General features: G+C 42.3%; 1 protein-coding gene and 1 non-coding gene across 3 annotated transcripts; both read left to right on the plus strand.

The window, feature by feature from the left end:
* The first annotated feature begins 22947 nt into the window (after nucleotides 1–22947).
* LOC115032694 (small nucleolar RNA SNORA17) lies at nucleotides 22948–23075 on the plus strand. The gene has a single exon (XR_003838322.1). It is a non-coding gene; the product is annotated as a small nucleolar RNA SNORA17 (small nucleolar RNA).
* Nucleotides 23076–29003: 5928 nt separating this feature from the next.
* Nucleotides 29004–52751, plus strand: Spdl1 (spindle apparatus coiled-coil protein 1). Of its 2 annotated transcripts, none has more exons than XM_021177284.2 (12): nucleotides 29004–29132; nucleotides 31752–31926; nucleotides 37130–37306; nucleotides 39295–39492; nucleotides 40042–40191; nucleotides 40278–40376; nucleotides 40459–40569; nucleotides 41716–41856; nucleotides 42842–42951; nucleotides 43421–43608; nucleotides 48996–49344; nucleotides 52101–52751. In XM_021177284.2, exons 2-12 carry the CDS (start codon nucleotides 31771–31773, stop codon nucleotides 52246–52248), a joined length of 1827 nt encoding a protein of 608 aa, XP_021032943.1. In that variant the 5' UTR covers nucleotides 29004–29132; nucleotides 31752–31770; the 3' UTR covers nucleotides 52249–52751. The 2 variants fall into 2 exon arrangements, with proteins under 2 accessions (XP_021032943.1, XP_021032944.1); XM_021177285.2 differs by lacking the exon at nucleotides 29004–29132 and adding an exon at nucleotides 29794–29846.
* The last annotated feature ends 19338 nt before the right edge of the window (nucleotides 52752–72089 follow it).

Here is a 72089-nt window from a genome sequence, read left to right on the forward strand (position 1 = left end):
GGATTCTTGCCACATCCGAGTATTCAGGCAGATTGGCGGAGTGAAGTGGAAGTTTCTGGATTTGTCGGCTGATACAGACTCACCTGGTGTTTTGCTGATACAGACTCACGTGGAGTTTTGCTGAGGCAAGACCCATGGGAGATGTGATGTTTGGAGGGAGTATAAATAGGACTCAATGGACAGTGACTGCAAGCTTGCATAGCTAGTTTTCCAATGCTTCTTTGGTACCACATCATTTTCTTCACTGATCTTCACTTTGTCAAGAGAGGCACAGCAGAGAACTTCTCCTGGTGGCCCTGGTGGCCCTGGTGGTCCTGGTGGCTCTTGCTGACTCCTGCTGATTCAATTCCGAGGAGGCCTACTGTTTCTGCTGGGTCTTGACACCAATGCTGATTCCTGTTTGCTATCATGACACTAATAAACTAGATTGCTGGTTTCCTGACAATTGGAGACTGAAATCTCCCCCAAGGAACGACTTCTAAACAGCACACAGCAGAGCCTCATGGCTTCTTCTGGGTCTACCTGTGTTTCCTGATTCATGAACGGTGTTTGTGAGTGGGTTGAGTTGCGGCTCCTGATTTGTGTGAACTGAACTGCTGGTATCCTGGCAATGCAGACTGGATTTGCTCCAAAGAACTATTTCTAAACAGGTCCACTTCTCCCGTACCATAATAACCTTCCTTTTCTACTACCTCTGGTGGCTAGTGCGCTAGAAGGGAAGTTAAAGCTTTTAAGAACCCTTATTAAAAGTAGGTTTTGAAAAATGTAAGCCTACATAATGGCATATCGTTAATGTGCTTTAAAGGAAATAATTTTGTAAATTTAAGACAAAAGAAAAAAAAGGATAACTAAAATGATCTGGACGAGTGCATGTTCACAGTGGTGCAGTCAGATAACTGCCTAAGAACAGGGAAGCTGGGGTTTTCAGTATGGGTTCAAGAGTCAAACAGAGTGCAGGTTGGGAATGAATCAGGCTGCATGCCTACTGTAGAGGCTTAAGAGGGCCTCATTTTCAGGGCCATGCTGTGAATGAACTTTAGACCTGTCATTGATCTAATATGGCCACAGTCAAAGAGTCTGTTTATTAGTAGAATAATCCAGAGTTCTGAAATGCCCAATATAGCCTCCTTTCTCCTCATACCCTTCTTAAATCACAAAATGAGCAATAATTTAATCTTTTTTTATGTCTATAATGTTCTATGAGCTGTCTCTTAAGAGTATAAACTAAGGAAAAACCCCATGTTCATCTTATCTGTTCACTCTTCCGTCTGGGATGTCTCCTGAGAAAATCCAAGCAAACAAACAAACAAACAAACCAACAAACAAGCAAAGGATTCAGAGCTGAGGAGACTTTCATGAGTCTTTTCAAGTGCCTGAATGATGAGCGTTGAAGTGTCAACGGATCTTATAGGGGATTTATCCTCTCCTGTTAACAAGTGTGATTTTAGTATAATCATTTGTAAAGTTAACTTTGCTTAGAAATGCAGTAGTAATGTGTCAGTAGAAACATACACACACACAGGAGACAGAGAGAGAGCACAAAAGTAAATATGATAATAATTAGTATATATTGCTAAAGTGTACATAGGTTTTCACTATAGTATCTTATTTTTCACAGTTTCTCTCTCTCTTTTTTTTTTCAAAATAAAAGCAAAGGGAAAACTACATTATTAACAAAGAAGCAGAAAACAATACTGTCTTTTCAACCTACACTAAAAGAACTATATTAGACAAACAGGGTTTGAAAATAAATCTTAGCACAACCTGGCTAAGAAAATTTTGAGCTGCAGCAAAAAGAAGATATTCTTATGCAATTGGCACTAAAAGAATTTATCAGCAGCAGAAAACAGTACAGCAAGTTTCTTAAGTGGGAGGAAATTGATACCAGAACAAAGGAGCTACAAAATCCAAGATATAAGACAGAGCTATGGCAAACATGAAAATATACCACAATCATGTGTGTGTGTGTGTATGTGTGTGCATGTGTCTAAAATTATGTAAACTTAGAATCTCTCACCTGGTCTAGTAACTTTCTTCTCTCTTGTTTTATCTTTTAGATAAAGTATTTTTATTATAATATTTCTCTTCTCTATCTTATTTTCATATATTTTTAACCTAAAATGATTTTCCTGGAAATTACACTATTTTAATGTGTTTAAATCTAATGTTTTTCTCTCTCTCTCTCTCTCTCTCTCTCTCTCTCTCTCTCCCTCCCTCCCTCCCTCTCTCTTTCCACATATACTTGTCTTGTGGTCAGATCCACATTCCACTGGATATATGTGCCCGTTTTCCTGCTGGTTTGCCCTTTCCCCTACTAATTTCCAGGAACTGTAAAATTCTGCCTCATTCTAGCTGGTTTACATTTTCTTCTTATTCTGTCCTTTATTGGTGATATATTAGAAAATGTCCTCCTAACCCATGCTTCTCTTTTAAGAACAGCTTTATTAAGGCATACGTGACATATGGTGAACTTCGCACACTTCTTAAGGACAGTTTGATGAGTTTTGACATGTTTAGGCAATATGAAACCATCAGCACAGATACCCAACATGTGGGGAAATTTCTCTGTGTTCCGATCCTGCCTTGCCCTCTTAGCTTCCCAGTTCCATTCTTGGGCACCCACTGGTAAGCTTTCAATCACTATAGATGATTCTATTCTTCTGGAGCATTGCATGAAGAGAAAGTACAATGTGTACTCATTTTTGGCCTGGTTGTTTTACTTGGCAAAGTGATTTTGAGATTCAGCCATGTTCTGGCTTCATTCTTTCTTATTGTTCTACTAACTAGAATTCTATTGCATATACACGGTATACTTGGCTTATCTGTGCATGTGTGGATGGGCTTGCTGATTGCTAGCATTTGGTATCAACAGCCTTTTTAACTTAAGCCCCCCCAGTGGCTGGGAAGTGGCATCGCAGCGTGGTTTTCTTCTCTGCTTGTTGTGTTCTTAGTAAATTTGTCTGCATCTCTTGCTCAGTTTAGATTGGGTTGTTTGAGTTCCTATTATGAACCACAAAAGTTCTTTGTTTATTCTTGGTATAAGTCTTTGTCATATAGATGCTTCGAGGATATTTTTCATGTCCTGATACTTCTTTCAAAGAAAAAGATTTTGCAGGAGGTTATAAAGATGGGTCAGTGGTTAAGAGAGCTTGCAGCTCTTCCAGAGGATTTTTCACCATGCACATGGTGGTTTACAACTGCCTATAACTCCAGATCCAAAAGATCTGCATCCTTCTTCTGGCCTCCACAGACACCCACACTCATGTGTATGAGTATATGGGACACATACACACAATGGGGGAAAAATCTTAAAAAAACAGAAATAAAAGTTGTGGGTTTTTTTTTTTTCATTTTCTGTACATCTCAGCAACAGCTCTCACTCTGAGAGTTAGCTCAGTGTGTCTCAGACTCTGAGCTGTTTGTGCTGTTATATAAACTAAGATAATTAGTCTTTTGTGTTTCCACCAGTGAAAGATGCACAAAATATCTCCCCTGTGTCAAATAAAAAAAAAACTGTTAAGAACATTGCAAGGCCCCTTAGATAGTTGTTATTCAAAAAAACAAAAAAACCAAAAAACTGCTGGCTTTATAATGGAAACCTCTCAGAAAATACAGAGTCGCCTCACGCAAAGTCTGCAACTGATTTAAAGTTAAGAGGTGATTGGCCCTAATTAGTAAAATGAGTTCATCATCGAAATATCCCTTTCAGAAGGACACGGCCAAGTGAAGGTATTCTGAAGTCAAGGCTGCCACTGATGCTTCCCACCACACAAGGTCCACGGGAGAGCATTTCATATCAAAACCAGGGTCCTGAAAAATCTCATCTGCAGTTATTACTGATCTGTGTGTGTGTGGTGTCATATATATCAACTTATTTAGCTGTATTTGTTATATAAATTGATATATATCAATTATATATAGTGTCTGTGTCATTTATTTGGAAACAAGGGGGCATAGAAAAGAATTACATTGACAAGCCCATTTTTATATAACACATTGGGTAGGATATTATGGCAAATACCACATCACCTGTACCATGTTTCTTTTACAGGCACACGCTGCTCACAGGACAGGCCTCTAAGAGCAGAAGTGTAAATAGTGGTGACCGAATTGATCTCTTAGCTTCTGAACTTTAAAAGCTGAGAATTTGGCCTGAAGAATAGAACAAGATTTCCCTCCCCTCCCTGCCTGTACTCAGACGAAACAGTGTTTTTCAGTGATATTCTCAATTAAAGAATGGCTCAAACCCACGATGACTAAGTGTGGTCTATGATCCCAGACTCGGTTCTGAAGAGGAAGCTGTGGGTTTTGCCTGATGTCCGTGTATGTAGTATTACTTTCTGACCCAATGCCTGACATAGAGAAAAGAGGTAGCTGAGCATGACTGTACAACCGTAGTCCCAGCTACAGATGCCTGGGGGTCTGAGACAGGAGGATAATTTGAACCCAGCAATGCATGGTCAACCTAGACAAACTAGTAAAACTGAATGTTTAAAAAGAAAAAGAGCTCATGAGAATCAGAGTTCTGGGGCCTCGACTCCCCACCCAGCAAGGCTCAAGGCTGCTGAGGATGGCGGACTGCATTCTATATCAGAGAAGCAGGTGTGCAGAAGAGACCCAGATCACACATGCAGTGAGATCTCACTTTAAGATCTCAGGATTCTTAAACCACTGCCCAGCAATAACTCCCTCCTGGGTGATGACCTCATAGCCCCAAACGCTTTTTAAAGGATGTATGATTTAACATTGCCACTTAGGGGACCAAGCCTCAAAATGAGTCTTACTGAGGACAAATAACACTTAACTTTTAATTTGTATGATTATCATCACGTGTGGAGTGGCATGTATGCCGTGCTGGGTATGTGAGGTCGGGAGAAATTTGTGGTGTCAGTTCTCTCCTACCTTTACCTGGAGAAAAATTGTCATGTATTTGAAAGGGAGATGTTATGACGTAGGAAAGCAAGTCTTTTGATTCAGGAAAAATATAAGCCTCTGTGTGTATGTGTGTGTGTGTGTGTGTGTGTGTGTGTGTATGAAGTAACCAAGGCCAAATAGAAGCTATTTCTGAACCTAAATAATGGTTGAATTTCTTAAACACACATTTTAAGGTAGACTTAAAGGAAGAGAAAGGCAGGTGCCTGGCCATGGTAGCGGCTGCTTTATTCCAGCGCTCTGAAGACACAGAAGCAGGCAGACGTCTTTGAGTTCCAGGCTCATCCCCTGATTCCAGGGTTTGACATGCCCCTCCAGGAAAACTGGGGGAAAGAAATGCTCAATCTACCAGGTTTAAACCAGGAAAAGACTCAGTTTAGTCACAAAGTCCTGATGTTATGTTGTTGTATTTTATTTCCACCCCAAAGAATTGATCCTATGGATTGGTGCGAAGCTAGGATTTTAAGAAAACCAAACAGTGATCAAGTTCTTGTACATCTGTAATTTCTGTAGCATGTGACTCTACTCACGGAACCAACACTTTTTCTTCCAACAAACAGATTCTTCTGGGTGTTAGGAATGATTCAGGACTTTGGGCATTGGTGACTTAACCTTTATTTTGTTCTCAGGAATCCCTTTTGATCAGTACTAATGGACTGGAGCAAGAAAAGAAGAGGTGGTGACTCACATTTATGAATTCCAAATGCAAGGGCTAGGCTTTTTGTCTTCCAGCAGTCAAATTCCACTTCTGGGATGTGCCTCTTTGGTAAAATGGCAGACGATTTTTTAAACTGACAAATATTTTTTTTAACTAGCATGTTGCAAGGCTTTCTGACACAAGAATTCAGGGTTGGAGATTGCAGTGTTCCCCTAAGCTCTGGCAAAGCACCCTGTACATATACTCTTAATATTTTAGATGAAGCTTAAATTGTGTTTTAAACGTCAGCCCTCTGAAAGAGCCTAGACATATTCCGTGTAGTTTGTGTCATGAAGCTAGATCTTTCCTTGGCAGCAGTCAAGGTGTGGATTCTTATAACATCAAGATAAGAATCTCTTCTGTGTAGATTTTTAGTTCCCTCGGGGATTCAAAGATCAAGTTGCTTGTAGACCCCGTGGAATTTGCAGAAAAAGCAACTCTAATCTTGACATCTGTAATTAACATTTTATCTTATTCCAAAAATTCAGTTTGCTGGCAACTCAGCAGCTCTTTGGAGCTGAATAATGATCTTCCCACAGCATATCCCACACGCATGTCCATCCCGAGTGTGGGTGGAGTGTGTGGAACTCTCTCGGGGCCTCCCTTCTTGGGCAATGTGTCATGCTCTCGTTTTTGTTATGCAATGCTTATGAACACCCAAGTTTCCATTCACTCAGCCTCCCCGCAGGCTTTGTAAGCTCAGCGAACACTTGCCAGGCTCCTGACCGACGCAAACACACACTGAGAGCTCAGGATCGACTGGAAGCTGTGAAAACATGTGTGCGCAACACTGTTCTTCGATGTGTGAAAACTTCTCGGTATCCTACAGAGAACAGTTAAGAGTTGTCTCTTCCTTGTTCACTTGGGCAAAAGCAAGTTAAATAAACCGGAACTCAGCACACGGGAACTTTGTTGTGACTAAGACACATTCCCGTGTTACTCCTTACTCCAGTGCTCTCCCACACGCTTACCACTGTGACCGGGAATGCACACGTGCCTGTAGGGTGCCAATCTATACTATCAACCAAATGTAAAGAGAACCCGTCTCCCCTGAGAAGGATCGTTTGTTGACTTGGCTAAGTGGCAGTATTGTAAACATCTCTCATGGATTCAACAAATCTTTCTTGAAGTTTCTGGGGCTCAGTAACTTCACTGGGGGGTGGGGGGGGGGGCGACATAGTAAACGACAGAGAATGGAAGAGAATGGATCCCACTGCCTCCAACAGGCCAGTGAGTGAAGGCACGGAGGGAACAAAGTTCGAAATTAATAAAATAATGATTAGAGGGTGAATGAGTCGAGGGGGAACCAGAAGAGCGTGCTTTCACACAGGTATTGGGATGCACCAGGCCGAAGGATCAACGAACACTCCAGTGGTCCTGTCTTTTGAGCTGGGGCTGAATCACAGATGTTTAGGTTATAACAACATGCTTGAGTTTTAGGTTGCTTTTTTCCCCATTGGCCATAAAAAAAATCTCCTTCATTTAAGTCAAGTGTTCATAATATAGCTCTTGCAAGTTTGACTCGGCTTCTACCTGCCTCAATTTTAAGTTTCATTTTAAAATGCCCTTATATTACTGAATTTCATTTTGGAGTTAAGTGGCAAATCTAGACCCATTAGTTATAAGTGATACAAAAATACCCAAAAGATGTTCCTGCAGGGACTGAGCTGGCCTTTTAGTCAAAAATAATGAGTTCATTGCTTTGCCAGCTGCCACAGGCTCACACATCTCAGCTGCTGCCAGCATCTCACGTCTTCCCACAAAAGGACTGCTCAGGTGCGGGCACTCTTACACCCCCGTCTGCTGTGGGTTCATCAGGCTGCAGTCCCCATGCGCAGGGTTAGGGGCAGACACACTTCTTACCAGGAAGCTTGTCTGTGAGGTGCTGTGGCTTATTCTTCTCATACCTCACAACACATAACCCTTGCGATTTATGATTGGAATCAACAGAGATGACTGCCTGCCGATGACCCCATGCAGAGTTCTGAAGTGTGTCAAATAATCACTAGTTGTGCAATCTCGTGACAATCATTACTCTCCTTAAATGCCCATTTTTTTATATATGAAAAGAAGAAATTTTAAGCACAAGAACTCTAAATTCTAATACCAGCCTGCTAAGATCCAATCAGAATGATTCCGACAATATGGGTTTTGCAAGGTAGGACAGTAAACATTTGTTTAAATGTGAAGACTAACCGCCTCTGGAGATGCTGAGTTCTGTATCCTTTGGAAGTCAGCTTGGCTGCAACCAATGAACAAGTCAACAGTAGCCTCAACAGACACAGATTTATTTTTCTCACATAACAAGAGGCTGAGAGACGGCTTCAGCTGACTTTGGCTCAGCAGCAGCAAAATAGCAGGGTCAGCTCATGTGTTCCGAATTCAATGGCAGATTGGGGGAGAGGGCAGCAGTACCAGCCCAGGTTGATCTATCTGGAAAGCAGAGCATTTAAAACGTTTTAATACTTTATTTTATGTTTATGGATGCCTTGCCTACACATGTGTCTGAGTACCATATGCACATGGTCTCCTCCAAAGCCAGAGAGGGCGTAGGATTCCCTGGAAGTGGTTGTGATCACCCATGTGGGTGCAAACTTGAGACTTCTAAGGGGAACCCTGCGCCATCCTCATACCCCAGGATGGCATTTTATAGAAAATCCTCTAGCAGTCAATTCCACATATGTCACCTGGCCAAGCCTACATCCAAAGGCAACTGTGGAGACGTGAGAATCTTTACGCTGCAGCCTAAAGAGTGAAGATCTCGGTTTCTTCAGTGTTGGTCAGCCAAGCAACGTGCCTAGTACAATCAATTCAGTTCCCTCTGTTCATACCCATTTGCATTTCAATGATTAAGCCTAGCAGACTTACTCAGGCTCTTATATAATAAAGACATCGAGCCAAAACAAAATGGCAGAATGATTGAAATTTGTGAAGAGATGGCTCTAGGAAAGACGACGAAGAAGGAGCTGGGTTCATCTGGGGCCTCAACATTTGCTGTAACAAAATAAGGCTAATTGTTGACTGGTTTTTAAAAGATATGTTATATGACCCTCACAGCATAATAACTTATCAAGTAATAATCTTAGACTGTGGTAAGTTTAGAAGAAGAAAGTAAGTCACTCCAAATAATTCCCGATGTGTGTGGGGGGGTATGTACTGTAAGATCCTCTGACCCATTTTTTTCTAAGTAGTCTACTAGTCTACATAGTCTCTTCCTTCTGCTGCTCCTTCTGTAACTCCTTCTGAAATCTGTTTTCCTCTATTGAACATGTCTTTATTCCTTTCCTGCATGGTTGCGGTGTTATATCCACCATGGAAGATATACCAAAGAGGACAGGCTCAAGCCAGATTGTCAGCTGTGATCACAACCACATCTCTCAGTGCTCACAGAACCCTGAGCAGATGACCTGGCCTCTCCGTTTATCAAATGAGATAATACTGCCATTTATGCAGAGGATTGTTGTGGAAACTGAGCTAATTCTTACGATGCGTTCAGTACAGTGCCAGCCAAGCAGCAGTACTGAATAAATGTCAGCTATTTTTAGTGTGTGGAAATATGTCAAGCAGTCTTATTAATTCTGAGTGTGTGGGTGGGTATTAACATCTTTGAAATATTTGATTTTATAAATGGCCCATCCATTAATATCCTTGAAAATATATCTTTGACTACATCCTAAAGGTCTAGTCCCCACTATAATTTCTAGCACAAAGGATGTCCACATTTAAGGTTCTGTCACCCATCTCCACACTGCTTCCATAGAACTTGCTTCAGTGTTTTTAGCTGCATGTGTTGTGTGTCTTGGCATAACTGTTCTTCCACTGTACTAGATAATAATTTTGCCAAGTTGGTCAGTAACAATAACAACAAAAAAGTCACTACTCCTTTCATTTACATGTCTTTGGTTAGTAAAAAAGAATTGTAACTTTTAACATGGTTTTAACCATGTCGCTTTTAAATTATTTAATCATAACCTTTAGGGCTTGACTAATTTTTTTCTATTGTAGGTATTACTTGGCCTACATTCCTTTTAAATTGAAGACTCCAGTGAAAATTTGTTTTACTTATTTTTTTATTATCCTCATTGCTACTGAACCTTTCACAGCCTGAAAGAAATATATAGCCAAGAAGAATATTTGTAAAATATGCGTCTCCTAAGACATGCTTCTTTGAAGGCATGGGCGGTGCTGAATACTGAAGAAGGTCTCATTTAATGAGACCGCATTAGGGAGCCACCTATTTGATTGTTGTTATTTTCAGCACAGTTGTATTTGGCTCATTATTATTTCAACTTGTCCCATATCATTTAGGGACAAAGAGTGAACCTCTTCTGCTTTACACATTTGGAAGCCCCAGAAGTCACATAACAATAGTCCTTTTCAATGCTTTGCAGCATCATTTCCTCAGCATCAGCACGTAACTGGGCACCTTATGCTGAAGCCCAATTCTCACACTACGTAAGGCTAAAGACAGAGGAGGAACAGCTGCATCTTTGAAATGCCCTTCCTGGCTATTCTTACACAGGCCGGCATCAGAGCTTCCGGAAATGCCTATTAGTCAGCATCACTTAATTTAACTGTTCACCTGTCTGCCAAAAACATAATTAAAGTGGATGAACACCTACCATGCCAGCTACTGTGACAGAGATGACACTGAGCTCAGCAGAGTCTATGTTGTAGAGAAGTCTGTGTTACCATGGATGATACCAGTAAGTCCATGAGTTAATAGAGTGCAGGGTGGTACATGCTATTACTAAAAACAAAACAATGCACGAGGAGAGGGAGTGTGTGAATGGATACCCTTTGTAGGATGATTGATGATACCTTTTATCTATCACTCTTGTAAACAATAAAGTAACTGCCCTCGAGGCATTACAATCTTCCAGTTTACCTGAGTTTAGTGCTGGATCTCCAGCCCTCAATACTTGCTTCTTTCATCCCAGTTCCATAGACAAGTGGTCATATGGAGTCCTAGCAAGAGCAGAAGCAGCAATAGGAAAAAGACTGTCCTCCTTATGTGTTACCATACAAGGCATATGACACTCAAGGACTGGGGTGAAATTTGAACCAAGGTGGTTGTCTTAGGGCTTTACTATTGTGAGCAGACACCATGACCAAGGCAAGTCTTATAAAGGACAACACTTAATTGCAGCTGGCTTATAGGTTCAGAGGTTCAGTCCATTATCATCAAGGTGGGAACATGGCAGCATCTAGACGGTCATGGTGCAGGCAGAGCTGAGAGTTCTACATCTTCATCTGAAGGCTACTAACAGAATACTGGCTTCCAGGCAGCTAGGATGAGGGATTTAGAGCCCACACCTACAGTGACACACCTACTCCAACAAGGCCACTCCATCTCCAACAGGGACACACCTTCTAGTAGTGCCATCCCCTGGGTTTAGCATATACAAACCATCACAGTGGTATTAACTGTTAACTCAAGCCTAATAGATTATCACCTAGAGTCTTCAAGACACTCAGCCCTAGTTCCACAGAAGCATCCAGTCCATCAGAAAACATCAACAATGGCAAGGTACAGCTATGATGGCTCATCTCAGGGCCCCCTATTTCCTGCTAATTCCCTCAGTCAGGGCTTTGGGTCAATGGAAAGTCTAGGAGTGGGAGCTGCAGAACACAACTGATACTTCAGAAGACACTGAAATAGATCTGGTCAAAAAAGCTGAGGTCCAGCCGGGAGCTTGTGCCAACAGCCCCCCACCCCTTTCAAAGATAGCTGTAACAGTAACAACGAAAGCACATACCTGGCAAACATAAACAGTCTTTGGCAAGTAAAAGACAACCATGTATCCCTGGGGATTCAAGTATGCTCCACCAAGAACATCAGCCTCGTATCCTGTGTGGGCCCATTGACTAGCCTGTGAGCATCACCACCTAGTGCACCACTCCCTGTTTAGGCAAGTAGGGACACCCTCTCTCTCTCATGCATCTGTTTCTAGGAAGAAGTTCTACACATTTCATCAGATTTTCAAAGGAGGCTGTGAGCCAATAAAGCTCAAGAATGACTATCTTGCATCAGATAACGACCCGCTTTAGACCGTTAAGTAGATCACTATGTCAGCCACAGAGGCACTTAGTATGGATCCACAGAACAGGATTTGCCAACAGATCCCAGGCCACTGTCATGCTCCTTCACAGCCATGAAGCGTCTGTGCCTTTAAGTTTAGTCCTTTGGAAAGAATGGTAAAAGCCTCCTGTTCAGTATACGAAGATCTGGCTTAAGCATTTAAAAAATTACTGTAATGACTGTGCTGGCTATTCATTTATTAAAAACTCACCCAAACCTAATAGGTTATTTCTCTGCTGGTGATGAAATGACCCAATTTAAGCCAGATTAGATTATATTAAAGGCAGGTTTATCAGGAAACTACTCTCAAGTGAGCGAGTTCATTGGCCCCAAGGACCAAGGCTGGGGAAGTCCCCATGGGAAAAGGGGGTGTGGTGGGAGGATAGAGACAGAGAAAAGGGGAAGTATTGCAGATCGAGAAGAGAAGAAGAAAAGAGTGAGTTCAGAATATCTGGATTATATAGGGAAGAGCCTCTGGGGTGGGGTGGGGAGGACAGCCCAGTCCCTGGACTGGAAAGCTCAGGGTTGGGGGCAGGGTATGCCAGGTAGGGACTGAGAGATGCTGGGAGAACCTGGAGGCCAGCTCTACATTGGTTATGTAAAATATGCGCCTCTATCCCTTGTTCTGGGTCCCAAACCAAACAAAACCTGATGACTGATACTTGCTGAAAACCCTCTAAGGTCAGTATCACAGACCACGCTCAGCTGAAGCACTCTTTTGCCTAGCAATTACAAAAAGCAATTACACATCACTTTTTCTTATGGCTGTTGAGACGCTGTCTCACTATGTAGCCCAAGCTGACCTCAGACTCAGCATCCTCCTGCCTTAACCTCAACAGTGACTAGGTTTACAGGCTCCCAGGAGCAGTGCTACAGGATGGATCTTGAGAAAGATGCTCCTGCTAGGATGAGTGACAGAGGCACATTGCAAAGAGGCCACATATAGAAAAATCACATTGGCCACCTTGCAACTGCTCTACTGCAGCTGCATACTCAAGAATTTATGACTTAAAAAAAAAGTTATCTGTGATTTGCTGCAGAACATGCCGGAAAAATATTGGTGGGGAAATAGGTGGAGGAAAACTATAAAAGTGACCATTTTTGAAGGTCAGCAAGGGGCACGTGGAGGTCACCGCATTAGCATCTCTGCTTTGTGTGCATGTGTAACTGTTAAAATACAGGCTAAATTACGATAATGCATGACTCCAGTCGTTACAATGCTATTTTCCTCTGGTTTTACGTATGGTTTTACATGTGAATAGAATGAGATGAAGGGCCATTATTTGCAAAGGCTTTATGAATATTCCAATATAGCTTTGCAGTGTAATATAACTGTATTATTTACCATATGCCAGGTCCTTTTCACCACACTGCTGTCTCATTGGATCCTCACAGTGCTATGAGTCAGGAGCTATTATTTTTTATGCCTCAGGTAAGAAATCCTAGGAAACTGCACAACATCACAGACTAAGTAATGAAAGCCTGATTGGGTCCAAGAAATGGGGTTCCAAGACCCCCTGCTCTTAAAGAGTAGAACCAGAATTGGTAAGGCTGTTAAACAGAGGGAGCTCATAGTTCATAATGCCAGCCTGGGACTTTCAGAGCTCGCCGTTCTTCTGTGGCAATCCTCTAGTGATGATGCCGAGCCTGTCTGGGTTGCCATTCCCTTTATTGCAGGTTGAACTGATTATTAAACTCTCAAAGGAAATCAGGTATCAGGATAGATTACCTAACTCATTTTCTATGTAAGTAACAATCCTATTTTTCTTGCACTACATAATTACAGTGTGTTTGTGATTGCTCAACTATAAGGCATTATGAAAGACTGACTCATCTTCCAACATCAATAATATTTTAAGTTAGCAATCATTTATAAAACTATTTTTACAAGACTTCTCAAAGAAACCAAATCTGGTAGTAAAGATTTCCCTTAAACTTCTCTTTTAGACCATCTGCATAGTGAATGCATTTACATTAGGTGAAGAACTGCAGGGTTCCAGAAGCACACATTTTAAAGGGAGGAAGCAAGACAACTGACAGAAGAGGAGAGATTTTGACTGTTTACTACTGTTTCTAGCAATGAACCAAATGCAGTCCGGTTTTGTCAGTTACTCTTGATTCTGAATGAAGAAGCTGTGTGCCTCTTCTAGACACGTGGCTGCCTATGTCTATGAGCAGAGATGTTCTAGCCTGAAGCCATTGCTCACTATCACTGCTCTGAAGAAAAAGAGAGTCCCTAAAAGAGTAAGAAAATGGGAGAGGATTTTACTTCTGTGCCTTATGACGTATCACCAGCCCAGGCCTGAGGACTTCCTTATCCATCTCTATCAGCCCAGACCATCACAAATGCAATGGTGGACTGTGGGTGCAGACTAGAGAAGGGAGGGAGGCCAGGAAGAAAGTGAGAGGAAGGGAGAAGGGAAGAAAGAGGAGGAGGAGGAGGAGGAGGAAGAGGAAGAGGAAGAAGACAGAACAGAAGAAAGAGGAGGAGGAAGAGAGAGAGAAAACACAACACACACACACACACACACACACACACACACACACACACACACCAGCAAACTTCTGACTTCTTAATTACCCAGATCTCAAATTCAGTCGATTACAATAACACATAAAACAGTCAAATATTTAATTAAAACTGCTGGAACTTGACCCTAAATACTTGTAGTTGCATTACATTAGGTTTCTCAGAAACAGGAGTCATAAAGCACATTATTTATAAAGAAGTATTTCCTCCCCACTCAAATAAGCTCTTCCCTTGGTAACCAAGCAGCTGTTGCCAGCTACTGGGGGAGAGGGGGTGTGGGTGCTCCCCTTAGTGCCATTCTGTTCTCTGTAACGAGGCAAAGGCATACCAGCCCTTCCATTCTCCCGTCTTCAGACCTTCAGAGAAAATCCAAGTCCCTCCTAGCTCATTAGGCTGAGACCATTGGCCATATTCCTTGAAGGGGTCCTCAGTGAGAAAGGAAACTGCTGGCTTTTCTACTTTAGTCGGCACTGCTCAGCTTGGAATGCACTCTAGGTCACGGCTCTCAGTGTATGCCCCTTGCAGTCATGGCCACCAGGCATTTTTCTTTCACTGTGGGAAAGTGTCAGGGCCTTTCTCTCTTTGTGTGTATATTTGAGTCACAGGAAATGGACTTCACAGCCTACTCTGGAATGAATGAGGTGTGAATATTTCACAAAAATATTTCACGTCTTTATCAAGCTGGTTTGCCTTTGTTGCTTTTACATAGATACTCAGACATTCTAACAATTTCAAAAGCAATGTGGATTCCTTGGGGGGTGGGGGGGGGTGGGGAAACTGGACACACAGAGAGTGAAAGGAATAAACAGACGGACCATCAAGCATTATGCATCTTTCCCTAAAATATGAGCTAGGAGGCTTTTGTCACTCAGAATCATCTTCATATTTTAAAAAAGCCAGCCATGCAATGGCTCATAAGTTCATAACAAAATCTTGGTACCAGAGACCATGAAGGCTAATGGAAATAACATTGTTCTTGCTTAAAGTCAAATGATGACTTTAGATCGACGTTCTGACATCAACCTACAATGTGATCAAGAATGAGTGATTTGCCTTTGCTAAGTTTTTTTGTATACACAATATAGCTCTTGCGGTGAGGACCATTCCCGTGCTAACAGCTGATGCCATGTGGCACAGATTATTTAGACATTGGCCAACACTTCAGACTTTTTGAAATTATTAATTTTTGTCTTTATGTGTTGATGATCTTGTTCTAATGACTACTTTTGTTCAGTCAATGAAAACATGGGCAAAGAAAACCGACTTGACAACTATTCTGTTGGGGACAAATTTATTCACACTCCAAGCAGTCTAAGTTGAAATATGACGGAAATGGCTTGAGTTCTCTCCTCAAGAGGTTATCAGATAACCTGTAACAATACAAAGAACTCCATTTGTGTAGAAAAGACTCTGAGACTCAGTTTGGGGGACAATGGAGCAATACTGAAATCTAATCTTGCTTCACAGCAGGGACGGCAAACTCAAATGCATACAGGAACCCATGCACTCAATCTAATTTCCTCCTGACGTCTTACTCACTTCACTGAAGGAGCAAGCCCAAATATAACGGAGGAGGCAGCACTGAGTGAACTGGAAAAAGTACATGGAGCGCAATAGCAAGAGCCAGTAAGCAACTGTCACAATAACCACAGGCACTGGAATAGAATTAAAAACTATACCGAGCTTTTGACAACTGGAAACATAGACTCTGTGTGTACATTCCCAGTTTTCTAATTTTGCTCCAAGATTCTTCTCTCCCTTGCATTGTGAATGGGGAATAGAATGGTGTGAGGTTACTATTTTGTCTCAATATACATAAAATAAATACTCAACTCCATTTCCTATAAGACAAATCACATAGATTACATTGAAACATGAAGTAAAATAACAAGCCAATCTGGGAAGGGAGGATTACCTGTCCATTGTCCTAAAACAATGTATTTACATCTGAGAAGATAGATTTTAGAAGCTTTGGCAAATCACTTCAGTTTTGTTCATCTATGAATGTTAAGCACTCTAAATGATAGATAGTTGGACTGTCTTCTCTCTGTGTGCACAGACATGCACCTCTTTGCTTTCCAGAGTTGGCATGCTAAATGTTTTATTAATGCATGCAACTTTCCTGAACCTGAATTCAGGTTGAGCAATCACCCCAGGGTCAGAATGATAAGGTGGCGATTGTCTTGTGGTCAGAGCTGTGGCACTGGAGCTGGAAGCTGTGGGTACAGCCATAGCCCAGATGCAGGACAAAGGTCTTCACCAATTCTTACACTCTACCTACATGCACAACAAGACCTCACTTCTCCTGCACCTCTTAAGAATACGAAAGTAGAAGCATTCATGGGGGATTTCAAACTTAAGTTTAATTTTCAAAGCTGATCTTTTGCACGGGGTGAGGTGTTGGGGGAGGTTATGCTAGTGACTAAACCTAGGCCCACACTAAGCCTGCACTCCATCCCTGCCTTATTATATACCACCATTAGTTGGAAGGGAATAAATTCTAACATAAGCTCCAACCCTGAATAACACAAAGCTCTCCCCAACATCAGCCCAGCCGCCAACCTTCCCAAGGGAAACCCATGCTCTCCTGCTAACTACTGTGAGCACATACATGAAAACAGAGGACACTGGTTAAATTTGATTTTTAGGTAGGTGGTAAATTTGTATTATCCATTCCAAATATTGTGTGGAAGCACTTATAAATACACAAAACAAAACTTGATAGAGCTGTATTTTATTGAACAAGCTTTCACCATAGGTTCTTATGAAGTTACTGTTTAACAAGAATTTGAATTGTGTATAGAGCTCTTAACTGCCAGAAAATGCCAAGGGACTCACATCGCACTACTTTTTAAAATGATCCAAGGATGAGGTGATTCTTCACTAGCTGATAGTTGAAGTCACCTGGGGGAGCAGCTAAATATTTTTTGATGTGCCCCTCATGCGATGAATCAGAATGGGACTTTTTGTAAGGACAATGCTGATGAACAGCTAGGCTAAGAGCCGCTGAGCTACAGAGGCAATGGAGCTCAATGACGTGGTACAGCATGCATGGTTGCTTCGGTGTAAAGTTCTCAGACTCTGCCGCACATTGAACTCATGGAGGGATTTGCAAAACTTCCTGATTTAATTAGTACTGGTTAGAGTCTGTAGGCATCAGGAGTTGCAAACTCTCTAGTTAAGGTATTTTTAAGGCGCAGCAAGGTTTGGAAAGCACTCTTTTGGGATGAGAGCTGACTAATGACTTTTGTGGGAGTAGAAGTGAAGCCCAAACTTCTAACCAAATTAAGAAACAAATGAGATATTACTTTTCAAGCCCGTTCACCTACATTGGCTGGAAGACTCAAATTTTATGAATGGGGTGTCCTTGTTGAGGATTTTAACCTGGCTCTGTTTGCAGGATGCATGTTAACCCCTTTCCAGGAATTCTGGTGTGCAAATCATAGTTATACAGATCTGTATCTTTCCACAGCAAAGCACCTTGAGTCACATGTAGCGATGGCCATATAACAATGTCTGTGATTGAACACAGGTACAACAGAGGGCCCACACGTTTAGAAAAGAACTGAACAAGCATAGTCACTGAGTACTGCAGCCAGTGTAAGGCCACAGTGGTGCATTACTCATGTGTCTGTAGTGATGCTGAGGAAACCAAACCCATTCTGTCTGTCATATAAATGTATCACACATCCAATGATGCACAGTGCTTAATACATGATAATAATAGATGACCATGTCTTGGTTTATGTAGTTACTATACTACACTATAGTGGTTGAAATAGGTTTTGCCCCCATAGATTTATGTGTTTGAATGCTTGGGACATGGGGAGTGCCACTATTAGGAGGTGTGGCCTTATAGGAGGAATTATGGCCTTGTTGGAAGCAGTGTGTTACTAAGTAGATGGGCTTTAAGTTCTCCTATGTTCACGCTCTGCCCAGTGTGGAAGAAAATCGCCTCCTGGCTGCCTTGGGGGACACAGTCCCCTTCTGCTGCCTTCCGATCAAGATGTAGAACTCTTGGTTCCTCCAGAACCATGTCTGCCTGCATGCTGCCATGTTTCCTGCTATGATGACAATATACTCGAAAACTATAAGCCAGCCCCAATTAAATGTTGCCCTTTATAAGAGTTGCCTTGGTTATGTTGTCTCTTCACAGCAAACTAAGGCATACACTTTCTATAAGTAATTTGGACTGCACTCCTATTCATTAAATAACAATGATGACAATAACAACAGGTGTTGCAGAGCTGGTTACACACACACACACACACACTGGGAGTGGGGGGAGACCAACTACTACTGGGCTGGAGATATGTCTCAGCAATTAAGAACCTCTTCTAGAGGTCCTGAGTTCAATTCCCAGCAACCTCATGGTGGCTCATGACCATCTATAAAGCCATCTGATACCCTCCTCTGGCATGCAGGTATACATGCAGACAGAGCACTCCTACATTTAAAAAACTCATAAATAAATAAATAAATAGTTTAAAACCTAACAACTACTGTTCAAGAATGGGTGTGGCTTGGTGGATTCACCGACCTAGCACATACAAAGCTCTTGTTTCAGTCACCAGCACTGAAAATGAAGCCGTTTGGAAGTTACTGAAAGGCAGACACGCTTTAGACTGCCCACAGCACTATGCATCACCGGCTTCCCCTGCCCTCCCTCTTTCTGAGATAGGCTCTCATTAAATAACTCAGGTGGGCTTAGACCTTGTAAATCTCCTGCTTTGGTTCCCCGAGTCCTGATACCATAGGCATTTTTTAAAACCGTTGACTTTCCCTGTTTACATCAAGAAAGCGCATCACAGGATTGACCTGGGGGAATGCAAGATGCATAACTGCATTCTCTGGTGTTCGTGCAGTGGCACAACTGACACAGTTCTCGGAAGGTGTTTACATTGCTAAACAGTTCATGACCACGGAGTAAAGAAAACTTGAAAACTACACACTGACTTAACCAGAAGCCATGCTGCATTCCCGGGTGGAGATGGAACCAAGAGGGAGAGCTCAGCACCAGACGGACAGGAAAAGAGGACAATGTCAACCTCCAGCTCCGCTCCTAGAAGACAAAGCACCAAGTGAGCACCGCAAATTTAAATGCAGTGATAAGGGACAGCGGCCGTTCTCGCAAATTGCTAAATGCACACGGATCCTGGAACTGTTTGTCCTCTAACATTTAAGAGCTTACTCGCCCCCAAGAGATTTCTTAGCTCTGAGCTAAAACAGAGCAAAAGGAGCATAACTTTAGTGCCAAAAGCTCACAAGTCTGAATTTGCCAAGAGCATGCACTGTGGGAGGATGTGGGCCCTCCCCCCAACTGCTTGGGAAATCTGAGCGCTGGGAGAAGATACGACTGTCAGAGAAGATCCCCCGATGAGTTCCAGAACTTCGTTTCAGGGAACTATTTCACAAGACTGACCGATTTAATCAAAAGCGGTCACATAATACAGCCAGCAGCCCACAGTTTATCGTGGGTGGTTGATGGGATGCATCTGCAATGAAGCAATGGTCTCAGCATCCTGCCAGGTAGTGGGGTTAAGTACAACCAGTAAAGAATGACTGGAGCAAAGGAAAGGACACATCTACTAAGAGAACGGTTTAAAGCTTTATCAACAAGGCAGGGAGGGTGGGAGTTTAGATGGTCTGTACGTGGTCTGTACGCCACACCCACAAAACAACGCTACCCCATTTTCAGAGTGGGAGAAAGAGTTGGAAACGCAAAACGTCACCTTTCAGAAGTCAACCGATCTTTCTCTAGTATTTCCCATAGCTGTTCTTGTGCCTTCTTGCTTGCTCAGGGACCTTAAGGGCTCTGAAATGATATACTCAAATGTTTTCTGGTTGAGAAAATGAATAGGACATACACTGGATTGGTTTGAAAAAAAAAATGTCAATAAGTCTGTCCGTGACCTTGATAAAATATTAGAAAACTTTAAGTTCTTCGAGTACAGCTCTTCCCTTGAAGAGAACGTAATACTCAGAATTGGTATTTACATAGTGAGCATATACCTTAGCCAAGGATTCATTGCTTTCTGGGCCTCTCCAACAGAGCTAGTTTGCATACTACATTCTCTAGTATATTGAAAATGCTTGATAGAGCTGGATGTCCAGCACAGATAGAGTGCTTGTCTGGAATGAGAGGGACGCCGGGTTTCATCCTCAATATACCAAGAAACGAGGAAAGGGGAGTAAAGGAAGGAAAGGTGGAAGGAAAGAAGGAAGGAAGGATTGCTGGGATTACGGAAATAATATAAAAATATACATTTTTAATAAGAAATATTGGTTTAAGTAAAGGAAACCTATATTGCTTCAGTGAAGGAAGCAATTAAACTTCTGGGGTATCAAATACTACCACATACTTCCCTGGAGTATAGACCAAAGGCTACTTAATTAATAAATGTTCAGCATATATATCTTTTATAAGAAGCTTTGCTCTCTCAAAGATTCAAGAGGTTATAGATTCTCATTTAAATGAATTAATACATAATATTAGTGATGTGTATTTGTAAAGTTATTTCTTCAAATTTAACTTTAAGTCCTTGCATGTCCCAGTCACTATGACATTACTCGGGAAGAAGAACTGTAGTGAGCAAAATAGATAAAGCTCTTCTCTGGGTTCAAATAACTTACAGCTTAGTGCTGGAGGCAGACGCAAATTACCACAAACAATTCATGTTCTGAAGGGCAAGTATAGGGTGCTATGAATCGCATGTAGGAGGTAAACCCTAGGCTATGAACCCAGGAAAGGGTCCGAGAGGGAGTGATAGTTAAACTGAAAGATAGTCTCAATAAGAACAACAACTGCTTATTGACATTATGCTAAAAATGCTTGCCCGTTTAAGTTCACAGCTGCCTGTTAGATTGGATGCTTTGATTACCCCCAGGGCTTTGGATGCTTAGAAAGGCTCGCACCTGTAATACAGCACGCACTTCATGTCCCTGCTAGATCCAGAACATCTCTTTCTTTATTATTTTTCATTTCGTTCTATGTTATAACATTTATATTATAGCATCTCTTTCTATATATATTCTTAGCCATTGGTCAACTGGCCTCTTCAGCAACAAAGGATGAGGCAAATGAATTAAATAGAAGGAGAGAAAAACAATTCCAGTTAGGGTAGAATCATGGTCAGATGCCTAACATTGGATGTTACTGGTGTGTGTGTGCCTGTGTGTGTGTGTGTGTGTGTGTGTGTGTGTGTGTACACGTGTATGCACAGGCATTTATCTAATCTAAGGGACACCAGCAAGTGTCACTTGCTAGGGATATTTCCAACGGCAGAATCTAAGACAGAAAGATGCTTTCTTCGTATAAAATATTTGCCAACACTGCCACCTAGTGCTAAAAAGCAGGAGGTTGCTATGAACTGAATTACAAAATAGTACTAGGTGCTTGCCTGGTAGAACTGACTTCAATTTCTATGTCTAATGCCTATTTTTCCTAATAGTTTTTCCTATAAATAAAATACATTATATAGACGTTGAAAGAACAATGCTTAATTTCATATAGGTAAAACAAAAAACTCAGAATTGCTAAAACAATCCTGCTCAATTAAAAAAAAAAAAAAAAACTTCCAGAGATACCACCATCCGTAATTTCAAGCTGTACTACAGAGGTATAGTAACAAAAGCTTCATAAGAACATACAGGTTGACTGATGGAATCACAAAGACCCAGAAGTAAACCCATACACCTATGGACACTTGAATTTTGACAAAAAAAAGCCAAAATTATACAATGCGGGAAAAAGCATCTTCAACAAATGGTGCTGGTCTAGCTGGAAGAATGCAAATATTCCGTGGGAGGAGAAACAGAGACAAAGTGTGGAGCAGAGACTGAAGGCAAGGCCATCCAGAGACTGCCCCACCTGAGGATCCATCCCATATTCAGTCACCAGACTCAGACACCAACTTGTGGATGCCAACAAGTACTTGCTGACAGGAGCCTGATATAGCTGTCTCCTGAAAGGCTCTGCCAGTGCCTGACAAATACAGAGGTGGATGCTCTCAGCCATCCATTGGACCGAAGACAGGGTCCACAATGAAGGAGCTAGAGAAAGGACTGAAGGAGCTGAAGGGGTTTGCAGCTCCATAGGAGGAACAACAATATGAACAAACCAGTACCCCCAGAGCTCCCAGGGACTAAACCACCAACCAAAGAGTACACATGGAGGGACCCATTGCTCCAGCTGCATATGTAGCAGAGGATGGCCTTGTCGGTCATCAGTGGGAGGAGAGGCCCTTGGTTCTGTGAAGGTTCGATGCCCCAGTGTAGGGGAATGCCAGAACAGGGAAGCAGGAGTGGGTGGGTTGGTGAGCAGGGGGAGGGGGAGGGGATAGGGGGTTTTCAGAGGGGAAACCAGGAAAGGGAATAACATTTGAAATGTTAATAAAGAAAATATCTAACAAAAAAGTAAATAAATTTAAAAAACTCAAAAATTAAAAAGAAAGAATAAAGTCAAGACTATAGTGACAAAAATGCAAATAGATCCATAGCCATCACCCTGCACAAAACTCAGGTCCATGTAGATCACAGGCCTCAACACAAAGCCTGATACACTGAACATCGGCATGGAATTCAGGAGACAACTTCCTGAAAAGAACACCAACTCATGCAGGGAAGAAGAGCTACAATTAATAAATAGGACCTCATGAAAATAGAAAGCTTCTGCAAGGCAAAGGACATGTCATAAGTCCAAAGGGACCTGCCCCTAGAGGCATTACAGGTGTGGCTGCTTTGTCACATGTGCATCAGAGGGTGGCAGAGAGGAGAGAGGCGATGTCTATCCTCAATGTTCTGACCTAGGAACATCTTATTAGTAGCTGAACTTTCCTTGAAAAAAAGGGGGAAGGGGGAAGGGGGAAGGGAGAAGGGGGAAGGGGGAAGCCTGAGACAGGGTCAGGACAGAAACTCAAACAGTGCAGAAACCTACAAGCAGAAGCCACAAAGTGACCCGGGTCAGTCAACGGCATCTTTGAGGGGGGGGGGGCTGAGGGGCAAGAGATGCAAAGAATAGAAACAAAACACACTATCAAGGATCAAGAGTCAAGTCTCAAGTCTTGAGTCTCAAGTCTCATTTATTGGAAGGCAACTATAGTTATATATGCACTCGCTGGGGAGTGCAGCTGGAGACCCTTAACCACAGGTCCAGGATGTATAAGAGAAAAAAACAAGATGTTATCAGAGTGTGTTCAGCTGTGGTGGGCTTCTTGCAAAAACATCATGCTAGGAAAACAAGTCTCTTGTCAGGGTGGAAAAGTACCGCCAGTAAGTAAATAGCTGCAGAGACGATAGCCGCTTTTGCTAGGAGTAGGCTCCCAACGACAAAGGGATGCTATGCTACTTACTGGTTTGCTCTCCGTGGCTAGCTCAGTTTGCTTTCTGATAGAACTCAGGAGCACCATCCCAAAGATAGCAGCACCCATGAAGAGCTGGACCTTCCCATATCAACCACTAAATACAGAAATGCCTTACAGGCTTGCCTACAAGCAGATCTTGTAGAGGCATTTTCTCAACCAAGGCTCCCTCCCCTCTGACGACTCTAGGTTGGGTCAAGCTGACATAAAACTAATGAGTACAATGTCTAATTCTCTCAATTTCCATTACCATTCACTGGTCCCTTCACCTAGGTCAGGCCTTCCTTTCCTTCAAAGAAGTCATTCTGTCTGGAAGTAAACAGAACACCCAAATGTAAATATGGAAGTGAATAGTCTGGGTCTACTCAAGCTCTGATGGGGATATTATTTTATTTTAATCAACTTATACATAAATGTAAAGTGTTGTGATCAGACCCATCCCCATTCCCTGCTCCAGTCCCTACCCATCCCCATACCACCCCCCCCCTTTTTTTTTCCAACGTCACATCTTCTTTTTCTAAATCTACCAAGTCTGCTTAGTGCTGCCAGTTTGTGCATGGATGGGTGCAGAGCCACTTTTCGAAGCATGGGCATCCCTCAGTGACTGCATTTGTAAAGAAAATGGGCTCTCCTAGATGCCATTGATCACCAATTGCTCCTGTGCTGGGGCTGGGGCCTTGTGTTCACTTGCTTTCACCTTGGTCTTGCATGTGAAGTCATAGCAGCTTTGAGTCATGGGTGGGAGGGACCCCTTGTGTCCTGGAAAGCATTGCCTCAGAACTCACCCTTACCTTTGGCTCTTGCCATCCTTCCGGCCCCTCTTGGGCAATGATTTCTGAGCCTTCAGAATAGGAGGTTGGTACAGATTTCTTATTCGGGGCTGAGCACTTGGAGACATTTATTCTCAGAGAGAAGCATTACTGTATATTGGCTAAAATATTTTAACTTCCAAGCAGCAGAAAACTTAAACCGAAACTGTTTGAACAACAGCCATACAGAATGATGGACAGCTCTAGCTTCGTGAAAGGCTTGAAGCACTCAGATGGCAAGAGCAGGACTCTTACATTCTCTACTTACTTACATCCCTGTGTCTTATTCATTTCTCAAGCCAGATGGCAGCTACAAGTTATAGAGCACGGCGTTGTCTTCTTAGGTAGCCACACTTCAGTCCACAACAAAGGGAATTAACACAATCTATTTCTCCAAAAGTCCCAGTGGGGGGGGGGGGAATCACACTGGCTTGTCGTTCAGAGGCCATCTTTCTGTCATCAGAATGGTGAGTACCCTAGAGCTAAAGTATACTGAAGCTGAAGGGCAGAATCAGCTGTAAAGACTCCACAGGGTGTAACATGGATGAAAAGGTGAATTGCTTATAAAATACACAATGCTTTGGGCAGGAAAAAGAGCAAGTTAATCAATACACTGTACCGAGACAGCATAACACTGCTGAGTGAAGGTTTCGTCCACACAGACTGAAACTGGGCTCATTAGGAGCTAACGTTGATGCAGGAAGAGACGGCATGCCAGGCTTCCCCATCATTATTACTATTGAGCAGCCGAATCTGCTTGCTCAGACAATTATTTTGATAACTGACTGCCACACTGGGAGCTATGACGATTAGATTTCCAGTCTGTCTCATGTTTCTTCTTTCTCTTATTATATCAGTGGTTCTCAATCTGTGGGTTGCAACCTGTTTGGGGCCAAATGACCCTTTTGTAAGGGTCACCTAAGACATCGGGAAAACAGAGATATTTACATTATAATCCCTAACAGTGGCAAAATTACTGTTATGAAGTAGCAATAAAAGTAAATTTAGGGTTGGGGGTCACCATAGCATGAGGAACGGTATTAAAGGCTCTCCGCATGTGTTAGGTTGAGAACTACTGCATTCTACTACCCTAGCTAGTCCATGGATTAGGACAATCCCTGTATTTTGCACTCAGACAGCTATTCCACACTTGTGGACAGTTAGTCCACAAATTTCAATGAACACAACCTTTACCGTCTCTCAGCCTATTCTATCAATCATGGAACTTATTTAATTAATGCCGTTTTATTTCAGACTCCTTGGTGTCTCAGAGTCTTGTACTTGTTTTTGCCTGGCCCCAAAGAAGTCCCCCTCACAGCTCAACAAGGACATCAAAGGTATCCTCTGGGCAGGAACTGTTTGGTAGATGTCTCTCCACTAAACTCTAAGCTTTTTTATCACATGCCCTTCCTCTGTAGAGCCCTAAGCCATCATGAAACAGGTTCCCATCAAAATAAACGGCTTTCAAGGCACTGCAGCACCACCAGAACAGCATTCTAACACGGAGTTAGTGTGGTCACACTCAAAGAATGACGAGCTTCTCACAGCATCCAGCCTGCATTTGAATAGCTATTGTACTAGGAATTTTAATGGAGGTTAGAGTGGATATTTTTGTTGCTTCTCAGAATCCAGAAGCCTTTCCTATGCTCCGTGAACCCACTATCATGCAAGGAGGAATACGCCATGTCTGATGTAAAATGAAAATGGCAGACACAGAGGAATCCACCCCATCATAAACTTTTGGCATGTCAGTCATGCATGTGAACCTCAGTCTCATTTGGGAGACCTGTACTTCAAACTACTAAAGAGTGTAAGTTAATCTAGGAAGTTATCTAAAAATCGTTTCACTTGTGACATCTAGTGTCTGGACGTGGTACTGACTGTACTCCATCCAGGGCATCCCTAACAGTGACTTTTAACTTCGTGGAAAAAGATAAAAACCACAACAAATTTACTTTAAAGATCGTAAGTGACTTTTATTTATGATGCTAAGTTACAACAGTCCTCAGGATCTGAAGATGTTCTAACAATTCCTTTCAACAAGATCAGGAAGTATTTGTGGATAGGAAACAAGTGAGACAGAGACCTCTTTAGGTCCCAGCTCAGCATCCACTTGATTTGAATCATCTGGCCACTGAAGATGGTCTTGAAGCTCAATTATTTGTGTGCCACTTAGTGCAAATGATTCCAGGTTACTTTCACGTGGTGGGCCAGTGTAGAAAGACGCGCCCAAATCAGTGTTTTCCTATAAACTGCCTTTAACAATTAGAGAGAGAGAGGCCTTTAAGACTTTGTAACATGGTCCTCTCCCTCGAGTCCATTTTTCCTTAGTTCTGCCATCTTTCAAGACTCTGCTTAGTGCCAGTGCATTTGTAATTTTTTTAAATGAATATCCAGACATTGAACTCAGGATCTTTGGAAGAGCAGTCCAAAGCTTACCTGCTGAGCCATCTCGCCAGCCCATGAATTTTTAATCTATATGTGAGTGTATTTGTCTATGTGTGTGATAATTTCTACAGCCATGATTTAAAATATATATTTGTTGGGGTTCAGGAGTTGCTCACAAACCACACAAACACCAAGCTCAGTCAGACAGGGATGGTTTACTGAACACACACCCTAAGCTTGATTGGTCAGAGCCATAGTTCAGAATCTGGCGGCCGAGGCTACAACTCTGAACATTTCTTAGGGTGTGCTTATAAAGGAAAATGCCACAATGAGCTCCTGTGCAGGTGCTGGAAGTGCTCTTCAGTGGTCAGCTCTGACTCAAGCTATTTTGGACATAACAGTTCGTACTGATTTAATTTGATGGGTCCTATAGCTTTGTGGAATTTCTTAATATTAACAATTGTCATACAGAACATAACAAGATATGTTATCAACATGACCTTGCTCTGAGTCAAGTTATTTTTCTGTGCCAATGAGTGGCAGGCATATCACAGCAACAATATGAAAGAGCTGGCAGGCATGGAACAAAATGGCTACAGCTATGTTGGGGGGCGCAGGCCTCAAGAATATTAAATATATGTAAATAATATACTGTGTTGTGAGCAACTCCCTGATAGTACATTTAATCACATCCTTCCAAGGTCTATGTCACTGCACCTGAGAGATAATATGTGATTTAATATGTTCTCTCTGACTCAAAGAACAAAAGAAGGAATTTATAAGGATTTTAGTTACAGGTATTAACTAGTCTCGACAGGCCAAGGGTAAAGGTTATCTTCCTGACTCCTGAGTTGAAGAATCTAAGAACGATAGAAGAAATGGAATTTGCTTCATTTTATGAAGAACTCGGTGGTTATTTTATCTGCTTGATGGATCATTGTTGTTTATCTAAAAAAAAAAAAAAAAACAAAAAAAGAAACACCAGTTCAGTCCTTTAAAGTCTGGTCTAGCTCCATCAGAAATAACGGTCTACAAATGAAAATGAAGTCAGGAAGTCAGGGGATGTGGAGCATCAAGATATTAAAACTCAATGGAGGCAAATGCAGGAAAGGGGAAAAATAAACACTGACTACTGGACACTGAAGGTAAAAATCACTGGGGTACAGTGCAGGATTGGCCTCATGATAAAACAAACAAAAACAAAAAGAAACGCTGGTGATCTTGTCAAGAGACAATTTACTGTACAATATAACAAACTAATCCCAGCACTCCCGAGGCAGAGGCTGGAGGATCTCTGTGAGTTCATCGCTTGTCTGGTCTGCAGGGAGAGTTCCAAGACAGTGAGGGCTACATAGAGACCCTATCTCAAAAGGCTAAATAATAATGATGATCATGAAACTGAATAGTGAAAACCTTCTCAGACGTTTTATTATATAAAGAAAAACAAGACGGGAGTGTTACTGACTGGAGTTGGAGAAGTTTCCGATTCACTTTCGGAATGTGTCACTTCAGCACCTTCATCTACTGAGGGGAAAGATTCAACACAGTAAACCACGATAAAAGACATAGAGCCAAGCCCATATATAAAGAAGATATGATACCAGGTGCCAGTTACTAGACCTCTCCAGATTTTCCATTGCTTAAAAGTGTAAAGAATAAGCAAGTTTACAAGGAATTTCTATTTAGACACGCATGCCCTCGAGTTGTACTGCAGAACCAGCTGGGTTCGTCTCAATAGCAGTCCTATTGCTGTGACTTTGAATTACTTAGGTTTTCTTTGGAGGAGACTTTAATTTCCTCTGCGGAAGGTGCAGGGGCTGGCAGGATGGTTCGCGGTCCTAACTGGGAGGAGCTCAGTGGAAGGTGGCACTGTGCTAGCCCTGGTGAGACTCAACGCCTTAGCTCCTAAAGGCGACTGCAGGCGGGCCAGCGAGGGGCTGACAATACCTTCCAACCCGGCGACACTGGCGCTGCTAAAGACGACAACAAATAAATAAACCAGAGAAACACACTTCACTAAAAGCAGACACTCCAAGAAAACGGAGCAGCAGGAACGCCCAAAAGCCCAAGCCGCGGAGCATGCACATGCGCAGTCTCTGCAAGGCGCCCCACTCCTTTGCCCCGGAGGCACGGATTGGACAAGACATCTCGTGAGAAACGTGAGTTCTCGCGAGAACCGTATTCAAAAAAACCCCGGCGCTTATTAAGCAGTGCTGCTGCCGAATGAAGAGGGAGTTATTTCTGTGCTGAGGTGGAGTTAGTGTCACGAATCTGGGCGTCCAGTGCTCTCCGGGCAGGCCTCCGGTTGCAGCAGCCAGGAAGCGTGAGGAGAGAGGTAAGGGCGAGAGTCGGGAAGGGCGAACCGGGAGGAGGCGGGAGGAACGCCTGTTCTCCGGAACTTGAGTTCTCTGGAGCCGCTTTCCGGGTCGGTGTAGTCCTTGGTCGGACCGCGTCGCTGCTGGTTTGACTGCAGATGGATAAATATGGTGCTGGGTGGTCTGGGACCTCCGAGTCTTGAATTCTCCAGTACCTTAACCCTTAGCCAGTGGTGCAGCCTGAATTAACTTACAATTATGTACCAGACACAGAGGACGGAATCTCATTGTAACAACTCATTCGCTTATGTTTTACTTATTTAATTTTTTGTTATTTTTCTTTTATTCACATTATATCCCAATCGCAGCCTCCTCCCCACTTTCCTCCCAGTCCCGCCCCCCAATCCCTATCCCCACTACTACCCCTCCCTCTTTTCTCAGAGAAGGGGAGCCCCACCCCACTCCACCCCCCCCCCCCCCCCCCCCCCGTACCACCTCACCCTGGGACATCAAATCCCAGCCGAGTTAAATAAGCATGTTCCAACCAGGCGGTCCAGGTAGGGTAAGGGGTCCAATGGCAGGCAGCAGAGTCAGAGACAGCTCCGCTTCAATTGTTAGGGGATCTGCAGGAAGACCAAACTGCATATCTGCTACACATACGTAGGGGGCCTAGGTACAGCCCCTGCATCCTCCTTAGTTGGTGGTTCAGCCTCAGTGAGCCCCCATGGGCCCAGGTTGGTTGACTTGCATGTCTTCCTGTGGTGGCCTTGACCCCTTCAGCTTGCTCAATTCTATCCCCTACTCTTCCTCACGAGACTCCCAGAGCCCTGCCTGATGCTTGTCTATGGGCCTTTGCTTTTGCTTCCATCTGCTGCTGGGTTAAGCCTCTCAGGACACAGTTCTGTTAGGGCTGCAAACATAGCATGGGGGTCATTAATAGTGTCAGGGGTTGGCGCTCTCTCATGGGATGGGTTTCAAGTTGCGCCATTCAGTGGTTCTGCTCCATCTTTATCCCTGTGCCTCCTATAGGCAGGAGAACTTGGGGGTTGAAAGTTTTGCTTGGGTTTATGTATGTATGTATGTATTTATTTATTCAATGATTACAGATTGCAGTGGTAACATTTTGGATGTTTGGGTTAAATGTTTTCACTTGTACTTATTTGTGAAAATGTGACTCCCCCCCCCCACCCCACCCCCCAAAAAGTTTAAAATCCGTTTGGCTGGCATGGTATTTCTGTTGATGTCTAGTCAGAATTCATGTCTTCTTAATCTAGTTAGAGGCCTTTTACTCTTTTGGTTTTTGTTTTGTTTTGTTTTGTTTTTCGAGACAAGGTTTCTCTGTGTAGCCCTAGCTGTCCTGGAACTCACTTTGTAGACCAGGCTGGCCTCGAACTCAGAAATCCGCCTGCCTCTGCCTCCCTAGTGCTGGGATTAAAGGCGTGTGCCACCACCTCCTGGCTTTTTTGGTTTTTTTGTTTTTTGTTTTTGTTTTTTTTCCTTTTACTCTTTTTATCTTATAGAATCTATAAGATAGATGAAGCAAGATGCTCACAAAACTTTTTCACATTGATGTAGCCAGTTGGTTGTGGAAGTGAGCTTTGAGCTCAGATAGCTAGCTCATCCTCAGAACTTCCTGTCACTTTAATGCCTTATACAGGTTGTGTTTTTGAGAAGTTGTGCTGAAAAGTGGTTAGCACACCAGGCTTTGGAGCTCCACTTTGATTTTTATGTCATTTAGCCACATCTGTGTATTGCCTACTATTTTCTCTCAAACCTATCCTGTTTTGTTTTGTTTTCCGAGACATGGTTTCTCTGTGTAGCCCTGGCTGTCCTGGAACTCACTCTGTAGACCAGGCTGGCTTTGAACTCAGAAATCCACCTGCCTCTGCCTCCCAAGTGCTGGGATTAAAAGAGCCACCACTGCCTGGCTCTCAAACCTATCCTAACCAGGCTTTTGCCTCACTTCTCCACCTTGGGCCAGTGACCTGCAGTTTCCAGTTTCTCATCTAATTTGCCTTAGTATCATTTGCCGTGGTGGTTTCTTTCCACCTCCTGGAGGAATTTTGTCTTTTTGGCTCCCAGAAACATTAAATGCTTTCCACTTACTTCCTGAGTAGTACCTGAGGATACTTCCGGTCTTTCCTTCATAGCAGCCTTCTGTTCTGAGACTTGTCAGCAGTTTTGCTCATCTTCTAGTGATAAGGAATCTTAAGGACTTAATGTTGGCACTCTCCAAATTTGTATTTTTAGCACAACATATTCAAGTCATACTGAAAATATGAATTCTTGCTTTCTTCCCTGTAACATTTTTTACCTCAGTGTCTCAGCCGAGGGTAGCTCCATTCTAGTAATTGCTTAGGCAGAAGGCTACATTCATTTTTCTTTTTACCTCCCAGAATCCACCTATCAGAAAAGTGTATTGACTTGACCTTCACAAGTTTTGTAGAGTTCCGCCATTTCTCACTACCTACTGTGTTCTCACTGATAAGAGGAATTGTCATACAATTCAGAAGTCAAATTCTAATATCCTTTTGGTTTTATATGGCAGTACTGCTGACTATATATGTTTCTTCTCTTGCTCTGATGTCACTACATTTAGTCCCATGTTCAGCTCACGTAGTTATATTTTATCTTTACAGTAGGTTGAGAACAGACATCATGGAGGCAGATATCACAAATCTTCGGAACAAACTCAAAGAGTGTGAAGATGAGCGACTGAAAGCTGCACACTATGGCCTACAGCTCTTGGAGAGGCAGACGGAACTGCAGAGTCAGCTGGATAAATGTCATGAAGAAATGATGACCACAGCCGAGGTAGGATCCAGTATACTAGTTTACAAGGAAGTACATAGGAACTAAAAACTTGTTTTGTGTGGTAGCTATCCTTTCTCATTTGAAGACCTAAACTGTCCCACCCCAACTGTGTTGAAAAGGAATTTCCAGTGTTCTTTCCAACAGTTGGTTGCCTCTGAGTTCAGCCTGGTTTCCTTGCTACATTTACTGCCTGGTGTGGTTCAGTCCATGCTCTGCTTCTGTGACCTCACTCCTTTATAGTTCTAAACCTCTGAGGCCTTTCACCAAGCCTTTAGTGTATTCAAGTGCCTGCCACTGATGGGCGTCTCAAGCTTGATGCAATCACTCTCTGTCCGCTACCTGGATGTTCACTTGCTTTGGTAAGAAGATTGGCATTCTGGATAGTTGTTTGAGCCTGAAGTCAAGGGGTCCCACATTTTATCCATCAATAAACCAAAGGACTTGACTTACACCTTAGTTAGGTTCCTACTGCTGTGATGAAACACCATGACCAAAGAAGCTTGAGGAGAAACCGTTGATTTCATCTAGAGAAGTCAGACCAGGAGCCTGGAGGCAGGAGCTGATGCATAGGCCACGGAGGGATGGATGCTGCTTACCGGCTTGGCCAGCCTGTTTTTGGACACCACCCGCAGTGAGCTGGGCTCTCTTACATCAATCATTAGTGAGTAAAATGCCTGACAGACTTGCATAGAGGTCAGTCTTACAAAGGTGTTTTCTCGGCTAAGATTTCCTCCTCACACATATGTCTAGGTTTGTGTTAATTTGTCAAAAAAACAAACAACTCACACAGCCAAAATGTCTGCCTAAGATACTGCAGCTCTAGCCCAGACCACAGCCATCTTTCCACTGGACTGCTATAGCCTACTGACTGCTTGCCAGCTTCCACCATTACCATTCATACCTCACACATTCAAGTGGCCATGAGAAAATAACAAGGTCCCCTTTCTTCCTTTCCTTCTGAAGCTGCACAGGGCTTTCTATTGTATTCTCAGAGTCTGAGCTCTTTACTTGGCTTTCTATATCCTCGTGTTCTGACCTCTGCCTAAGGGAGCACCATGTTTCAAATGTGTTTTCTGTAGTCTTTCCTGTACTGGCTTTACACTGAATGTTTCTTCTGGAGTCACTCATCCACTCTTCTTGACTCTGTCCTCAGCCACAGACTGTCAGTTAAATGTCCTGTCAGCGTGATGGCTAACACTGACTGTGTAATGTAAAGTTGTCAGAATTTGCTCTTACTCCTCTCCTACTGACTATCTCCAGAGTTGCAAGCTGCACGAGAAGGAGTTTGTCTATTCTTATTCACTAATATACACCTGTTGCCTGGCCCACAAAGGTTTTTCAAATTACTCAATCAGTTTATATTAAATGTTTAGTTTTAAAACTGAACTTCAAAATTATACATATAACAGGTAGACATCACTAATGGCAGCTGTCATTTTTCCAAGTACGATTTACTGTTCTTAATAAGTACTAGATGGCAAGTCATGAAACAAAAATTAGATATCTCAGAATGGAAACAGTCATGCTGCACAGTTGTTTTGGAAATACCTCTTGGAACTTGGGTGTCTTTAAAATAGAAGAGCTTTGGGCGGGAGGGGAGGTTGATGAAAATAATTGTAGCCTCTTTCCCTTAGTTTAATGGAATTTTATTTATTTTTTGTTTTGTTTTAATGTGGTTTTTTTTTTTTTTGGGGGGGGGGGGGTTCGAGACAGGGTTTCTCTATGTAGCCCTGGCTGTCCAGGAACTTACTCTGTAGACCAGGCTGGCCTTGAACTCACAAATCCGCCTGACTCTGCCTCCAAAGAAGTGCTGGGATTAAAGGCGAGCGCCACCACTGCCTGGCTTGTTTTAATGATTCTTTGAAATTTTTATACAGTATATTTTGATCGTGTTCTTCTGCCACCCCCAAACTCTTCTCAGGTTCTCTCTACCTGTCCACCTAACTTATACTTTTTTTCTCTCTCTTTAAAAAACAAAACCATGGAGTTCAATTCGTGTTGGCTGACTACTCCTGGGGATGGGGCATGCCCTAGAGTGTGGTTGATTACCCAGTGTCACCCCATTGAAGAAAACTGATTTTACCCTCTCCCAACAGCTGTCAGTGGTAAATAGCTTCTTGGTTAGGAGTGGGGCATTGTACCCACTTCTCTCCCCGAGCTGAGATATTCTCTGGCAGTTTATGAAGGCCTCGAATGTGCTGTCAGAGCTTCTGTGTTTTTATGCGCATCTGCCCTGTTGTGCCTGGAAAGCGCTGTTTTCTTTTCTTGACATTATTTACCACCTCTGGCTCTTTGTTTGCTTGCTTGTTTTTTGTTTTTCGAGACAGGGTTTCTCCGTGTAGCCCTGGCTGTCCTGGAACTCACTCTGTAGACCAGGCTGGCCTCAAACTCAGAAATCCACCTGCCTCTGCCTCCCAAGTGCTGGGATTAAAGGTGTGTGCCACCACTGCTGACTCCACCTCTGGCTCTTAAAGTCTTTCTGCCCCCTCTTCCAAGTGGATCCTTGAACTTTGAAGAGATCTGTGCTCTTTTAGCAGAATAATAGTTATAGGTTTTCCCCTAGGGCCCATGACCTATCTAGCCTCAGATTCTTGGCTTCATTGACAGTGTCAGGTATGGGTTTCATCTGGTAGAAGGGGATGGGAGGGCTCAAATCCAAGTTAGAAGGTGGCTGATTACTCTCCTCACACTCAAGCCACGACTGCAGCGGCAGGCTTAACTTGGAGGAAGTCAGGAGGGTTTTAGCTGAGTGAGATCAGTTACTGCTTTTCTCCTCTGGTGCTGTGCGTCGGACACTGAACACACACCAGGCAGCCAGGTGAAGCTTCTGGGTTTCTCCGTGTTGCGGAGGACAACCAATAACAGTCTGTGATATGGCTAGTGGGGGAGGGGCCTAGGGGGCTGTGCTGTCCAACAGCTCAAACATATGCAGCCCATTGCTGCTCGGTCTGGTTTGGGTATTACACCTGCCCAGAATTATATCAGGACACTATTAAACACCCTTTTTATAGATGCATACATCTCAGGAAGCCTTTATAGTTGTTTTTGCAAGATTTTTAGTGTTAGTTGTTCCTCCCCCAAATCCCTCCTCTCCCCTGCTTTATCTCATTTAAAACAAAAATTAGAAGGAACTGTAATACTTTTTTAACCATAGCATGTCTGTAGTTATTTTGTAAATGTAGCAATGCTCTGAACGTATTTAGTATTTTTCCTTTTAGTATTTTGCTGTTTTTGAAAGCAATCAAGGAAGAACATCTCATTATCAACTAGTAATGTTAACCAGGAACATTTGAGTACTGGTAAAATATCCTTTTTTTCTCTGTTCTTAGGGATTGATAGACCATCATGCTATGGGGTTTATCCTTCCTTGATAGAGAACTGTAGCAATTGCTATTCCTCCAGCATGGACTTTGACATACTTTTCCTGTCTATAGTTGTCCATAAATAATACATGGACAATTCTAGATAGAAATAATTTATGTAAAATAATAATTTATAAATCTGTAGTGATTACGTTCTGCTTGGGACATGAATCACTGTCTAGCAGGTATTGTTCCTCTTTATGTCTTGTAAGGTCATGAGTCATCTAACACGATGTCATATGCCTCACATTACTACTGTCACATTTCATCTCATCACATGAACATTATACTATCTAGCATCTAAGAATGGTGACTGATTGTAATACAGTAAGATTTTGAGAGAAAAATGACACGAAACTTTTTAAACTGCTCTTTTTATTATTGGTTATACCATTAATTTCTTACTGTGCCAAATTTAAAATTAAATTTTGTCAGGTCAGATACTAGATATTGGGTGTGGGTGAGCATGGCATATGTAGAGTTTGGTATTGTTTGTGGATCCAGCCATCAGGCAGGGCTTCTGGAAACATTCCTGGCATGTAAGATACACATGCCATCCAATGCTGAGCTTGGATGTCTGGCACAGGGTGATCTGTCGAGCATGCTTCCCTTGTATTCTGTGCATCCCAGCATCTGGCATCCATGAGCATTTTCTCCTGCTGCTTTGTGAATGTGTTCCTATACCAGTTCCCTTAGAAAGCCTCTTCTTAGCTTGCCCTTGTCTTCAGTACCAGTCACTGTAGCTTGAAGTTGCTGAGTGTTTTGTTTTCGATGAATCTTGAGGTTAGACACTGTGTTTTATCTATTTCTGGGATTGGTACCCAGCACATTTGCTAGCTTTTTGAGTATGCACAGAATGGATAGTTGTTGGAAAGGAGGTCTGAGTGTCTCCACCGAGTGTTTCACTGAGGTGGTTACAGTGTTTCTGGTCTGGTGATACCAAAGGGTTCCTTTACTTTTTCTTGTTGTCTCGTAAGTGGATTCTAATTATGGAAAGATTTTGTTATTGTGCTTACTAAATAAAAAACAATTTACTGTTCTAATAACCAGCCAAATTCTTAGTTTTTGATTAGGTGTGATAAGGCTTACTACCATGACAGTTATTTAGCCAAGAGCAAGAATGTTTCAGGAAATCCTTAACACTTAGCAGTATGAGGTTTCTTTTGGATTTTGAAATTCAGAGACTTCCTCCTCCATTACTATTTGTACTGTTGGCTTTCAGGGCCGCAGAGACCGCAGATTGGAAGGCAGTAATTTCCTGGGATCCGTGCCTTTTCTTCTTTCAGCTTGAGGATTTTGAGATCCCTGTTGTATTCAAATACACCTTTTGGGGTTCATTAAGACTGATTGGAAGGTTTGGGCTTAGAGGTCATTTGGTAAAATGCTTTCCTGAGTCTAGTTCCCAGACATGGTAGAACAATGTCTTATTGTTATCCCTCCCAGCTCTGGAGAGTCACAAGTAGGTGGATCCCTGGGACTCAGCCCACTGGCAATCTCTCCTACCCTACTTGGCAGGCAGGCAGATTTCCGGTCAGTGAGAGACTCTGTCCCAAAAATAAGGTGGCCATTAGCTGAGGAACAATACCTGAGGTTGTCATCTCTTCTACAATAACATGCATGTACATGTGTGCTTCCCCATGTGAGCATGCATGTAACCCTGCCCACATCTCAAAAAGGAAAAGACAGATTAGCTATGTTAGTCCCAGTTTGACAGTGGTTGTTCCTTGGAAAGCAGCAAATGAAACAGGTCTGAACCAGCTTAAGGTGCTAACTGACAATATCCAATGATTGTAGGTGTTTGGGTTTGTTTTTTCTTTTTATACATTTCAATTTGTTTTCAGAAATATAACCAAGAGAAGCATGCCCTTCAAAGAGAAGTGGAGCTCAAGAGTCGGATGTTAGACAGCCTGAGCTGTGAGTGTGAAGCTCTGAAACAGCAGCAGAAGGTGCATCTGGAGCAGCTAGAGGTGCAGCTCCACAGGAGCCACCGGCAGGAAGTGAGCGACCTGAAGAACAAGGTGTGCATCTGTTCAGAGTAAGATACCCTGTGCTTGCAAGACTGTCTGTAAGTACTGGATGTGTGGGCGCTTAAGAACAGCTAAGATAAGTTTTCTAGCTTAATGGTTTGAGTGGAAACACTGAGAAACAAGCTGTTGAAGAATTAGTATACATACTAGTCTTCTAATTACATGCAGTAATTTATTGAATTATTTAAATTGGGTAGCTGAATATTTGTATTTGAAACATTTGTAATATTAGTGACCAGTGTAGCCTCCGTATAGCATGTGATGTGGTTCGCCTTGAAAGATAACTAACTAGTCCTGCAGCAGTGCCTGCAGTTGTGTCCAGCTGTTCTGCAGTACAGAGTGTCCTGCCTGGGGAGGGAATGTGCTTTAGAGGGGAAACTTTGTAATGCGCTTATGGAGGATCAGTCCTCACAAGAGCTCTGTGAAGGAGGGAACATTGTCTCCATTATGACAGACAAGGGTGCTAAGGTCAGGCAAACTGAGAAAATTGAACAAAATAAGAACCACCAATTGTCAGGCTACCCTGGAACTGGCTTTGTGCGCTTGGTCTAGTGGTACCTTGTACACTGGCTCCATTCTAGGTACAGAGTGGGCAGCTGTTGAGTGAGTCCATTCACTCTCAAAACACCAACTGCCCGGTGCCTTCTGTTTCTATCAGAGAAATGTAGGGCCTTGCTTATGAAGTTTGTAACTTGATTTCTTTTTAGATCCTACTCTATGAAAACTTGGTAAGATTTTCTAATGCCTTAATTTCTCAGAAGTCTGTTTTTCAATTCTTAGTATTTTGTATAGTGTCTCTAAATATTTTTCCATGTCTATTTTTATCTATTATTTTTCATTCAACTAACTATATATTTTTCCATTTTAAATAATGGTATCGGTAAAATCATATTTAAGTAAATAGTGCTTTTGTGTATCTTGCCTGTGGCTCCGACAGGTAGTAATCCTGTTTGCAGCTAATCTGATCTGAGATGTGGATAACTAGAAATTAGGTTCCCACATGGAACTAGCAGCAGCCCTAATTACCTAAGTAGACATGATAAAGGAAGTATGTGGGGACTAGGTAAGGCAAAGATAATTAAAATTTATAGAAGAAAAAGTAAATTTTTAAAAATTATGATGTTGCTGATATTCTCAAACCATTTGTTATTAGTATCTTTAAGGTTTACTCATTATATTTTTCTTATTTCTCACATTTAATCTGTCATTGAATTCCAAGGAGTTGACTTATAAAGTGTTATGGTAGCTCCTGTCTCTGTAGTCCAGACCATCGGGACTATCATCAGATTACTCTGGTTTCTAATCTGGTTACCTGCTTACAGTGTTGCTACCCATGCTGCTGCTGCTACCACTGCAGCAGCTCTTCTTCCTCCTCTTCCTCCTCTTCCTCCTCCTCCTCCTCCTCTTCTTCTTCCTCCTCCTCTACCTCCATCTCTTTTCCTCCTCCTTCTCTTCCTCCTCCTCCTCCTCCTCCTCCTCTTTTCCTCTTCCACCTCCTTCTCTTTTCCTCCTCCTCCTCTCCCTCCTCCTCTTCTTCCTTTTCCTCCTCCTCCTCCTTCTCTTTTCCCCTTCCTCCTCCTCCCCCTCCCTCCTCCTCTTTCATGAAGATGAGGAGCACTTCCCATTCTTTACAGATACCTCATGGTTAGCTCTACCACCTTCAGTTGCTTCTAAGAAAACCAGGGCTACTTGCATGGATAGTGTGGGTTATTACTGAAGTTTTTGAAAAGACACTTAGTGGGTAGAGATGTAACTTAGTGAGAGATATTTAACTTGAAAACCCAAGAAGACCCTGCATTCAGTTCCCAGCACCATGGGTTGGGGAGGGAGAGTCACTTTGCTCACATCACTCAGATGCAGCAAGTTTCTGTACAGTAGCAACTGGAAAGTCAGGTATGGACTCTGAATACGGCTTTCAGAAGGGAAATGGCCTTTGAGTTTGGAGGTTGTGAATCTTTCTGTTTCTTTTCTGGATTTAGTTAGAAAATCTGAAAGTGGAATTGGATGAAGCAAGGCTTGGCGAGAAACAGCTGAAGCAGAAGCTGGATCTGCAGGGGGAACTTCTCGCTCACAAGTCAGAAGAGCTCCGGCTCCTGTCTGAGCAGAGAGTGCTCAGTAGCATGTCTTCGGAGCTGCTGGCTCTTCAGACTGAGCTAACTGCAGCGGAAGGTGTGAAGGTAATTCATAACTCAGGCGTCTTCTTGTTTTACTTTAGAATGTTTCTGCATGTAGTTGTAATTATTCTTAAGAACTAGCTTGAGGACTGAAATGGCTTTTGATGCAACCAGAATCATGCTGCAGAACTTTCAGGTGGACTGCTTCATTCATAAAATAATTTTCTATTTTATGATGATATGAGACAGGTTTTATATTATAGAAACCCTGGGGTCATTTATAGGCTTTTATTCTGACCTGAGTTTGGGTCTTAAAAGCCCAATATAAAATATTAGCATAGTGGAAATTAAAATGTGTGTCAATATGGATTTTTCATTTCAACTAAAGATAAATAAAACTTAAAATTCACAAGATAAGGGGGGCATTTCCTAGGTATTTTTGTTGGTTCTCTGCTTAAAAAAAAAAAAAGAAAGAAAAAAAAGAAAATTAAAATATGCTTGGATATACTTGGAAACCTTTGAATGGTTTTCTTTTGATGTGGGTTGGAAACCAATAATAAATACCGAATCAACTGCTGAGTGAGAAACTATGTCTGTGTTCCTGCTGAACAGAATGCCCTCAAAGAAGAGGTGAATGAACTGCAGTACAAACAAGAGCAGCTAGAATGTCTCAATACTTCCTTACTGCACCAAGTAGACAGGCTTAAAGAAGAAAAAGAGGAGCGTGAGAGAGAAGCGGTCTCTTACTATAATGCCTTGGAGGTATGATGAGGGCCACTGCACTTCGCCTAGTAGCCCCGAGCCCTCTGCTGGACTCCATTACTGAAGCTGGCTTCTTTTCCACCTAGAAAGCTCGTGTAGAGAATCAGGATCTTCAGGTACAGCTGGGTCACGCACTCCAGCAGGCGGCGGACCCCAATAGCAAAGGGAACTCGCTGTTCGCAGAGGTACTTGCAAGCGTTCTCCTGACTGAGTTGACTAGACTGGCATTTCATTTACTACAGGAACAAGCACGTTAATCTTTTCCAGGTGGAGGATCGAAGGGTGGCAATGGAACGGCAGCTCAACTTGATGAAAGACAAATACCAGTCACTGAAGAAGCAAAATGCGTTTACCAGAGATCAGATGAACAAGATGAAGGTATAGACTGCTAAAGGCTTTCAAAGCTGCAGTCCTAGCTCTGCGTATGCAAGTAGACACAGGAAACATTTCCTTCAGGAAGTGTACTCACAGGATTATTTGTTGAATTGCACGATTCTCATTTTTTATAGAAAAAAAAAATCTTGGGGCAGCAGCTGCTGATAGCTTTAGTGGCTCTTCAGTGAGTCTTTCTTGTCCAGCTGGAAAGAGAGAGAGCATTTTTCTCTTACAACATGGTGTCTTTTTGAGCATAACACTGTTTGCTGCTTCACCTAGACTTACTCTCTCACCAGTTCTCACATGAAGGCCTAGGCTTTATTAAATCTGTACTGCTCATGGCCTCTTGTCCCTGCAGCTCATTAAGTCAGTGTAGACTGAATTGGAAGGCTCTTTTTCATTTCCTTATCCCAGTCAAGTGAGAGGTTATGGAGAAGCACCAAGGAAAACAGTCCTGTCTGTACCTGTCCTTTGGCTCCGACCCCTCTTCCCTTTTGCCCGATGCTGCTGAAGAGATATGGATTGCTAGAAAGGCTCCCTCTTGTTTTCTCTTTGTAAGTGTTTACAACACACTGAGGAAATTAAGTAATTGAACTTGGGAGTTAGGCGATCTACTTGAGATGCAGTATTAGGTCTACAGTCTAAGTGGGAAGGTGGTAGCCACCACACGCCTCTTAGAGTTGTCCTGGACTTAACATGTAGTAAAACACCTTTCCATCTTTGTCATTTACTTCTGTAGGTAACTTAACAGTTTCCCCACTTAATTAAAAATTTTGGAAAATTCTCAGTAGACCCACAGTGGTAATTCAAGTGATGAGTAGCAGACATGGTGTGGACAGGCTCTTGTACCATCTGAACGGCACACTGCCAGGCCACAGCATGTAGGCTAATGTATGTTTCACAGACACATACGTAATTGTGTTAAAGACCTCAGAGAAGCATTAAAAAAAATAGTCAAAATAAATACTCCAAAGTAATATCCACAACAGAACTTTTAATGCAAATGTTTTTAGATTATAAGATGAAAAAGAACCATTTACTTTCCAACGTGAGTTCAAATCTTGGAGCACAAAACAGTAGTCATACAAGAAATATGTTTACCAGGATCTCAGTTGTGATTGGCTGTGTCTGTGATTTTTTTTTTTCTAGTTACAAATCTCCACATTGCTGAGGATGAGGGGCTCACAAACTGAGCTTGAACAGCAGGAGCGGTTGTTTGCCATGGTAGAACAGAAGAATGGTGAAATAAAACACCTTTTAGGGGAAATTAATAAACTGGAGAAATTTAAGGTACATGTCACAGCTTTTCAAAAGCATAGCCAAACTCTGTGAATTGAATTTCTCAATGTTTTTAGCTTCCATAGTTTATCATGCAATCAACTTTCAGGTGCAGTACACGTTGACCCAAGGTAAATTCTCTTGAACTCGCAGCAGTCTTACCTCAGCCTTGTATGTGTGATGTGAAGTCAGTTCCAGCATCATGTGTTAAATTTGGCCCCAGTGAGTTGCAGGTTTATCAGCTATCTCAGAAACCAAGTTGCTACATGTGCACGCATCTCTCCACATTTCTGGGTATTGGTTTACCTCTGTAGAGCAGTGTTATTATTTAAGTTACAGTGGTTTTGTACTATATGCTTTTAGTTTTAGTTTTAGACTTTATTTTCCCTAGTTTTTTCTTCACAATGCTCTGGTTACACTTTCACATGTTTGCTTTTATCTAATGCACAACCACCTCCCCCCACCCCACCCCCTTTATACTTATTTTGGAATTAGGAAGATTGGGGTTTCTATAGCCTATAAAATTGCTTGCAAATTTTTGAAGAAATTTACCCCCACCCCCAAGAGAAATACAAATAATTTTCTTCAATGCTGGGAATGGGGGGTGGGATATCAAAAGTACCGTAAAGGATTTCTTCTCCATGGTTTCCCAGTTTATGGCTTTCTCTAACGTCCAGAATTGAACCCAGGAGTCATTGCTTTTTCCATTGTAAGAGCTAGAAGAAGGAACAGCCGGGGGTTGAGGGCTGGTGTGGTTGGGAGCATTAGTCTCAGAATTAAACATATTATTTTCATGTCCTGGTCACATTGAGCCACTTTCCTTATGTGAAAAGGGGGGCTGTTGATTCTTCCTTCTCCAAAAGTCAGGTGGCTATGGAGGACGGTTGTTAGCATGGAGCCTCAAACTGAGGAGCACCTACTTAGTGGTGGCCACTGCCGCTCTAGCGAACCTGGTCTGCTGTCTACTTTGTATAAGCAGAGTGTTTGCTTTCACTAGAACTTATATGAAAGTATGGAATCGAGGCCTTCCCCATCAGACACCGCTTGTGCGCTAGAAGACAGCACCTATTACTCAGATTTACTTCAGCTGAAGCTTGATAAGCTAAAGTAAGTGATTGTGATTGTGAATACACAGTGAAGGGCTTTGCTTGCTTACAGTAGTATTACTGACTTCTTTCTTGTTTTTAATTGTCAAGAAATTTCAGAAGATTCCATAAAAATATCTTTGTACAGCATATGGGTTTATATAAAGTATGTATTTTATGTTCAGCATCTAGTTGGTAAGTGAAAGGGATTCTAAGTTTCTCAATTAGAACTTAAGAATGAATCCCAAATAATTCAAAACTTAATTCATGTGTGCATTTGGGAAAAATATTTTCTTCCTCTGTTTCCTTTAAAGGATTTGTAAAAGTCTTGTGGGGGTTGCATTGTTAGGACTTATTTAATTATTTGTTGTTTCTTTTTTTAATGCTAAAAATCTCAGGAAAAAAAATGCCTTTTTAACGCACAAGGTTTATTCCACCATGTCAGTAGCATGCATTCTTTTCATGTTCTTTATTCTTTCCTGTTACTATAGCAAAGAAAATGAAAGCACAAAGGACGAGCTGTCCATCCAGAGGATGAAGGCTTTATTTGAGAGCCAGCGGGCCCTGGATATTGAGCGGAAACTGTTTACAAATGAAAGACACCTGCAGCTCTCAGAAAGTGAAAACATGAAACTGAGAGCTAAGCTAGATGAACTCAAGCTGAAGTACGAACCCGAAGGTGTGTTTTATAGGCTCTTATCTTTCAAATCGGGAGGAGCTCTGAGAAACTATCAACCAACTTGTTATTATGTATCTGTAGGACAGTGAAGCTGTCAAATGTGTAGGAAAATTAAGAGGTTGGTCACTGCATAAACATAATCATGTTTTCTCTTAGGATAGCTGAGTAGTTCAACATGCTGAAGAGCAAGAACTTGAGCTTTTCTCCTTTAAGATTGTAGCACCTCAGCCGGGCGTGGTCCTTTAATCCCAGCACTAGGGAGGCAGAGGCAGGCGGATTTCTGAGTTTGAGGCCAGCCTGGTCTACAAAGTGAGTTCCAGGACAACCAGGGCTACACAGAGAAACCCTGTCTCGAAAAACCAAAAAAAAAAAAAAAAAGATTGTAGCATCTCAGGGTGTTCCAATGGGTTTTGAAGTTACTTTGAGGAAGGGTCTCACTGAGTAGTTCAGGCTGGCCTCATATTCATAATCTTTATTCTGCCTCCTGAATGGAATCATAGATGTGTGTTTCATTTTGTTGAAGCAACTGATGCTGAGAGCTAGACCAGTTGTAGAAGAACTAGCAAGACTTCTGTTCTAGGACTTTCTCCTTCCTTCCTCTCTCCCTAACTCCCTCAGCCCATCTTTCTTCCCCTCTGATGAACCTGTGGAGGAGCACTCCAGGACTGATGGAGTACTGTGCATGTTAGGATCCAGGCTCTTTATATGTTGTCTGCTGCCACTCCGTTGACCAGAAACTAGTCATGTGTCCCAGGACTCACCACCAGAAATGCAGAGAAGATGTAGTTTTGACCTCAAGAGCTATCCATAGTGAGAGTTCTAATTGTTTTTCTTCTGACACATAGTAATTGGACACAAGGGTGCAGTGTGATGTTTCCACGTATGTATGTATTGTATATTGATCAAATCAAGGTAAATTAATATCCATCCCTGTAGAAACATCTCAGAATTACTCAAGATTTTAAGTTGAATATCTTATACTTTATCCTTTTGAAGTTGAGAAAACTCTTTGAAAGTTTTCTTCCTAACTCTGACTTACAAAGTACGTTATTGTTGACCGTGGCTGTCATGGTGTTAGAGCTCCCAGGTTAGGAGATCACGTAATAGTTACTTTTTAAGCATGTATTTATTATTGCATGTGAGTGTGTACCTGTATGTATGTGTGCTTACACAGCACAGCATGTGTGTGCTGATCAGACACCAACATTGTAAGGCTGGTTCCCTCTTTGTACCTCTGCAGTTCCTGGAGCTTGAAGTAACATTCTCAGGCTCGTGAGGCAAGCAACTAACTACCAGTGAGCCATCTCCTAGCCCCTATTTTGCCTTTTTATAAAGTCAGATTGTTTGTGAGGTATTTTGGTTTGGGGTTTTTATAATTTGTAGACACTAATGTTATATCAGGCGTGTAATTTGCTGATGTTTCCTTCTACCCTGTAGATGCTTTTCATTGTTTCCTTTGCTGTTCCAGGGATCTTAGGGTGATACAGGGCCTCATGTTTATTTTTGCTTTGATTGCTTGTGCTTTCTTCACTGGCTCAGTCCTGCAGCCATCAATCTGTTTTCTTAGCGATCCTCCTTTCCCTGTTCCGTGTTCTGACGTTGTGAACATAGGAGCTGAGTGGTGGGGGTTGGTTACTTCCCAGCTCTTTGTTCAGTTCTGTACTCGTGTTCCTTCTATTGCTGCTTTCCTTGGGGTCAGAAAACATTTCATGGGACCTGGGTTTGGGTTTGGTTTTTGTTCATTTCTGTTCAGAATTGTTTTTTTTCCTAATATGTGATCTTCATATGCAGTAGAGAAGATTGGAATTCTACAGCTGTTGGATAGACTGTTTTGTGAGTTTGTATCAGCTCCATTGAAGTCTAGAGTACACTTGAAATGCACCGTGTTGGTGATTTTGTCTGGATGACTTCATGGCTGTAAGTGGGGTGTTGCCCTCCACAATTGTTGCTTGTCCAACTGTCCCTCTAATACAGATTTGATCACGCCTGCATGGCATGCTTCTGTGTATAGTTATGCTACAGACCTGGTCTGGGCCCCTTTATCGTTCCTCCATGTCCCAGCCTTATGGTTTTGATGTGAAGTTTATTTGACTTGACAAATATCTCACTTTCTCTGGTGGAGTATATTTTTATTCATTCATTTTTAGCCTCTGCATATCCTTGTAGATGACCAAGTCTCATGTTGGCATCGTCATTTGCTCTTGTTTTTATAATCCCTTCAGCTACTCTCTGTCTTACTAGATCATGTGATCAGTCTGCATCCAGGACAATTACTGACCACGAAGAACCTCCTGCTGCTGCATTGCTACTGGTTTTCTAGTGCGCCTTTTCTTCCTTTCTTTTCTCCTGCCGTCTTCATTGCTGAGTAACGTTTCTTAGTCATTACGTTTGGTTCCCTGCCTTAGATTTTAACTTTTTACTTATAATGACCATGAAGCCCATAAAGAACCTCTTAATATGTAAAACAAGTTATGCTGAACAGAGCTGTGGCCGTTTTCACTACAAAGGCAAAACCAAAACAAAACAAACTACCCTTCCCTTAGCTTCATTTCTCTTCTTGCTTTTAGTTTTGTTGTCAAATTTTAAATCATTTTATATTTCCTATCCTGTAAGAATTGATTAGAATTGTCCCTTTGTTAGTGTTTTTAATTCTTCCTGCTGAGGGCACAGGGGCTGTGGCTCTCAACTTCGAATATTCAAGGATTTTCTCTGAGTATTTCAGGTGTTAAACCTTCAGATACTTATTTCTATGTATATGAGTGTTTTGTCTGCATGTAAGTCTGTACACCATGTACATGCCTGGTGCCTGCAGAGATCAGAAGATGTCAGATAACCCAGAACTGGAGTTAAGAATAGTTGTGAGTTGCCATATGGTTGCTGGGAACTGAACTCAGGTCCTCTGGAAGAGCAGCTAGTGCCCTTAACCACTGAGCCATGTCCCTCCTCCCCAGCTTCGCATGGTTTCATGGTGCACATTTGCATCGTCTCTTTTATTTTTTGGTTTTGGTTTTTCGAGACAGGGTTTCTCTGTATAGCCCTGGCTGTCCTGGAACTCACTTTGTAGACCAGGCTGGCCTCAAACTCAGAAATTCACCTGCCTCTGCCTCCCAAGTGCTGGGATCAAAGGCGTGCGCCACCACTGCCTGGCGCATCTTCTCTTTCTTTTGAGCATCCTTTAGCTTTTATTAGGGAAGGGTGTCTGGCAGCTTTTCCCTTCAGTATCTGAAGTCTCCTGCAGTGCTGCCGTTCTCTCACCTGCCCTGTGCTGCTCTTAGAATGTTCTCTTTGACCTTTGAAAATTTGACTCTGTCCAGACTTTTGACCTTCCCATCTTTTTACATTTCTTGGGTTTATAAAGTTTTCTGTTATTCCTTTGGATAAACTTTGCACTTTTTGTCATTCTCTAGTTTTCTTCTGGACACCTTTGGATGGTGTCTCCTAAAATGCTGACATTTTCTTTCTTCCTTCTCACTCATTTTCTTTTTCTTCTTTATTTTCAAGGAGCCTATCTTTAAAACTCACTATTCTTTACTCTGGTTGATCAGTTCTGTGGTTTATGTCATCTACTTCAATTTTCACTTACTTTTTTTTTTTTCCTTATATTTTTTGTTATCTGGAAGGAAAATTGATGGAAATAAAGATTCTTATTCCACCTTTCATCTTGACTTTTTCCTCCCTCCCTCCCTCCCTCCCTCCCTTCCTTCCTTCCTAACTTTGAGAGGGTCTCAAAGTTATGTATGTAGTCTTGGTGAGTGTAGAACTCATTGTATACTCCATACTTGAATTCGAGAACCTACTGCTGATGCCTGCTAAGTGCTGGAATTAAAGGTGTGCGCCATCATTCCTGACTCAGAGTTCTGTACATTTTGATGGGGGAAATATCCTACCTATACAGTCTTTGCAGCTGATATATTACAAACAGTGGGTTGTATTGTATATAAGTTGAAAATTAGAAAGTCAGTGTTAAGAAATGTATGAATGCTGTGGTTCTGACCCATCTCCTCCCCAAAAGGCTGGGTTAACTAACATGTTTTGGTTTAAGGGATTCTTCACCAGGTCCTTTGCCTAACTCAGCAGTCATCTCTGGGAACTCTTATTAAGTCTCACCACTAGGGGGCGAGTGTTCACAATAGAAAGATTTTTTTATAGTTTTTTTTTTTTTAGTTTTTAAAAGGCATCTTTATCCTTTTTTTTCTCTTTGACTCCAATAGGCTCCCCTGATTAAGAATCACCCATTATGACATTGCCATGTTTCTGCCTTGATGATAATGGACTGAATTTCTGAACATATAACCCACCCCAATTAAATATTATCCTTATGAAAAGAAAGAATTACCCATTATGAATTTCTAAGGTCTGCCAACTTAGCAAAGACTCCAGGTGGTGGGAGTCAGGGTGATTCAGAAGCACAGAGGAAAAGAGAGGTGGGATCTGGCTGACCTGAGAGCAGCAGCGAGAGCAGGGAGCCTTCCTGTGCAGGACCTCAGGCTGCTGATGTGCTGGTGTTGAAAACGAAAGGGCACATTGAGGTGTCAGTGGGAAGAAGGCATTAGGACAAGTCATTGAGTGGCTGTGGGACCCTCATAGGGGATCAGTAGGCCATGAGGATAGGGGCTCTGCAGTAGCTGCTGTGAGGCAGGATGTGGTTGGGACTGGGGAAATGTGCATCACACAAGTGGCCAGCATCTGAATATACTTTATAGATGAGTCCAGTAGGCATACATTACCAATATTCAGAGTTCCATCCTTCATTTCATCTCTACAAGACAGTACTGAATGAACCAGGTTTGGTGTTCTTGAATTTAAAGATATCGAAGTGCAGAGAAGTTACTGCCTGAGATCACCTGGCTGCAGTGTGGGACCTGATCCAGAACTCCTGGACTAGGCCACTGCTGCCTTCCTGTTTCAGGAAGATGGCCTGCATTCCTGCTGTCACCTGCACATCCTGGTCAGCCTGGGCTTTCTAGATTACAAGGAAAACATTACAGATAGTCTTAGAAGACGGAGTTGATGGTGTGTGGGACCCAAGCTGGAGTTCAGCGAGGGTAAAGCCTGGATTCCTTTCCTGGACCACAGAAACAGAACAGTGAAGAGTGCCTGTCAGAGAGACGGGGTGAAAACAGAAGAAGGAAGCAGAAGTGAAGATGAGCAGGAGAGTGAAGGAGGCTGGAAGGAGAGCCAAGAAAATGGGGACATACCACGTTTGTGGCTTGCTCAACATACAGTATATACTTAAATGAAAATTAAAAGTATATATTTTATCAAAGAGAAAAGTGTATCTTCAGAGTACCAAAAAGAGAAATGAGTTTATGTATAACTCACTGAGTTTCCTTGGGTTGTGTCTTTGTTTTATTCAATAAGCATATATTTTAATGACTGTTTTTCAGAGAGAATTGAAGTACCTGTACTCAAAAGGCGGCGCGAGGTGCTGCCATTGAATATAACCACTCCAGAAGAAACAGAAGAAACAGCTGCTGCCAGTGCCACTGAGGATGAAGTTTCTAGACTCCCACCTCACAGGGAGGAGGAATCCTGTCTTAATAACTTAAAAGATAACACTGTGCAGTGGAAACAGCCAGCCTCTTCATGTGTGCAGCCAGCCAGCCTCTCTCCTCATAAGAACCTGCATCTGGATACACAGCCGAAGAAGGAGAAGAAGTGTGTGAAGCTTGTGGATAGTCCGGCCAGCATTGAGGTCTTACATGAACAAAGTGGGAATACCCCCAATTCTCCCAGGTCAGTGTCTTTCTGCCTGGCTGCCAGCAGCCTTCTCCATCATTACTTTCTCACCACCTGCACTGTGCCATGTGGCTCTGTCTATGTTCCCAGCACTGTGTGCACTGGAGCTCTGCAGTGTGGGCACTGTGTGCACTGGAGCCCTGCAGTCTGAGCACTGTGTGCACTGGAGCTCTGCAGTCTGAGCACTGTGTGCACTGGAGCTCTGCAGTCTGGGCACTGTGTGCACTGGAGCCCTGCAGTCTGAGCACTGTGTGCACTGGAGCTCTGCAGTCTGAGCACTGTGTGCACTGGAGGTCTACAGTCTGGGTGGCCTTCCTTTGGTTCTTTTCAGAGGATCAGGTAGACTCAGGTGACTGCAGGAGGAGAGGGATGTGAACAGCAAGTGATGCTAGGCAGTTATACTTCCCAGTCCACAGAGCAAAGACAGCTCAGCCCAGCTTTCTAGAGTGTCTGACTGGGTGGGATAAATAAACTGTTGTTTTTCTCCTAGTTCAAGTAGCCATGAAAGAAAAACCAACTTTCTCAAAGGGCTTTCCAGTAGTCTGAGACATTTAGACTTAAGTTTTTTGGTAAGAACAGGTAAAAGTTTTTGTGGTTTTCCATATTTATACTAAGCTTTCAGAAATAGGCTTTGATGCATGCTTGACATTTTTAAATATCAAAGCTAATTTGGTTTCATTTTTATTTCAGAACTCCAAAGCTTCCAGCTTTCTGTGTAATGCAGTTTGTGACTAACAAAGTATGGGAGGGTCTGTGAGGGAATCATTGTTCCAGGGCTCTCTCTGTCCCTTGGGAAAGTCAAACTCATAGAGATGAGAAGGTAGAGTGTCTGGAGCCCAGGCACCTGATACAGCAGGGTCAGGGCAGTGGTAAACATGAACCTGATCTAGATTAGATGTCCAGCACCCCAGGTATTGGTGAAGGATGTGTGGTGTGTATACAGTACAACCATGGAGGCCACAGAGCTGGGTAATTTGGAGAAAGATGAAGACAAGTAGAGATGCTCATGCTAAACTAAGTAAACCGTCTCAGACCAACAGTACATTTCTCTCATTTGTGACACCCAAACTTTATATGTGTATTAAATCATATATGTGCATGTAACATGAAAACAGAAGCAAAGTCTGAAGGGACAGGCACAAGAAGGATAGGGTGGAACACAGGTACCCTCACACTTGCACAGAAAATTTTAAAAAGTGAGTAAGGAAAGTGAAGGAGCCAGATCGTTTTAAGGAGATGAATGATGTCTGCATGCAGTACAGTGATAACTGTATTTAAGATAAAGCTGTATACATTTAAAAGTTGAGCATATTGATGAACATTGGCACCATGAAATGAGCTCTCTGGGAACTGCTAGGGCTACGTGAGTCTCAAAAAAGAGTGAGTGCAAAATCAAACATTTAACTGCAATAGCGAGACACAGCCCACCCATACCAAAAGGTCTCCTAATGAGCTTCATGTGATTTAAGTTTCCAGTACTACAAAACAAAATATTCACTGGAAAAAACCATCAGCTGCTCCTGTTACATTAGTTCATTGGATTTTATAAATAATGTTTAAATCTATAAGACACATGAAATTAAAACTCCATATTCTAGCACATATTCCCAGCCTCAAACAGTTGTGAGAGGAGCTTAGCAGGCGCTGCCTGTGACGTCTGTCTGATGAGTGTCTGGAGGATTTCTTGGTGGCCACTGCATCTTGCCATCTGGTGTGCTCATTTATCTTCCTGCCCTTTGCTGCTTGAGGAACAGTACACAGAACCATACCACCAATGCTCTCAGTACACAGTACATAGAAGCATACCACTGATGCTCTCAGATTGCACAGTGGAAAAGCTTTGATGAAAAAAAAAGAACAAGAAAATATCTCAACATTTGTTTTAAGTGTGTGAGTCCACCTACTAAATTAAAACATTTCCAACCCAGCTGGAGAGATGGCTCAGAGGTTAAGAGTGTTGGCTGTTCTTCAGAGGTCCTGAGTTCAATTCCCAGCACCCACATGGTACCTCACAACTCTGAATGATGAGATCTGTTGCCCTCTTCTGCTGTGCAGCCATTCATGCACATAGAACACTGTAGACATAATAAATAAGTCTTTAAAAAATTTTCAAACTTACGTCTTTTCTGCTCGTTTAGCTTAGACACACAGTTCAAAGTTAACTTTGTCACAGTAAAGATGGACTTGCTAAGAACTGGAAGGCTGCCTGCTTTAGTCAAGTGATGAGTGCTCTTCCATGAAGAATTTTTAGACTCTTTCAAACATCTGCACTGGTTGTTACTGCTCACCTGATGGAAACTCGGTTTGGAGGGTTTCTGTTTGTTTTTTCTGCTTTCTTGGCTGAGACAAACATGTACTTGGGAAGCCTGGGGTTCTGGCTTTTTATCCTTGTGCTCAACTTTTTGAATGTGGTACCAACCTTAGAATATTGCTTTAGTGTTTTGAGTGTTGTATTCTGTGGTCTTATGATGGGTATCTCCTTTTTCTTACTATTCTAGCTTAGGCATCCTTGACCTTATATCAGACTTAAAGATACTTATTAAAAATTTTCTAAAAGTTAAGCCTGCTGATATAAAAATTTGTTTTAGAGTTAGCCACTTAGTATCATAGTAGAGTCTACTAATAATTTTTGTCCTGTATATCTAAAACAGAACTCCCCCTTTAGTCACCGCCCTATTTAGACATACTAGGCATGTCTTTCTCTTTTGTTTTGACCATACTTGAATTCAGAGTATATTCTTTAATGTTTGTAGGTTAACTGCAGAATCAAAGCTTCCAACAGAAGTGAAGGAAAGGATAGAAACTACAAGCAAATTGGAAAAAGGAGCTTGTAAGAAATCACACAACATCATATATGTGTCCTCAAAGTCAACCCCAGAGATGCAGTGCTCACAGCAGTAGTGAGCGCTGCGTGCTGGGCCGTGCTAATCATCCTTCCTATACGTGGGACACCCTTGTGGAGCTTTGCATAGATCAGTGCTGAGACCTGGTGTGCTCATACCGCTGTGACCAAGAATTCAGATGTGGCTGTGATTCTGATCCAGAGGTTCCTTAACTGATGATCCTTCTCAGAACTGTGAATCACAGGGAATAGACCATTATCAGAAGAGAATGTTAGAATTTAAACCTATTTGCTGTGTTGGATATGGAGTTTGAACATGGTTAAATAATCTGTCATTAGAAATGACAAAAATTAGAAAATGGAACACTTAAAATTATTTATAATTTTCTTTGTACATCTTTTTGCACTTAGATTTTCCTTGTCTTGTAAAAATAATGAAATTGGCTTGAAAATATATATTACTACAAAATGTTTTAAAGTGTGAAGTACCTATACTCATATGTGTAATTTAGATTTTTATGACTCAAACATCAATAATTTTGAAATTTAAAATAAAATTGCAGTAATTTCTTCTATTTGTATTTTTTAATTCTACATAAACAATAGGATACTGATGAAAGAGAATGAGAAGAAAAATGAGCTTCAAGGATTTCTCCTGATAGCATAGTTGTATATATGTTTTTAAATTAATTTCTTATGTAACTTTACTTATAATTACATGGTTACACATATAGTAAAATACACATGAGTCTAAATTTGCCAAGTAATTTTTTAAAGTGATAGATTTGTCTGTAACTTAATTTCATGAATACTTTCCTATAGGTAGGTGATTTGAGCCTCTTCAGAAACTAGCAGGGTATGTATATAGATAGAGGAGATTTCATTTCAGGAATTAGCTTACAGACTGTCAGTCTAAATACACAGTGGGGATTGGCAAGCTTGAGAAAGAAAATAGCAGAGCCCCAGTTTTGGTCTCTGTTCTGTGATTGGCACTCCATTTTATTTAATATTTTTATTTAGGTTTTATTTAGGTCTTTCTGGGCTTTTTTGTCAGCCTTAAAGATACTTATCATACATTTCAAATTTTTAAGCCTTGTCAGAAAGCACATCCATGCTTTCTCATGTCCTCATTTCAATCCCAGGGACCCAGTTGCCCACAAAGGTTGCTCAACAGATTGGGAGGTCCACCTATGTAAGAGAAGGCAAACTTCTTTGCCTTCATCCCAAAACCATGAACAATGTTTGACTATATATGCTTGGGCACCATTGCCTGGCATAAAATTAAAGACAATTTCAAATAAGCCTATTAAAATAGGTAACAAATTGCCTCTAGCATCCAAATAGATCAAATAGTAAACTTGCTCTAGCATGCTTTAGGAAATTAGAATATTTATGTTCCATATCTCTCACACAAAGTCACTAAAGGCACTAGGGAATAAATAACAACTTCAACCTGAGGATAGTATCAAATTAGAGCCCATTTAGACGGTGTGTTGGAGAAATGTGCGTCAGTTTTTTCCAACAGTCTTAGCTGGGTTTCTATTGCTACCACACAGCCCTATAACCAAAAGCCACTTGGGGAGGAGAGGGTTCACTTCAGCTTATGGTCCTACACTACAGTCCACCATCAAAGTTGGCAGGAACCTGCAGGCAGGAGCTGATGCTGAAGCCATGGAGGAGTGCTGCCTACTGGCTTGCTACTCCTGGCTTCCTCCGCCTGCTTTCTTACAGCACCCAGAGCTGGTACCATTCACAGTGAGCTGGACCCTCCCATGTCAATCGGGAAAATGCACCACGAGCCAATCTGATAGGGTCATTTTCTCTATTGCAGTTCCTTCCCAAATGACTCTCTCTTGTGTCAAGTTGATAGAAAAACCAGCCAGCACACATACAGTTCTTAAGTGAACATCCCCATAAAGAAAAGAATCCCTCAGGGCTCACCATTAAGTGGATGAGAAGAGATGGTTGTGGTAGTGCCAGAATTCATTATGATTAGCTTTTATGCAAATCCCCAGTGCATAAAAGACACTCTATTACATTTAACTAGACAGCCAACTATGTGCAATAGTTATCCTCAGGTTGAAGATAAGGAAACTTGACCAAGACTGTAAACGCTTACCTATCAAGGTCAGAAGTGACAATGCAAAGGATTGGTCAGCCTATTATTAGAGTGCCTGAGAAGCAAGCTGCCTAGATTGTTTGGTAGGTTTCCTAAGACATAGGGAGGATGGTATCACAGGAGAAAATTCAGAGTGTCACTGAGACATTTGGGGCTGTTTTATATGTGTATATGACGTATTTGATCATTTTCACCATCCCATTGATCACCACTTGGCTCCCTCATGAAACCCAGCAGTTGCCTCTCCTACTTTCATGTCTTTTGGAGTGTATGACTCACTGAGTTTAGAGTTGCATGTACAAATATGGGTGATGGCTTGTTTACCAAAGCATGAACAACTTACCAGTGGTTACACCACTGAAGAAAATGACCCACCTACTTCCAGCAGCTGCTGAAACATCAGTGGGGGCTGGGATGTCCTGAGACCCTCCTCCATGATAGGACATGAAGAAACCTAATATGGTGCAGTGTGGTCTCTCTTCCCCCACCCTGGAACCTGCTTGCTCAAGGGTGGAGCTTCCTGCTCATTCGTCCTGCCACGCCTACTGCTGGACCCTGTTGCTTTGCTGCTTGGAGCCACACACGTGTTCATCCTGCTACTGGATCCCGAGATTGTTTGGTGGGAAATCGGGTTCCCTCCCCCTTCCTTTATAACTGAGTGTCTGAAAAAAGTAAAATTGAGCTTTGATCAGAATGTTGTCTTAGCTGCAATTCTTTCTCTCGCCGCCTAGCCCCTCTTCTCTTCCAGGTTTCCAAAATGCCTTTCCAGGCTAGAACCCAGGCTGTGATCTGCTGGCCGGACACAACAGTTCAGGTCTTGTGCATGCAGTACGAGCTGCTGTGAGTTTGAGTGTGACAGCTATATCTATTCTGTAGCGCTCCTCCCCATCCTCCAGCGATGACATTCTTTCTTTCCCCTCTTCAGAAAATGCTTCAGAGCCTTAGAATGGGTTATAAGAGTGCTGTATCTGGGGCTGAGTCAATGGCTCTGACTGTGTTTTAGCCAGTTATGGTCTCCATTAACCACTGCCTAGTGCAAAAGGAAACTGCTCTGATGAGAGCTGCTGACCATAGTGGTCATCCGTGAATATAAAGATGTATGTAGAGGGCAGTGGGACAAAAGTTTGCAAATGAGCAGTAGTAGGGTCTAAGACCTCCCCATCCGTGAGCTCTTGCCCAGGTTTACAGGACTAGGCTTGAGCTCCCTCCATTTAAGTGGCCCTCAAATCCTATTAAATATGGCCACTTAGTCCCATAATACCCATCACACCACGATTGTGCCAGTGGGCACAACTTGCCTAGCAAGCTATTTTAAATTGTAGGATCCACTTCTAGGTAAGACCTTTGATGGCTTTTCTCTCCCAGCAGTCAGCATAGTGCCTTCAGGCATGATAATGGTAGCCAACAAGAAGAACCTTCCAGCTGGGTCCCAGCTTGATTTCTTGCATTCTGAAACCAGTGTGTGGTTTCTTCAGCAGTTGACTCTTAGTAGGCAGTTCTGTTAACCAACCAAAAGCAATGGCAATAGTATGCATTGGGTGTGAGGTCTCCCTGACCAAAGATTCATAACGAGGTATCCCACACTTGACACTGAGAGTCTCTGTTAACCACTTGGTTTCTTTGGGGGAGTATTATTTACCCACATGTTAATATATAATATTATAACATATAAATTCTATAATAATATATATTGTATGTATATAATATATACATATATTACATGTACATATATATATTTAATAAGATTATAAATGAATAGATACCCATTAGGTTTTGTAGTTTTTGTTTTTGTTTTTGTTTTTTTTAATACATCTTTGGGTTTGGCTAATCTTTCCTCATACCCTGTTCTCTTTCCTGTCTCTAGAGCACTCTCATCCTTGCTTAAAGATCTTCATTTGTAGTGCTCACAGCCTGTTCATAGCCCAGGGACACAGTCCTAGTGTTCTCTAGCCAGTTTCAGTCACCCATCGTCAGCAGTAAAGACAATGAAAGAGCCATATTAATAATAGAAAGCAGAAAAGGATAATTTAGTATATGTGGCCACAGTGGGAAGAGGACAGACATATCTGGGGATGCCCTCTGTGGTGGTTTGAATGAGAATCCTCTCTAGACTTGAATAGTTGGTCACCAGAGAGTGGCACTGTTTGAAAGGATTTCGAGGTGTGGCCGTGTTGGAGGAAATCTGTTGGCTTTGAGGTTCCAAAAGCTGGAGCCAGGCCAAGTGGCTCTTGTCGTTCTGCTCCCTGTGGATCTGGATGTAGAACTCTCAGCTACTTCTCCAGCACCATGTCTGCCTGTGTGCTGCCCTGCACCTGCCGTAGGATAGTGGACTGTCATGGTCTGTATATGCTTGGCCCCAGGGCGTGGCACCATAAGAGGTATGGCCTTGTTGGAGAAGGTGTGTCACTGTGGGTGTGGACTTTAAGACCTTCAGCCTAGTTTTCTGGGAGCCAGTCTCGTAGCTGAGTTTGGAACAAGAGGTGGAACTCTCCTGCACAATGCCTGCCTGGATGCTGCCATGTTCCTGCTTTGCTGATAGTGGACTGAATTTCTGAACCCATTAACAAGCCCCAATTAAATGTCCTTTATAAGAGTTGCCTTGGTCATGGTGTCTGTTCACAGCAGTAAAACTCTAGGACATGGACTATATACTTCTGAAACTGTAATTAAATGCTTTCTTTTATAAAATTTGATGTGGTTGTTGTGTTTCTTCACAACAGAAGAATACTGACTAAGACAGCCTACAAGTCTTTTGGAGTCCTGAAGTGAGGTTAAAGTTTAAATAGAGGGCCAATGAAGAGATACACATATCTAAGTGGTCTTGATGTCTTAGTTAAGGTTTTGCTACTTGTTGGACCAAGCATATACAAACCATCACGCTTGGTCAAGGTGTGATCTGGCCCTTGACCTACTTTATTTGGGTTTCCATATCATTGTGATCCAACAAGTTGTTAAATCTATGACATCTCTTTCTGGTACACGAATTTTCCCCTGTAGCTGAGGCTTTTTTCTGTCACTTAGCATGAGATTCCTAGGGAAATTCCCACCAACGAGAAAAAGCTGGAGGTCCATTGTTTCAATAGTCTGAAGGTAACATCAGAGACAAGTCTCTCTTTAGAATATCTTTGTTTCTGCCAGGTTTATTTTACCTCCTCTCCCACCCCTCCCTGCATTCATGTCACTACCCCTCCCTCCTCACTGTCTCTATCCCTCCTCCCTCAGACTCCTAGTTCTAGCTTCCTAACTCTATAAGCTTTCTAAATTAAACACACTGAGAAGTCAAAGCCACAGTCTCTACACCTGGAGAAACATCCATTATTTGACTGGGCTTCCTCATTTGGTGTAGTATTGTCCAATTTCTTCCATTTTCCTACAAACTCCTCAATCTGGATTTTCTTTACAGTGGACTAAAATTCTACTGTTTATGAACCACAGTTTCCTTCCCCACCCATCTAGGATCATTCCATTTCTAGTGATTGTGACCAGAGTCATGCAAACGTGCTCGTGCGAGCATCTCTGTGGTGAGATAGAGTCCTTTCGGTGAATGTCAAGTAATGGTTGAGACCTCCGTGCTGATTTGTATCGTGGCTGCAGGAACTGGTGCACTGCTACCAGCAGTGAATAGAAGGTCTCTGTCCCTGTGACCTCACTGGAAACTGTTGTCAACTTCCTCTTGATTAACAGATATTCTGACTGGAGTGCTGTGGAATCCAAAGTATTTTTAATTTACATTTCCCTGGTAGCTATATGGATGTTAAACACTTGCTAAAATATCTCTTGGCCATTTATATTTCTGATGAGTACTCTATTGAGTTTCTTTGACCATTTTTTTTTACATTGGTTTTTGTTGTTGTTGTTTTCTTAGTGTTTAGTTTTGTTCTTTGTATATTCTGCATGTCAATTCCTCAATGAAGGTGTAGCTGGCAGAGATTGTCTTCCACCCTACAGGCTCTCTTCAGCTAATGACGTTCCTTTTGCTGCATAGAGGCTTTGAGTTTCATGAGGTCCCTTTTGCCACTTTTTGGCTTTATTTCCTGAACAACAAGAATCCTGTTCAGAAAGTCCTTCCCTTTAACTCGGGGTTGCAATGTCTTCCCTCCCTCTTCCCCAACACTTTCAGAGTTGAAAGTTTATGTTTAGGTCCTCATGATCTATCTGGGGTTGATTTTTATGCAGTTAGAGAGAGATGTTGATATCTGATTTTCCTAGCATTATATGTTGAAGAAGCCATCTTAATACCCATTTTTTAAAAAAACGGCTTTGTCAAATATTCGGTAGCTATAGTTACACATTAATATGATAGGCTCACATCTCAGTCCTGATTCTAGTTTATTAATCTACATGTCTGTTTTTGTGTCTGGCACTATGCTGTCTTTATTTCTAAGGCCATGTAGGATAACTAGAAATTGAGTATGGTTTTATCTCCAGCAGTATTCTTATTGCTTAAGTGTGGCTTCAGCTATCCAGTGTCTTGTGTGCTTCCATATAAATTAAAAAAAATTTTTTCTGAATTCTCTTCCCATATCCTGAGTTGAGTTTCTTCCTCTGTTCAGCTATTTGGTTGCTTTTGGGAATTCCCTTAGGAGTGTACTTATGTCACCTGTGAACTCCATGGACATATTTATTTATTTTTTGTGGATTATGAAAAGCTTATTAATAACTGAAATACATACTCCTTAAAAATAACCACCTCAAATGTATAGAAACACACACTATCTTCTATTCTCGATTTGATCGAGGCCAGGAAAGGAGATTGCAGCACCATGCACAGACTCATAGTTCTGAGAGGGGCAGTGCTCATTTGAGACAAGAAAATGAGAAGACACGAATTCATTTCAGTGACTTAAACACTAAGCAGCTGGCCCTCAGAGAGGCTGACCTTCCACTGTACCGCTAAAGCACATTCAGGGGTAACGAGAGGAAACTCCAGTGGCACATTTATACAAAGGTGATCACACAGTGACAGCTCAGAAATAGTCACCAGGAAATATCAAGACACAGTTCATGTTTGCAAATGACGGACAGCTTTGAAGTTCATTTCTGACTATCTTTCAGTAGCCCCTCCTAATACCCCTCGATCGCTTTTATGAAGACTCTACTACAATTTCATAAATATGCCCCAGATATAATGCACATAGAAGTGAGTGAATGCATATCAGGAGACCCTCATTTCTTGGATGTGGATAAAAAAATATATAGAATGGAATTCTGCTGTAGGAACACACTGGAAAGCACTCAAAAGAGAATATCTAAGCTCTCAATCCAAAGTGGGGGGAGGGGGGTATGAGGCCTGTTACTTGAGTACAGTTTCCACGGCTTTGGAGTAGTTACATTTTAAGGCATGGCTTCAAGGTGCTGCCTACACCAATTTGAATGGAGTTCAGAGCCACAGATGACGATCACAATAAGGCACAGACCTGTTGAATGGGCTTAGTTACAGTCTGTACACCCAGGTGGCTGTATTCCTATTTTTAAAAAAATTATTTATTTATTTATTGTATATAAGTACACAGTAGCTAGCTGACTTCAGACACTCCAGAAGAGGCCATCAGATCTCATTGCAGATGGTTGTGAGCCACCATGTGGTTGCTGGGATTTGAACTCAAGACTTTCAGAGAAGCAGTTAGTGCTGTTAACGGCTGAACCATCTCTCAAGCCCCCATGGACATGCTTATAATTATTGTTTTTATTTATTTTTCTGAAGTTTCTAATAGCTCTCATGAGGAGTTATTTTGGAATTGGTAATTTTTGGAGTTGTCTTAGTTTTTCATGTTTTTTTGTTTGTTTGGGGGCTTGTTCATCTTGGGGTTAAATTGTTAGTTAAGCCTTTGTTCTCTCTCTCTCTCTCTCTCTCTCTCTCTCTCTCTCTCTCTCTCTCTCTCTCGTTGCCTTACTTCTTTGGGTGGGTGCATTTGCAGTGTTGAGGAGAGACTAGCTTGTATCGCATTGAGGTGATGGCTTCCTCTGTTAGATTGCTGCTCAGGACACCAGGCCCCATCCCCAGGCCTGCCTGGAGAGGTGAGTACTATCTGCATCAGTAGCCACTATCCATTAGGAAGTCCGTTATAAAAATAGAGCGGCATCTGTTTTCCAAACAGTCATTCCTTAAACACCCATTGTTTTAAAGAGTGATGGGACCCTGTGTACCAATATATCAGTTACCGAGGAAAGAAAAATTGCAGAAAGCAACCACAGTTAGACTAGTGGTTAGTGTTAAGTTGCTAGAAAGTGAGGGGCGCATAGAAGGGTAACTGCAAGAGATAAAAAAAAAAGTGGGTGACGGAGATATGAGGATTTGGATTAAAGAAGTAGGGACTGAAAATAGAGGAGTGGAGGTCAGCACGCAGACTGAACAGTCTTACCCCTCAGCAGACTGAGTGCAGAGACCAGTAAATGAGGCTGGCCTTTGTTTTGAGGAGGTAAAAGAAAAAGGAAAGGGTATGAAAAAAAGGAAAAGCAGGGCAGAGATGTTGCTAGGCATCCACAATGTGTGTGTGTGGTGGGGTGGGGGCACAGGCTGGCCTGTTGCGCTGACCTGTATTATATAAGCAAGGGGTATGCAGTGGGGAATGAGAGATGAGTTACAGAAGCCAGTGGCTGGCTTGGGTGTTTGGGTGTCATCACCCGTTGGAGATCCTCTGAGTTGTCGTCCCCTATGACTGACTATACTCTTGACTTTCACCCATCAGTTTCTTCCCTTGGAGCTTCTCAGAGCCACACCTGTATGAAATTCACTTCTGGTGAGACCTGGCTCTGCTCCGGGAGCTGAGCTACATCCTCAGCCTGCTGCTGAGGCTCTCAGTGCACTTCTGGTTCACTTATCCGGTGACCCAGGGACAATGCCGTGCAGCTTGGGTTTAGGAAATTCTTTTTTCCCAAACAAAAACTTACACATTTAGACAAATTAAACCACAAATGGACACTGAAGAACAGGCCTGACAAGAGAACCTTATACTTCCAGCTTCTGGTGTCTACTCTAACACCCTTGGAGACAAAAGCTACTGGGCAGATGATAGGAAGCAACTTTGTTATAAGCAGTGTGGTGCCTTCCAGGGTTTTGCTTTTGCTTTTGTTATTGTTTTGTTTTTGGAAAGCCTAAAATTCTAATGGAAAGTGGTCTCCGAGGAAATTCTGTTTTTCTTTACAAAATAGTGATTATCTTGGCCATTTGACAATCCAGCTACAAATGTAACCAGGGTGAAGATTTACAGAGGGATTTGGAGCCAGTGTACTGTTTAAGAGAAGCCCAGCCAACCGAGTAAAGCTGGGAGCAGGGGAGGTGCACCCCAGGAAAGAGCACACCAATCTGTCCAGTGCCAGATGGTCAGCCCTGAAAACACACATACAAGTAACATTATATGAGCTCAACAGGTTATACTAAGGAATATATATGTATATACAAATGTGTGTATATACATATGTGTGTATGCATGCACTAACAATGAAAAATGAAGCCCTGAATGTGAAGGAGATAGGGGAAGGGTATAGAGAGGGCTAGAGGGAGAAAAGGAAGGGAGAAGTGTTATAATTAAATTACCATTTCATAGATAGACAGGTAGATAGATAAATAGATAGATAGATAGATAGATAGATAGATAGATAGATAGATAGATAGATAGACAGATGGATAGAGAAGCAGGCAGATAGGTAGATAAGTAGGCAGATAGGTAGGTAGATAGGAGGTGGAGAAGCAGGCAGAAAGGGAGATAGATGATAGATTAGATAGATAGATAGATAGATAGATAGATAGATAGATAGATAGATAGATAGATAAATAGGTAGGTAGGTGGATGGATGGATGGATGGATAGATAGATAGATAGATAGATAGATAGATAGATAGATAGATAGATAGATGGATAGATAAGAAGAAGCCTGGTGATCACTGGTAAATAACATGCAGGACTCAGTGTACAAGTGCTGATGTGAACAGAAAATAAGAGGAATTATTTCAGTTTGAATGAGTACTTCTTATTCAAACATCCGTAAGTAAGCTACCAAACATGTATTCATTTATTTGAAATAAAATCAGCCATGTAGCCCAAGCTTATGAGTTTGTTTTACACTTTCATAAAGAAAAGCATGTTTTGAGGCAAAGTATCGGACACACATTTCTCAGCATCTGTGAGACAGAGGCAGAGGATTTTTGAGTTTGAAACAAGCTTGGGCTACGTGGCCTCTTTATACACACACACGACCTCTGTACATGTACACACACACACACACACACACACACACACACACGAGCATGCACCCCACCCTGCACACACATAAAAGACAAAGTAGTTGTCTGGGTCAAATGTTATGGCCCTGATTTATTCAGTCTAGAGTGGGCCACTAGAAGAGTCTGCAACACAGATGGCAAATAAATTATGTTTTTTTTTTCTAAGTGACGTGTGAATGGGAGGGAGCTAATGTGTCTTAGTGTGTGCTCTAATCTTAAGTATGACGTGATTTAACCTAAATCATGCATCTTAGACTATCTAAACTCAGATCTAACCTCCATAGACAAAAAGAGGCCTGGGCAACTTTCACTGGGCATAGTGGATAGCTATTACTTTCTAAATATCTTATTGTTTGTATTTTTGAGATTTCATTTATTTTTCTTTTATGTATATGGGCATTTTATCTGCACACATGTTTGGCCAGCAGCAGTCAGAGGAGGATGTCAGATGCCCTGGGACTGGGATTAAAGATGATTGTGAGCTGCCGTGGGTGCTGGGAAATGAAGCTGGGTCCTCTGGAAGAGCAGGCAGTATTCTTAACCATACATCGTCTCTACAGCCTCAAAGCCTTCATTTTGCATGATGGTAAAATGCACATCCAAAGTTAAATCTGCAAAACGGTAAGCAACTCATACTCCTGCTTCCTCCTCTCTCACAAGGATCCATGTTTGATGTGATCTTACGGCGCCTCTCCCTGTTCTCATTTCCTAAAAGGTACAGGTGAAAAGGCCAGCTCAGGAACTTTGGGAAGGCCGTGAAACACTCACCCCTCCAGAAGGGAAAGGCTAATTAACATTCCTCAGACCACAGGGTGGGAACAGACCAGTGGGTGGGGACACATTCCGCAGGACTGACCATTGCCCACCTTCAGACAAGGGAAGTCCTTGTCACCTCATTCCCTAAAGACCAATCAGTTTAAAGGGTGCACTGTTCCGCCAATCTTATTGTGCCTAGTTGTTGATCTATTCTGCCTCTGGAAACCATATAAAAACTCACAGAATAGGCGCTGGTGATCGCTACCTCTCCTTTAGGTCAGGGATGACCCCAATGCACTGGAACAATAAATTCCTCTTGCTTTTTGCATCGACCCCAGGCCCATGTGGTTCACTCAGGGGGTCCCCTGCAAGCTAAGGCTCCCCAGAGACATAGGTACATAATCACAGTCTTTCTTAGGTAGAGATATAGTCCCAGCAACAGCTGAGAAGAATGCTAGAGAGGGCCACAGATACTAAAGTTCATCTGTCCTACACAATCAGCCAGTTACCTGACAAGGACTTGTAGAGAGCAGACTCTGTCTTCCTGAACCTCTCAAGAGTGACAGAGGGCTCACTACAGCAGGTGAATCAGGAAGAAACCCATCAGATGGATGTTGGCACTTAAAATCAGGTGAGTCATGAGTTAACCTCTAGCTGCTTCATGTAGAGATAAAACAAGAGACACCAACCACTGAATCAAGGAAGAAGTCACTGAGAAGTGCTTTATTATTATTATTATTATTAAAACTTTTTTACAGTCCAGACTTTATCCCCATCCCGGTCCACCCTCTGACTCTTCCACATCCCACATTTCCTCTCCCACTAACCCCCATCTCCAAGAGGATGCCCCCACCTCCACCCCCACCAGACCTCCCTGGGGCCTCAAGTCTCTCAAGAGTTAGGTGCATCTTCTCTGACTGAGTCCAGACCCAGCAGTCCTCTGCTGTATATGTGTTGGGGGCCTCATATCAGCTGGTGTATGCTGCCTGGTTGGTGGCTCAGTATCTGAGAGATCCTGAGGTCCAGGTTAATTGAGACTGCTGGTCTTCGTATAGGGCCGTCCTCCTCCTCAGCTTCTTCCAGCTTTTCTGTAATTCAACCACAGGCGTCAGCAGCTTCTGTCCATTGGTTGGGTGTAAAAATCTGCATCTGACTTTTTCAGCTGCTCGTTGGGCAGTCACGATAGGCCCCTGTTTGTAAGCACACCATAGCATCAGTAATAGTGTCAGGCCTTGGGGCCTTGGAGAAGTGCTTTAAAGAAGAATTTTAAAACACTTTACGATGAATGAAAGAGAAAATAGTAAAACTATGAGCTATAGCAAAGCGAAAATGCTCCAGGGGAAACCAACAGCCACGGATACCTGCATTTCAAAAGAAAGGTCTTGTGGTGGAGAGAAGGCTTGGTGATTTAGAGCAGGTTAGGACCAAGGTGCAATTCCCAGCACCCATATAGTAGCTCAAAACCATCTGTAATTCCAGCTCTGGGGGGACCTGACACCTGCTTCTGGCCTTTGCAGGTACCCTGCAGGCATGCATGTGGTGCACAGACAAAATACCTTTATATATAAAATAAGTTGTTTTTTTTTTTTGGTTTTTTTTTTTTGGTTTTTCGAGACAGGGTTTCTCTGTGTAGCCCTGGCTGTCCTGGCACTCACTTTGTAGACCAGGCTGGCCTTGAACTCAGAAATCTGCCTGCCTCTTGCCTCCCGAGTGCTGGGATTAAAGGCGTGCGCCACCACGCCCGGCCATAAAATAAGTTTTTAAAAGAAGATTTCAAATCAATACCATGGCTTTACAGATTGAGAGAGAGAGAGAGAGAAAGAGAGAGAGAGAGAGAGAGAGAGAGAGAGAGAGAGAGAGAGAGAGAGAGAGAGAGGAAAAGAAAAAGAGAGAGACAGAGACAGAGAGACATACAGAGACAGAGAGAGCTAGTTAGCTCAAAGCTCTTCATAGTCACTAGTTCCATTCAGGAGATTCCATCTGAAGGTCCCACTCCCTAATGCTATTGATTGGGGGTTAAGACTTCAGCAAATGAAGGAGACACTCAGTCCATAGTTCTGCCCAAGTGATCTGCATGGCCAGAGATTTATCTGCATCCCAATAGCTTTGGGAACAGAGGACCAAGACGAGAGGACACTGAACCTCAGAATGTCTCAAGGTCCCCACCACTGTCAAGGAAAATTATTTATTAAAGACTGTACTTTGATACACTGACAGAGGGGGGCGCCCTTTAACAGAGTACCTTGGAAACAATGCCCTAGATTTCCATGAATAGGCAAAGATCACTAAAACCATTGTTATGTGAAGGAAAGAGAAATAAGTCCAGTTGCAGCTGGCCAACTCTTTCACTCCCTGACCCTGTGCAAAGCCAGGCAGAGGAGTGAGGGGGTAACTACATGGCAACACTCCAAGCTAAGGGCAAGTAATCTACTGGACATGCTGAGCATCCTTAATCAGATAGTTTAACCCCCAAGTAAATAATCCAAAATTGAATGTTGATACAGGAACAAGTTGTAAGTCCACAGCTGACAACAAGCAGCAGAATCCAAGCATACTAAACACATATACTAAACTGTACATACTAAACATATATACTATACATGCTAAACATATATACTGTACATACTAAACATATATACTGCACATACTAAACATATGCTGTATACACTAAACATATATACTGCACATACTAAACATTTATACTGCACATACTAAACACATATACTGTACATAAGAAACATATACTGTACATATTAAACACACACTGTACACACTAAACATATATACTGTACATACTGAACATATATACTGAATATATGTATATATATATATATATATAATAGTGTTACCCTGAAATTGTGTGTATATGGAATATGAATGTATTTTCTGTTTATATTTGGGACCCATCTAAATGCTGAGCCTGTCAACTCAGCACTTCAGAATATGGAGAACAGGAAGATTGTCACAATTTCTGGGCCAGTCTGAGACACCTTTACATTAAAGGCAAACAAAAATCTCATCATGTCTACGTTAATGGTATCAACATTTAAAAAACCCAAATCAGTAACATTTCTCATTCCGAGCAAGCATTTTTAGTAGGAGATAATCTGTAGTATAGCTTTAAGCTTAACCTTCAGGATTTAAAGTCTGAAGGTCAAATAGGTTATAAAGGCAAAAGGGATAACCCACAGCAATTTTCTCCAAAGGGTCCAGAGGAAGGTATTACTGGCATGCAAAAATGAAATAGATTTTGATCTTGTCTTATCTGACTTTTTTTGGGTTGTCTGGCTATAGCTTGACACTTTTAACTGTTCTTATCGCACCAACTCGAGCTATGAAGTGTATTTTCCAATGATAAAAAGAGTGCTTCTTAATGTATTACTTCACTCTGAGTTACCCAGGGTCCAAAACTATGAAATAGAAACTGCAATCTGTAGATTTTCAGTTGTGTGCTGTTGTTTTTGAGTAGCATACTGAGATTATGGGTTAGCTTATTTTAGCTTATCGTCCCAAGTGGGCTGTGTGTTGTCCTTCTGTACAGCGTATCTACACTGGGTACACAGTCTACCAGCGAGTCACTCGGTAGCAATCTTGGGTATCAGATTAGTGTTGTAACACTACAGTGCTTGTGTTCAGGTAACCCTTGGTTTACTTCCTAATGGTCCCAGAATACTAATGTAATGGAGGCACCAAGGGAGAAGGTGTGGGAAGCCACATTGACTCTGGGCCTCTTTTTTTAATCACGACAGGAAACAGGAAAAAGCACACAGAGAGCACAGCTTCAGGTTTTCATCTGGGCATCTTATGTCAGGTAAAGGGGTGGGGAGCTCTTGTAATTGATTTTTAAAAAGAAATTATATTGCTCCTGCAGATTGTATAGTTCTGAATTTTCTATTTAATATTTTTTGGACCATGGGCCACTCAAAAGCAAAGTAATAAATAAGCATTATTGTGTTTTTCAAGACAGGGTTTCTCTGTGTAGCCCTGGCTGTCCTGGAACTCACTCTGTAGACTAGGCTGGCCTCGAACTCAGAAATCTGCCTGGCTCTACCTCCCAAGTCCTGGGACTAAAGGCATGTGCCACCATTGCCCGACATTACTGTTATCATTGGAAAATACACCTTATAGCTCAAGAGTAAAGATAAGAACAGTTAAAGTCCGCATCCAGGGACTGCTGACTCTGGATGGGTCTAAGGAGGTGGGGTGCAATAATTAAATAAAGACACATTTCAGAGATGGTGTCAGGAGAACTGTCCACAGTCTTCCAGTGACATTTGGCACTGTTCTCTACACAAAGCCCACCTGGAATATGCCAATCATAGAAAAAGTAGGATTTATTGCTGGTCAGTACACACTACAGAGAGGCCTGGGTATCTCAGTAGAAATTTGTTAAATGATTTAGTCTTTATGTGATTCGGGTAGTACTTTAGAAAGAAAAGCATGGCAGGGCGAGAGAGATGACTCAGCAGTTAAGTACACTTGCAGTTCTTCCAGAGAACTTGAGATTTGTTCCCAGCCCCAACACATAGGCTCACAACTGCCTATAACCCCACCTCCAGAGAATCCAATGACCTCCTTGGGTTTCTCTGAGTACCACACACACATACATGGCATTCACTCACACAGATATTCATATAAATAAAAAGGAGGAGTCTGGAGACCTGGCTCAGCAGTTAAGAGCACTTGTTGCTCTTGTAGAGGACTCTAGTTCAGTTCCCAGCACCCCTGAGGTGGCTCACAACCATCCTCAACTCCAGTTCCAGGAGACCTGATGTCCTCCTCTGAATTCCTTGGGCACTAGGCACACTTGTAGTGCATATACACACATGCAACCAAACACACACACACACACACACACACACGATTTTATTTTCCACTTTTAATCTTTTTGACAGGGTCTCACAGTGTAACCCTGGTCTGGTCTGTAACTTACTACATGAACCAGACTGGCCTCAGAATCACAGAGGTCCCCTGTCTCTGCCTTCTGAGTGCTGGGTGTAAAGGTTTGAACCATTACACCTGTTGAACTTGATTGGTTTTTCAGTTTGCATTTATCACACTCTCCAGGCAGAGTGATAATCTAGTAATACTAGCTCTGCACAGTGCTTAGTGTTATCTGGTCACACCTACTTATCCAAGGTCTTGTTTTTGTCTTGATCTATTAGGCTTGGGGTGGTCTAATCTCAGGTTCTGAGAAAGTGTTCCTGTTCACTAGAGCAGTGAGCCCAGCAGTGAGGCCCACCAGCATCTGCCATTTTTACTTTCCAGTGCCTAGGGTGAGACTTGAAATCCCTTGTGGCCTTCAAGAACATATAGAAGTGGTTCTCAACCTTCCTAATGCTGTGACCCTTAAATTCATCATGTCTTAGTTAGGGTTTCTATTGCTGTGATGAAACACCATGACCAGAAAGCAAGTTGGGGAAGAAAGGGTTTATTTGGCTTACACTTCCAGATCACAGTACATCCCTGAAGGGAGTCAGGTCAGGAACTCAAGCAGGTTTGGAACCTGGAGGCAGGAGCTGATACAGAGGCCATGGAAAGGTGCTGCTTACTGGCTTGCTTCCTGACTTGCTCATCCTGCCTTCTTATAGAGTCCAGGGATGACACCACCCGTGAGGGCTGGGCCCTCCCCACTGATCACTAATTGAGAAAATGCCTTACAGCTGGATCTCATGGAGGCATTTTCTCAAGGGAGGCTCCTTTCTTTCTCTGTGATGACTCGAGCTTGTGTCAAGGTGATGCACAGAACCAGCCAGTACAACTCCCAACTGTAAAATTATTTCATTGCTACTTCATAACTGTAATTTTGCTATTGTTATGAATTTTAATGTAAATATCTGATATGCAGGACTATCTGATATAGGACCCCTGTCCACAGGTTGAAAACTGCCTGCCCTACATAATCTGGCTTCTGCACTCTTTCCAGGCTATCTCCACCACACTGTCACATTCCCATAACACTAACTCCTTCCTGGTCCTCAAATGCTCTAAGCTTGTTTTACCACCGGGACCCTTACATGTATGGCTGACCTCCCTGACATTGGCCTCCCAGGTAACATTTCTTAAATCACTTTTTAAATATCACTTCCTCAGAGAGCCGTACCCCGGCCTCTCCCTTTTCCATTTGTGTCAGGACACGCTGTCTGTCATATTTCTGCTCTGTTTTCTTTGGTCTTACTTAACACAGGTTGCTTTCCTGCATCTCTGTGATGCTGCCAGATCCAGGAGAGCAGAGATCTCATTGCTCCCTAAGACATATCCTTACTACCTTACCTGGCTTTTCCCAAGATGGATTCTCAATAAATTGATTAAAGGTATCAGTTTAGGAGTGGGGAACAGGAGATGAAGGTCCAGAATGGAGTACACACAGACTTGTGTGTTGGGCCTTGTGGGAAGGAGACATGCCCACATTGTGGGAGGATTCTTGGCAGAACACAGAAGCTGGTTCTTGAACCGCACTGCCTTCCTCTGCAGCGCACGACTGCTCTGCTCTGGTGTGACTCGTCCAGGACTGAGGCATCTTTGACTCTAGAAATTTGTTTCTTCAATATACCTTGTTCATTTGTAGGGTGTCAGAGGAACATAAACAGTGAAGCTGGGAGGCGGGAGTCCAGCTGACAGCCCATATCTTGTTTTCTGCTAGTGATGCCTGCCACTGTATTGTAAAGCACTGGCCATGTATAGCACTGGCCATGTATAGCTTCCATGATAAAGCCTCAATTCTCTGAACCATGTGGGCTTTGAACAGGCTCAAAGAGGAGTTAAGTGTGAGGCAACCAAGAAAACTCCATCCAAGTCTAAGTAGCTGTGTCTTCTGTCAATCAGAATGCCCCTTTGTACTTAAATATCTTTGAAGCTGCAGCTAGGTTATGCCTGTTATGTAAAACTCCAGACCCCTTTTCCACATATGCAAACTCAAGAGACCTACACCCACTCTTCCCTGGTGGGATATTCTAAGTTAGGAAGGAATAACTTAAAAGGGAAATTCATCCATGGTTTGGGAGTGTAAAGGGTAACTTTACCCCATGAAGAAACCCACCACATAGAACTTGCTATGCTTCCACTGAAATTGAAGGCATCCCACCTGCCTTTGGATTAAGAGCTCCAAAACAAGACAACCTGACTGAGTAGGCTTCTCACCCAAAACAGACGCCCCAGTAGACAAAAATATTGTTCTCCCTCATTTCCAGTATATCTGCTGGAGGTCAAGAATCCATGTATTCATTTGGGGACTAGGTAGGAAACTTAAGTTACCCAACAAACTTGGTCTGTGTTCATGACAACAGATCAAGGAGCGCTCTTTTTTCATTTTGATTATGCTTAATATAGTATTTTCCAGTTCCATCCATTTTACTGCAAATTCAAACTACTTTGAGATTCCTTCTCACCCAGAATGGCTACCATCATGATAACAAATGACAAGTGTAAAGAAGATTCCAGAAAGCGGAACCACCATTCACTGTTGGTGGGAGTGTAAACTGGTATGACCATTATGGAAATCAGCTTGGATTTACATCAAAAAACTAAAAATAGAACTATCATATGACCCAGATATATGACTTCTGGGCATGTACCCAAGGGACTCTACATCCTACCACAGGGACTTGCAGATCCACATTTATTGTTGCTCTATTTATAATAGCAAGGTGATGGGATCAGCTTAGTCGTCCATCACCAGATGAAGGGGTGATGAAAATATGAAACACACATAATGGGATTTCACTCAGACACAAGAAAAAGGCAAATTAGTAATTGTTAAATTTGTGGGAAGGATAATAGAACACACAAGGTATCAAAGTAGGAGTAGTTACAGGTTGTGGAGGGATACAGAGGGAAAGTGAGGGACCTGGAGGTAGGGGTAGATGGAGGTTTGGGGAGAAGAAAACCTACTCAAACTCAGTGTGTCTAAAATCTCCATTAAAAAAAACCTGTGATATTGCAAGCTGAAATAATAGAATAATAAAGGGTAAAGAAATATTATTTTGACGTGAATGGACATCTAAGCCCCTTCACACATGTGCATATGCACGTCTTTCCTATTGTGTATCTTCTTGGTCTCTTTTATTTCCCCATTTTTGGTGGAAAACAAGCCCCAATAGTGTTCCATTATTTTGACCTTAAGAAAAGCCGCTACACACACCTAAAAATCAGGGCCAGTTGAGATGTAGACTCAATTTTGGGGAAAAGGAGAATACTGTGCATGAGACAAACCAGTGTATGTCCTCTGGCTGAAGGATGGCTACTAGCCTGCCCTCCTTGTCTCTGTCACAAGGCAGACTCTAGAGCTATTTTAAAACCAGAAATGCCAGAATTTAGGTGATATCCTTCCACTGTTGAACATCAGCAATTAAGAATATATTCAATACTGTGAGACCCCCAATATGACTGTTCAAGAGGCCATCTTCCTATTTGGCCTTGCACTGCTAGTGTTGGGGTTTGTTCCATATACATGTCTCTAGGTGAGGATTTCCTTGCTGCCAATCATACACAGAAAAGGATGATGCCATCACACATACACACACACAAATGAGTCTCAGCAACTTTGCAAGGAGAGAAAGGTCATCCTCCAGATGGACTTTGAGAAGTGAGCAGCTCTGGAGCATGGCTATTGCCATGGGAACAATTTAGGAGACAGGGAACAGGTCAATCTGGAGAGGAAGGGGAATTCTCTCTGGAGGATGGTAGAACATGCAGGCTGTAGGACTTTGTGGCATATTTAAGAGTCTTCAGAGAGCACTAACTGGTCACTAGTTGAGGGTGATTGTGTATGTAGTATAGGGGAGGAATGTGTTTAGAAATGGC

Source organism: Mus caroli, unplaced genomic scaffold (assembly GCF_978045245.1).
Source record: "Mus caroli unplaced genomic scaffold, Mus_caroli_1 scaffold_13, whole genome shotgun sequence".
NCBI lineage: Eukaryota > Metazoa > Chordata > Mammalia > Rodentia > Muridae > Mus > Mus caroli.

What these genes read in the sequence shown, in the direction of transcription:
- Spdl1 (XM_021177284.2), top strand. Translation starts at nt 31,771, where the DNA reads ATGGAGGCAGATATCACAAATCTTCGGAACAAACTCAAAGAGTGTGAA. An exon ending in ATAAACTGGAGAAATTTAAG is followed by an intron (nt 41,857 to 42,841) that starts GTACATGTCACA and finishes TGCTTTCACTAG; the next exon opens with AACTTATATGAAAGTATGGA. An exon ending in AATACCCCCAATTCTCCCAG is followed by an intron (nt 49,345 to 52,100) that starts GTCAGTGTCTTT and finishes TAATGTTTGTAG; the next exon opens with GTTAACTGCAGAATCAAAGC.